The sequence below is a fragment of the Neltuma alba genome, unplaced genomic scaffold (assembly GCF_004799145.2).
Source record: "Neltuma alba isolate B1F8T4 unplaced genomic scaffold, ASM479914v2 tig00010388_pilon, whole genome shotgun sequence".
NCBI classification, from domain to species: domain Eukaryota; kingdom Viridiplantae; phylum Streptophyta; class Magnoliopsida; order Fabales; family Fabaceae; genus Neltuma; species Neltuma alba.
The window spans coordinates 120,849-192,937 of NW_021635291.1; the positions used below are offsets into that span (position 1 = coordinate 120,849).

General features: G+C 33.9%; 2 protein-coding genes, 1 long non-coding RNA gene and 3 pseudogenes across 4 annotated transcripts; all 6 read right to left on the reverse strand.

Moving 5' to 3' along the window:
* Positions 1–9,179: 9,179 nt before the first annotated feature.
* Positions 9,180–10,989, reverse strand: LOC114756351 (uncharacterized). Of its 2 annotated transcripts, none has more exons than XR_003741437.1 (3): positions 10,898–10,989; positions 9,859–9,939; positions 9,180–9,516 (listed from the first exon to the last, which is right to left on the reverse strand). It is a non-coding gene; the product is annotated as an uncharacterized LOC114756351 (long non-coding RNA). The 2 variants fall into 2 exon arrangements; XR_003741438.1 differs by having other exon boundaries at positions 10,914–10,984.
* Positions 10,990–19,530: 8,541 nt separating this feature from the next.
* On the reverse strand, positions 19,531–22,479 carry LOC114756340 (cytochrome P450 CYP736A12-like; annotated as a pseudogene).
* A 1,684-nt stretch (positions 22,480–24,163) lies between these two features.
* On the reverse strand, positions 24,164–31,583 carry LOC114756341 (cytochrome P450 CYP736A12-like; annotated as a pseudogene).
* A 5,638-nt stretch (positions 31,584–37,221) lies between these two features.
* LOC114756342 (cytochrome P450 CYP736A12-like) lies at positions 37,222–42,460 on the reverse strand (annotated as a pseudogene).
* A 1,723-nt stretch (positions 42,461–44,183) lies between these two features.
* On the reverse strand, positions 44,184–53,138 carry LOC114756343 (cytochrome P450 CYP736A12-like). The gene is made up of 5 exons (XM_028945280.1): positions 53,059–53,138; positions 52,291–52,384; positions 51,643–52,057; positions 45,533–46,143; positions 44,184–45,026 (listed from the first exon to the last, which is right to left on the reverse strand). The coding sequence occupies exons 1-5, from the start codon at positions 53,136–53,138 to the stop codon at positions 44,184–44,186; spliced, it is 2,043 nt and encodes a 680-aa protein (XP_028801113.1).
* Positions 53,139–59,971: 6,833 nt separating this feature from the next.
* LOC114756327 (cytochrome P450 CYP736A12-like) lies at positions 59,972–61,522 on the reverse strand. The gene is made up of 2 exons (XM_028945270.1): positions 61,407–61,522; positions 59,972–60,868 (listed from the first exon to the last, which is right to left on the reverse strand). The coding sequence occupies exons 1-2, from the start codon at positions 61,470–61,472 to the stop codon at positions 60,056–60,058; spliced, it is 879 nt and encodes a 292-aa protein (XP_028801103.1). The 5' UTR covers positions 61,473–61,522; the 3' UTR covers positions 59,972–60,055.
* Between the last annotated feature and the right edge of the window lie 10,567 nt (positions 61,523–72,089).

Here is a 72,089-nt window from a genome sequence, read left to right on the forward strand (position 1 = left end):
TCCAGACAAAATAAATCAAAGATAGAATGTATAATACGTTTATTAAGACAAATGACATAAAAATATGAGAAGGTAAAACAAGTCTCAAATGAATACAGTCTTGATACGTGACAATATATGAAAAGATTGCATAAAATAAGGTCCAGAAACTCTACACTATTAGCTACAACTATTGAGCCTTAGGAGTCTTCCTGAAGCTCTTGCTAACGTATTGTTTCTTGAAAATAGTAAAACAACAGGAGTGAGACAACATATCAGTAATTAAATCCCTACCTATCACACACCCTAACATGGGCTAGCAAGGTGTCAAGTGGGATACGCAAAGCTAATAATAGTTGATAAATATTTATTTAACATTTAAAACTCATAATAACCATATAAGACAAATATTTCCACTAATCTCATGCAGTTGATAATTTCAAAAGAGATAACATACTTTTCATATATTTAAAAGATACAAACATCAACAAAGATCCCATGTCATATGCAATTCCTGAACCCAAATCCATTCTTATATCCTTTTTATTTCCATCAACTGAACCTATAGGCTAAGTTCTTTCCATTTAATTGACAACTCTGACAAGCTCACCACACGATTGATATGGACCAGCCAAAGACCACAGAGCACTCAGTGGACCATAGGTCCCTCCTCGAAGAACTAGTGGGACAATAATATTGACTAACCATAAAGCTTCGTATGGAGACCAACACCACGTGACAAGTATATAAATCTCAATAACTCTAATCATCTCCTTCCCCCACCCAAACCAGATGCACGAGGTCAAAATAACACATTTATATGCATAATCAATTGAATTCTAGGATAACTCCTCCTAGTCATAATCATTAATTTCTAACAATACAAACGATTTTAATCTTTTTCAAAATAGCATCCCACAAGACAGTTCATAAAAAACATAATATACTTTTATAAAAATTAGTTATAAAACCACTCACCAACTTCATACTAGAGCATGCAATAAAGAGAAATTTAGTTACCTGGTCTCCTAGCTAACAGCCAAATACAACCAAAATCCAACCTCGAAAACGTTACAATAGGGTTTATATCTACAAACCAAATTAAAATGTTATCTCTATAGTTGATAAACTCCTATTTTACTATAGTTTTTGATATTGTTTTTGGTGTTTTTATCAGCATTATTATGCATAAATTGAATGTTTTTAGATATAATTTGTAAAGAGAGTAATTATGTGAATTAATTGATAAATGGATTGATTTAATTGCTCTTTTATGATTTTCCAAAAGTATTTCCCCTAGCTACATGACATTATAATGATTTGTGGTTTATTTGTGTAGGGCATTTAAGGAAATTTCCATATTATAGAAATTACAACCAAGGACCAAAAGAATAGCATATGAGGATTGCATGAAAATGACAAAGAAGGACCAGATGAAACTATGTGTTTTGCTCAAGTCTTCATCTCAATGGAGATTCCATCATCATATTCACTCCTCGTTCAGTTTGTCAGAGAGTGAGAATCACGATTTCATCTTGCTCCTATCATCTGATCTGGATCTCGGTTCCCATTTATCTCATATCCACCCTCCATACTCACATAACCACACCTGGAAGTCTCTGCCACCTCTCCACCCTTCAGAATCCACATCATCTCACTCCCATTCTTCTAGCTCCCTCTGTCACTCTCCATCTCGTAACAATCTCTCTCTCCCTCCATCCATCCACTTTGCTGCTTTGCCTCCTACCCTTTGTCATTCTCTTCCATCTGATCTGTATCACCTTTGCCATGGCCATCGTAGTCCTTGACGACGCGGTACAGAGCGAAAGCATGGCAGCTAAGCATCTGTGTTCTTCTTAGAAGTGAAGTGGAGCCTAAGTCTCTAATTTTACTAAAGGGAGTTTCTTTTAGATTCTTAGCTTTAGTCTGAATCTATAGCTTGATTGAACAAGTTGTTCATTTCAAGTTGTAGTTCAGGATTTGATTTTGATTTACATTTTTACTAGAGTCGTTGAATCTGTTTAGGATTGGTAGAATGATATTTCATTTGCAAGATTGAGTTGAGATTGTTCCTTTTGATTTCTTAGTTGTATTACATTGTGGATTCTGAACGAGTTGTCTCAGCTCTCATAATCAATTCAATAGATTTTGAAGGCAATGCATGGTTGTGATTGTCACAGGAGGATTGACTTATCATTTTATTTTTCCTAAGCCATATGATTCTAGCCTTGTTGTTGGTTCATACGAGTTGTAGTCTTGATAGTGAGGAAGCGAATAAGTTGTTGGCCAAGTCTTGATTCGATTGTTGAACTCCTGTATCCATAAGTGGACTAGGAAGGCAGAGCATATTTTTAGGAGAACAATAATCCATATTTGATATTCTATCACTCATTCACTTGCACTATCTCACTTAGATAAACCAGAACATATAAACATTTATATTTTGCATTTGCAAAACCAGAAATAAAATAAATAAATGTTCAATTACTTGCATCTTTAATTTGTTAATTTGATAAAAGTGGATTTGTTGGGAATTAAGACCCAAAAAGGCTCCTTTGTGAATCAACCTAGGTTAGGCTACTGTTCTACATTTTAGCTTAATTTTAGTTTCTTTGAAGAGCCCCTACGACACGGTTTTTCAAGTAGTTCTGTTGCTAGGGAGCCTTGCCTGTTGAGGTTCCTTAGCAAACCACTTTGTTGTAGAAAAGTAAAAAGAAAATAATAAAACTGAGGAAAAAAATTTGGTTCCCATGATTTTCTAGTTTTCATATTATTGTTCTACATCTAGCTCATTCCTGTTAGTGCGTTCAAATTGGGAGTGAACATCTTGATTCTGATTTTTGGTTAAGCATTTGAACTTTTATCTGAATTGACTATTGCCATTGTTACTTTGAACCCACTGCTAGAAACCAGTATTAATTTGTGGCTAGAACCTTAATTTGGACTGTTAAATGTCATTGTGAACTCATTTGCTCTAGTTGCTGGTTGATATGGGTAGACATATTATTGCTTTAAAAGTCTGGTGTTTGTGATGATGATGTCTGATTTTTTTTCCTTTAAAATTTTTTTTCTGTTTCATCTAAAATTTATTAAGTCTATATGGTTACAACCTAAAGTTGGAATCATTTGAGTTAATTGAGTTCTGAGTTAAGTGATCTTGCATTGTAGGAATTCCACATTTTAAATAGTAAGGTTTTCAAGAGTTTAGCCGAGTTTGGTTTGTTGGAACTCGATAAAATTCTTGTTGTTGCACTTGTCAACCTGTGTGGGAGGTAGTAGTTTCTAAGTTCTGTGATTTTGCTTTCTGTGTGCATCGTGAAGTCACTAGTTTGAGCATAATTCTTACTTTATTGGCTAGAATTTGAGTTGAGTATTTTGGTACATCCATTTTGTCTCTTGAACAGTGGCTATTTTCATTATTCTGTGAAAAAATTTTTGGAATAGAAAATAAATATTTTTCTGATTCTTTCTCAGCTTTAGAAATTTTTTTTAAAAAAAATTGTTACAGTGGCTCCTTATTGCTTCTTGCCTCTGGGATTTAAGTGAAATAGTGGCTGTTGATTTAGCTTATTGTGAAATTTTCATGCAATATTTTGTCACCAAGCATTTATTTACAATCTGATTCATATGTTTTGCACACCCAACCCGAGTTTTCGCAAATCCTGATTCACATTCTGCAGGATTTAGGGGAGGAAAAATTTGCTCAAAGTCTGCCCTTTGTGAGAGATTGGTTTTTGTTAAAAAGTCAAGAGGTTTTGCTACTATTAGACACTGATATGAACTGCCAATGGTAATTTTGTACGCCATGGAGCAAATCTGGTTAGTAGCACAATTCTTTTGGAATCTGATTTGTGAACTAGGATTTGTTAAGTGCTTACCACTGTTTAGTCATATGCTGGTAATCAAATTGGCAAGTTTTTTGATAAACAAGTTGTTAAGATTTTACTTATGGATTCTGCTGTAGCAACTTGGTTCTGAATTCACTACAAGAAATTGTAAAAGTAGCAGCGGAACCTTTCTAGCGGTTAAAGAAAACCGCTAGAAAACCTTTCAGGCCGGATGATGATGGAGAGTAGCAGCATCCAAAATAAATTATTTAACAAATTTTTCGTCCATAAATACATATGTATAAATTAAAATTCGTAAAAATTTTTTAAAAATAAAAAAAATTTCATTTGTAGCGGTTATTAACCGCTACAAATTTTTTCACGAAATTGTAATTTGTAGCGGTTAATAACCGCTACAAATTACAATTTCGTGAAAAAATTTGTAGCGGTTATGAACCGCTACAAAATACATACCTGTAAATTAAAATTCGTTCAGATTTTAAAAATAAAAAAATACTAACTTTCTAGCGGTTAATAACCGCTACATATGTAACCGCTACTAATTACTAGCGCTTTTATATACGCTAGAAAATGAATAACAGCTACAAAATGTTATAAAACGCTACAAAAACACCGCTACAAATGTGTCGCTGATCTCTATAAATACCATATCTTCTCTACATTCATTTACTCCATCTCTTTTCCTTCCTCTCCTATTCTTCTTCATAATTCTCTCTTTTTTTCTTACTATCTCATATTGTGATTTTTTTCTCTTTACTCTATGGTAAGTGAATTTTATTTTATAATTCATTGTATCTTTATTTGTTTTTATTTAAAATTTACTAACATATTTATTTCTCCTTTCCTTTCAGATTTTTCTTCTCCACATTTGTCATGCCCTCCTCAACTGATTCAAATACTCATCAACTTAATACTATAGGTTCAATATTCCAAAATATATCATCTTCAATTCAACTATCTTATTAATATTCAATTAAATTATCTTGTTAGATTAAATTCACTTCTTTTAACACATTCATAATTTAATTACATATTTTTATTACAAAATTTGAATATATAAAATGTAACATATAACTAATTATACAAATTAACAAAAATTCTTCAAAATAAATTATTTAATGGTTTTTAAAATTATAATATGAAAAACCATGAATTTTTTTTTCTGGCACGGTAAACATTTCTAGCGGTTCAGAACCGCTAGAAATATTTTGTCAAATTTAAATTTCGCGCCAAACTTTCTAGCGGTTAAGAACCGCTAGAAAATTTTCCCGCCATTCTAAAAATTCAATTGGTGTGAAAATTTAATTTCCCAAATATTTCTAGCGGTTCTATAACCGCTAGTAATTTTCGCGCGCTACTGAAATTATTTAATTCCCGTTTAGCAGGTTTCTAGCGGTTACAAAACCGCTAGAAATTTTTTCCGGGGAAACTTTTCTAGCGGTTATAAAACCGCTAGAAACGTTTCCCCGGAAAAAATTTCTAGCGGTTTTGTAACCGCTAGTAATGTGTCTCCTTCAGATAATTTCTAGCGGTTCGTAACCGCTAGAAATGTTCTATCGTTTTGACCATGATGTGTAGCGGTTGAGATAACCGCTAGAAATTTTTTCTAACACCTGTTTTTCTAGCGGTTTCGTTAACCGCTACAAATGTTATTTGTAGCGGTTAAAACCGCTAGAAATGTAACACCATAACCGCTAGAATTAACATATTTTTTTGTAGTGATTGGGTTCTTCATCCTTGGCTGTCTAGTATTTCAAGAGTGAATAGACTCACACTTGTCACCTTTATTGATCAAGTTGTCAAGAACTTGAGTTAATTTGGTCTGCTGTGAATTAACCAAGCCTTGCTGTAGCAACTTGCTTAATCTAGAATTTCCTGAAATTCAATAAAAAAAATTTTTGTTTCTCTCGTGAGTTTAAAGCTCACATAAAAGGATTGACTGAATTTGGCAATTAACTTTAACTCTTGAATTGCATTTTTCTAATGCAAAATTCATTGCCTTGCGCCATTCTCACATTGGTTCAGATGTGATTCATAGATTGATTGTTTGTTGAACCAAGCCTTTTCCTAAATTCATTGTTTTCTAACTTTGCATTACTGAAAGCACTCACTTGCTGCATTGTTGGGTGTCTTTGCATAGTCCTGCTCTCTAATTTTGAGTTTTAAATTGAAATATATCTTATGGATTTGTGCTGGAACAACAATGAGTCTGATTCTTATTCTGCTAGCCCAACTTTTGCTGAATAGGGTGTGAACTCAATTGACTCCATACTTTGTGTGCATTGCTATTGTAGAATGCATTTTTGCAATGATTGTCCCCTTAGGATCTATTCTAGAGTTAATTTGGCCTCCTTTCCACCTCACATGCATTTTATTTTTACTTTTCTAATTCTTGTAGTGATCTTATTTCTTCTTTTTCTAGTCATGACGGTCTTAGGAAAGGCTTGTTTGATGATTTTGCAGGACTATATGAAGAAAACGAGACTATCCAACAAGCTGAAAATGATGGGAAATTGCAAACAAAGTCCTTACTTGTGCAATCTGAGGATTCCCAAGCATTCTGCCTTATCAAAGAAGAAACACCCAGATTTGAAACTCATGAACCTAAGGGCCATTTTATTGACTCTATTAGCATTAATCCTTCTTTTAGATGTCATGATAATAATGAGTGTTTGCATGAATATGATATTTCATTTATTGATAAGTTACCTAGTGAATCTGCACATAGAAGTGAAAATTCCTTACATAGAAAAGACATTGATCTGCTTAGGCATACTAGAGCTAGTCTTGAGTGTTTCACATTCTTGCCACATGATAATAACCATGATCAAGGGTCTTTCTATTCCATACTTTCATGTGACCTAACACCTGACATTAAATGGTTGTGGTATTGAATATGATCTCTTTGAGTTTAGTGTTGACAGTCCTCCTAATATGAGTAGTAATTCTAGGCTTATCCATGATTCTACTCATGAGGTGTTCTCTTATGATTTAGCACCAGATTTAATTTCACATAAGCATGATCAATTAAATTGCATGATTTTTATTGATACTATTGATGCTTCTCATAGTTCTTCCTTGTAGGAGTTTAATTTGAAGGCTTTCCACAAAAACAATGCACCTCATATATCTTGGAGCCTCTCTCAATTGATCCTGAACCACCACCAAAGAAGGATAGTGAGAAAGATCAAGTCACATTGCTGAAATTCATGATTCTTATCCAGGATGAGAATTTCTGCTTTAAGAGCCTAAGGAGATTTTGATTCTACGGTTGTCCCTTTTGTTCCTTTAATTTCTTGATTTACCTAAAAGATATTATGAATGGGATTGACTGCTTAACATAAGTGTGGGTGAGGGGACTGGTCTAGTAGTAAAAGTTTGTTGATATGGCTTAGGCTTGGCTCATTTCTCTTGCTCCTATTCACTATGCAAATTTGGTTTTCCCTATTCTATCATTTCTTTTACACAGAGGACAATGTTTGTCTCAAGTGTGGGGGGAGTGTGAAATATTCTGATTGTTTTCATTGCTGTCATGGAATTTAATTGAACCTTGAACACATTGTTTTGAATACTGTTAAAGCTTGTTTAGGTTTGAATTTCTTGTTTAATCAATTTATTTCCAGAAAATGTGCATCATAAATAGATTTTCTCATGCATTAAGTTCAATCCTCATGCAATTTGTTCATGGTGAGTGAATGAGGATGAGTAAACCAGTTGGAAGGATTTTGGGCCTTAATTCATTCTTAAATTGTGTGTGATGCCATCTAGCTTGGTAACTTCCTAGAACTTGTCTCAATTCTTAATTCAAGACCACATTAGCACTTGGAATTGTGAATATGAGAAGGGCATGCCATGCAAATCCCTTTTGACCAAACAGCAGCCCATTTACACTTATCCATTACTTAACCCCTTGAGCTCTTCACTATTCTTTTAAATTCCATCATGATTGATGAACATTGCACGTGCTAGACAGAAAACGTTGTTGCAGAAATGCTTGATTGGAGAGATGTTCAGTGCTGATATAGCTTTTTGCTAATTGGAAACTCATTGATATTACCTTTAGTCATTACTGATTCATTGATAGAATTCCTTCTCTTTTGCCATTTATGTGCTAATTGCTATATTATGGGGGGGGGGAAACTGGAGGAAAAGACACTAAAAAGGGCAATTGAAAAAATAGAAAAAGAAAAGAAAAAACCTAATATTAAAAAAAAAAAATAAGGCATGGAGAAAAGAATTGCCTATAGAAAAAAAAAAAAGAACATAAGAAGTAGAAGAAGTTTAACAAGTGGCAAGGGTGGTGGAATTTATTCATATTCAAACTTGTGTATGTGTGGTAGCTATAAGTTTTAATAGAAAAGGTGCATTTGATTAGGTAAATGCATAAGCATGTGTTCATTGATCATTGACATTCACTTCCATTTCATCATTTGGCTTTCCGATATTATAACCTTTTCAAAGACCCTTTAATTCACAAGACCTTGTAGCATATAATAAGTGGTGGCGATGTAGGATGGTTACAAGCCTATGGTGAAGCCTAAACTAGATAGTCTTGAGAGAGATAATCTTGATCTATGAGAGTGAGGGAAACACTTTTACCTTGAGAGAGACCTTATCTTCTATTTGCTTCCCTTAGATGAATTGCATGATTGTGATTGATCTTTTAACATGTGACTGTTTTGGACTGATGGCATTTGAAGGGAATGGTTGATGAACAAGTATTTCATTTTTGAGCATGATTTAGCATTCTTCATTAATAATGTGCTTGAGACTGAGCTTTATTCTATCATTTTGTCCCAGGAGTGCCAAAACTTAAGTGTGGGGGAATTTCATAAACCATATATTACATGTGCTTAGAATGTATATTTTGCGCTATTTTAAGAAATAGATTGAGCATTAATTTCATTAATAAATGAATAAAATGTTGATGCACTTAAGATATTTCAAATAATTTTTCTTATGAAATTCCACAGTTGGATATTACTTCTAGGTTATTGTTTTGGATACATGGGTAGAATTGGAATTATGAAGCAGTAGAAATGCATTTTGTCATGACTATCCTTTATACACCAATATAGTTGTTCTATTTAATCTTGAATCATTAAAAGCCAGGTTTCAATCCTTGGGAAGACAAATTTTTTTTTCCCAAATACAAAGTCTGATCCTGTTCAAGGAATAGGATTTTCTGAAAAGTTTTAAACCTTTTAAAATTCACTTTTCAAGTAACCTGTCTAGTGATTCGAGTACTCAATTTAACCCTTTTACAAAAACGGTAAAAATTGTCTAAGACCCATAATTCGTATTCAACCATCGAACCCATTCTTTTTCCATCCAACCTTTTTGGATCCCATATCAAATCAATTATAGCCAGTAGGATCTAACATTCAACATTCTGGCCATAGGCTCGTACAACGAGTTACATATACAGATACATATAATTTTAGACAAAATAATAACTATATATCAAAATATTGATCATTTCCTTCAATAGTAGTTACCATGGTTTATCTGCCCTTAACCATCTCCTTATGGAGGAATATTTACATACCAAAATAGATACACAATATATTTTCACTTCAAAATAAGATGCATTTTAAGCAAAATATATATATACAAAAGATCGTCCGCTTCCTGCACCTTCAAACTCCACTGATCACTACTCCCTTGCCCTTAGGAGTACTTGCTCTTGCTGTATTACATGGAAGAAGGGGTGAGATTCTAGAGAATCTCAGTAGTAACAAATTTCCCTCACGTAATCATACAAGATCACAAACAACATGCTACACAGGCCAAAGAAAACAACACCTTGCATCCAAATATAACCAATGATGCATATACACCATACACCCATATAGCTAATCGCTATCTATCGCGCCTACATTCCAAAAATAAATGGAAACCAGCACATATTATCATGACAAATATTATTATGCAAAGGCAACTTACATGTTCTCATGCACAATCAGTATAAAGGCACATCCAAGCATGTGGCAATCAATGCACAATCACATTAAAGGAAAAGAGTTACTACCTTTTGCTTTTTCTTCCATACTAACTTCCCCTTGCTTCTTCCTTGGCTCCCTTCTTAATGGACTTGAACAAATATCTAAACCTATAAATTATATAGGTAAGGACAAATTAATATTTGTATATATATAGATCATTTATTCCTAGTCTCCAAAAATAATTTAGCAACCTTGCTAATCTATAAACTTTCTTTCAGATTTCAATATCTATCTTTACACTTTAAACAATTTTGGACAGCATCCCATGCTTCCAAAAATACTTTAATATGTCTACATTGAGGTTTAATCATCCCTCTTCCCTTCCTATATTTCACGCCACATTCTTAAGCAAATCTGGAAAAAATTTTCCAGATTTGACACGGACACTCCCAAGCACGCGCGCGCACACACACATATATCATTTACATCTCCCTTCTTTTCTTCCCCCCCCCCCATTAAACCTCACGGCCTTCCCTCCAAAATGTCCTATAATAGTGTTTAATATTTATAGTCATACAATATTGAACCCAGACTATCAGCTTAAAAGAACGGAGATGTAAAAATAGAATCAGCCCAATTCTTTCTCCTAATGCTCCGGTCTCAAAAGGCTTTGTTCTATATATCTATATATATATATATATTTACAGCTCATGCGTTTAGCATTCAAATGCTTCTTGACCAGCAAAATCGAACAGCGTCCTTCCATCCTTAAGTCTGAAATTTTTCTTATTCAAAGCACACCCCCCTCTGCCCTCAATAACTACATAGAGCATATAAAATCAACATATTATAATCTTACAACCAGAAAATAATTAGTTATATTTAGTCTCGTTAATCATCTATTACCCAAACCAGAAGTCATTTCCAAATCCTCAAACCCCTGTTTCAGAAACTATAACCAGAGCAATCAACAAGCTTCATCCTAACTAGTAAGTGCAATTTCTATAGCTTGGCTCTCACCCTCTTTATTTTCTCCCTCAAAACCAGATTTCATCTTCATCACCACCTTGCAACACATGACTAAATAACCGAAAACAAAGATGGAAGAAGATTCAAGAGACTCACCTTGCTTGATTTCCACCTTGATACAAATCGATTCCCTCCTCTTATTGCCTTTGCTCTTCTTGCTCTCTCTCGAAGTCTCTCAACTCTTTCTCTCTGTTTTCCCTTCGAATGGCAGAGCAAAATGAGGAGGGAGGAGGTGTTAGGGCGTATTAGATGGATGAGGGATGTGAAATGTCCATTTTGCCCTTTGGTCCTCATTTTGCTTTCAATTTGGTCCTTCTCTACATTTTTTTTTGGAATAATCAAATAACTCCAGAAATCACACCTGGATATCTATATGAATTTTCTCCTTCCATTAGCTTCTTTAGTCCATAAAATAATTATCCTAAAAGGCTCAGCTCAAAAATTATCCTCTAACTATTTTCCTTGAATTTTCCAAGAAAATAGGTCCTAAATTCCTGAAATTAACTTTATAATTATTTAGATCATATTTTAAGTGTCTTAATCTCAACAATTTCTCTAAAAATTTTCTCCTTCCTCATGCCTTACTTAAATCCATAAAATTTGGGATATTACACATTTCCTGTTAGGAAGGAAAGAACAGTCTAGAGCAAAAACAATTCCATCGCTAATGGAAACCAGATTCCATCACTAATGGAAAGGGATTCCACCGAAAATGCAAATTCAGATTCTGGAATATCCATTTCTAGAAGTGGGAAACTGAAATTTGGTTCAAAAACTCTTTTAGTCCAGCTAAGAGCTAATGGAAATCGGTTGTAACAATTGGCACTCAGAAATTCATAACCGAAAAGGGGAGAGGACAAAGAGGGAGTTTGACTGACGGAAAAATAAAAAGTCCTGATTCACTGGATGCTCTATTGGTGGGGGGCTGCTAGTATATTCTCCCGAAAGTCTTTTCCGTTCGAGCTTGAGTTTGCTGGTTCAGTTTGATTTCTGTGCTCCCAACTTGTCTGCTCCTTCTTTGGTGGGAATTACCGAACCTGACATCTCCCATGGCAGAACTGTATTCAACTATTGAAGAAGGGAGAGTTTCCATCATGTGTGGCTAAATTTTGTAGATTCTTCTGAGAGCAAAACTAAGTCTGAGCTACTGGATTATAGGGGGAGTTTATATTCATCTATCATCTTTAATTGCTGTGCTAGTTGTAGAGTAATTAGAATAGAGTTTAGTTGTACTCTGTTCAGACATTGGAATGAATATGAATATTGTGTAACTAAATTCTGTGGATAAATTGGTAATTCATTCTTGAGTTAGATATTACTCAGATTCTTGTTTCAATTCAGTGATTTGAACATTGTGGTTTGATTAATTGAGTCATTCAAATAGAAGTTATGTTTGATTAAGAATGATCTGCACATTCAGTGATACTTAGCTCCAGATTAGATAATGCGATGAAGATGAAGTGAAGCTCTCGGAAGCATTAATATTTTGGTTGCCTGTCTCACTCTTTTCTTTATTACATTTTGTTACTACACGTATAACTCAAACAAAGAATTTTTCCTATTAAAATGAAATATTGATCTGTTTCTATCCCTCATTTTACTTAAATTGTGTTGATTTCACATTAAGCATTCAGAGAGTTATTAGACCAGGGATTCGATACCTAGGCTGCATCATTGTATTGCATATTTGTTCCCTAGTATTTTTGATTACCTATACGACTATGGATAGATCAATAATATTAGAGTAGGCTACTCACAAAATCCTAGCATTTAACTCTTCTTCTAAAAGCTTCAACTTTTACTCAGGATTCTAGCCTAAAAGACCTTTTCTAAAGTTTGGAATGAGAACATATATATATGATTTAGACTTAATTCCTAAATTTTCCTTGCTTAAATATTATTTAATTGTTAGATTATATCATTATAATTATCAAATTCATAACATAAATAGAAAAACACCAATTTATAACTTATGTTCTATCTTCGAAGGACTTAGATAAATAGATTTAATACGAGCTAGATTATTCTCACTATAGAAGTTAAACCATTGATCTAATCGTTGAATTTAATTTCCTATCTATCATGATACTATCCTCCCTATTATAGCTCAATCTAACAGTCAACGAATTTTAAAATGCTAATTTACTATTCAAGACTCTATCTGCTAAATTTTTTTAAAAAAAGTTGAAAACGTATCTAATAACTTGTCACTCAGAGATAGAACTGACAATCCAATCGTTGAAATTGATGATTTGGATGTCCTAAATGGGCTGACCAAATTTTAGTCCGATCCAACGATTAATAAACTTAAAACTAGCACTTTTCTGAGACTACCTCAGATATGTGCGAAAATTGTTTACTCACTCCAAGCTCCACCTACTACCTCTCATATATAGGCTTCTCAAACTTCTTCACTCTAGTGATTAGTTGATGTGGGACTTCTATACCATGCTATAATTTTCTAGAATATCACCCACACACACGAAACATCATTAAATAATAATAATAATATGCCAATATCCAAATGTTTATTAACTTAATACTAAAATATATTTATTTATAAATTTAATTAAATTCTAGATATAAAAAATAAGGATATTACAGGTATCATCGTTATCTCCTCCATTTTATTGTTCTGCTCTTGTTCTCCTCACTACCAAAAAACTCTGATTAGTGATGGAATTTTTATTTGCGACGGAATTAGCGACGGATTAGTGACGGAATCAAATTACTGACGGAATTAGCGACGGAATTGGTTCCGTCGCTAATTTTTTTTGTCACTAATTGGATTACCGACGGAATTTTAATTGCGTCGGTAATTTCCGAGAGAATTAGCGACGAAATCAGAATTCTGTCGGTAATTAGAGACGAAAAAATTCCGTTGGTAATTACCGACGGAATTCGGATTCCGTCGCTAATTCCGTCAGTAATTATCGATTCCGTCGCCAATATTTTTTTAAAAAAAAATTAAAATGCCACTCACCTTGGCCGCCACATGTCACCACCTTATCTCCACATGTTGTTGCCACCTCATCTCCTCGCCACGTGTCGTTGCCAACCTCATCTCACATGTCGCTGCCACCTCAGCTCCGCAGCCACGTGCCACGATCTCATCTTCACGTGTCCCTGCCACCTCACCTCGTCGCCACGTGTTTGCTATCTCACATGCCATCTTATATTGCCACATGTCATCACCATATAATTCCCTTCAAAGTGACTCTCCACCGGCTTGAACCAAAGACCTTGCTTGTGCACGCGCGCGTCTTCACCAGTTGAGCCGTAATGAACTTACTGACTTATTATACAAAATTAAAATATATATATATAATAATCTCTTACACAAGTAATTATTTATACACATATATATTATTAGAAACTAAAATAAACTATATAATTTTAATCATAACTATTTTGTAACAAATAATTTTTAGATATTTGTTTACTATTTATTTTATAATGCTTTATTTTTTTAAAAAAATTATTTTAAATATAATATTAATTTCCAATGACACTAATTTTGAATTTAAATAATAAATAATTTTTTCATAAATATATTTTTTAAATTTAATTCTTTTATTTAATATTTATAAGATATATAATTAATTATATATTTATTATATTTATTATATTATATATTTTAGCGACGGAATTAGCCACAGAAATTAGCAACGGAACAATTTTCCGTGGCTAAAATTAGCCACGAAAAGTATTACGTCACAAATCATAATTATAAGATTTTAGCCACGGAATTAGCCATGGAATTTTTTTGTCAAAAATTTCCATCGCTAATTTAGCCACAGAAAAGTATTCCGTCGCAAATCGTAATTATAAAACTTTAGCCACGGAATTAGCATGGAATTTTCTGACGGAAAAAATTCCGTGACTAATTCCGTGGCTAATTTTAATTATAAAAATTTACTGACGGAATTAGCCACGGAATTTTTTTGAAGGAAAAAATTCCGCGGCTAATTAGCGATGGATTATATTCCGCCGCTAATTCCGTGGCTAAATTTAGCGACGGAATTTTCGTGGGTAATCCGTCACTAATTTCGTCGGTAATTGGCTGTTTTTTTGTAGTGCCTTGCCGTGTTACTAAGCCCTAATCTCACACTCTCTTGATTCTTCTAAGATTGGTAACTTGCTTACTTCTTATCTATTTGCAACACCTCTCACGCACAAATCACAACACTTATTTTAGACTCATTTTGTTGGGGTTCCACCTTATTTGCGGTTGCAGACATAGCTCAGGTTGATGGTTGATGCTGGAAATCACTGAAAAAAGTAGGGATATGGTATTGGACTTCTTTGATTCATAGATTTTTTTATGATGTGGTGATATGTTGGCCTCTTTTGTTTAGGAAATGTATACCTTTTGTCATGATGTTTCTAATGTATAGTGACATGTTGGCCATTTTTTGTTTAGACAACATAGACCTTTTATCATGATGCTCATGATGTAAATGGCATGTCCACCTTTTTATTTATAATATTCCGTGATCATGATGTAAGATATTTTATTCTATAAATATCAAGATTAATTTTAATCATATTATTAGTGACATTTTTCATGATATCAATTTCTCATGTTATTATAATCTTTAATTTTATTCAATTTTTATCATTTTATTAAAATATTAGATAATGTATAAGTTATTTATTTCCTTTTATTTTAATTAAGTTAAAAAAATTATTCCCTTTTTATTTTTACATGAAAAATAATTTTTTTGCTAAATTATTTAGTTTCCTTGCCAATTGATTATAATAAGGGTATTTTAGTTATTTTGATATATATACATTTTCTTTCTTTTTTGAGTGATAATATTTTCTTTCCTCTCAACTTTTCTTCTCATCCAAACAGAAGGTAAATTTTCGTCCAAATAAGGGGAGGGGTTCATTTTCCCTCCCCTCCTCTTCCATCCTCCCTTCCAATCAAACACACCCTCTAGCGGTGGATGAAGACGTGAAAATTTGGGATCTCGGGTGTCATGCACCCCACCTTGTTGCTTATTTTTGGGTGCTTCCTAAATGTTTTCTTTTTTCATATTTTTTTTATTAAGTTCTATGTAAAATAAACAAAATTTTAATATCTCATAAACAAAATTCAGTTTTTAGTTTTTTAATGATTTTTTTAAAGATTTGAGAATTCTAAATTTTAAAAAACCGTAAAATTTAAAAATGGAATATTTTTTGCTATATCAAATTTTACTCATTTTATATAAAAATTAATAATAAAAATCTAAGGGGCACAACACCGTCCGAAAATTTGAGGGTGTGTTCTCCCGAAAGAACGCAAAATAGGGGCGTCCGCGTGCGATTCAAGCCGGATTAGAATATTAGTGGCAATTTTGACCATCTAATGAATTTGAAAAATGGGAGGATTTCATATTTTCATTTATATTCCAGAGCAATGAGAATTAAGAAATTTTAAGATATGAACTAATACTTCTTGCTTAAAATGAGGGGGGAAAATTAAGTTGGGAGAAAAGTTGATAAAAATAAGCCTGACTGTTGAAATAAAAAGCGAGTCCTAATGAAAATTTAAAATCCGTTTACAAGTACATATACGTTTTGACAGCTAAATGCACATACAACTTTAAATTACATGCTAGTAGATTCAGATAGGGAAATAACGAGCGTTCCTTAGTCAGTTATACGTATTTTCATAACTAAGTATAACAAAAATAACAAGTATCAAATAAAAATTTAAGTGCAAATTTACATTATAAAATGCCCAAATTTCATTGTAATTTTCTTTATATATTCATGATAACAATTATATATATGTAAAATGAAATGTTCACTTGTGATACATTGTTATCCTAGATAACGAGAATTGGATTGGGCGCGCGCGAATGAATCCGTTTATTTGAAATTATTTTATTAAAGTTTGTGACTTGAATATTTTTTTAATATTCAATTAGGTTATTAACAATTTTAACGTTGAAATATCTTATTTTTAAAAATGTAATATAAATTATTTATGTAGAAGCTAAGTTTAGATTATTTTGCATCATAGATAGGAGAATAAATTAATATTGGACTTTTTTTTTTGATAAAGTTAATGTTGGATATTTTAAAATGGATGGAAATTGGTTTTTCTGACATTCAAAATGGATGCAAATTAAAACTAAGTAGAATGACACATAATTATGATCGAAATACAACAAACATATGCATCCAATTAAGGTATTTCTTGATTCTTAATGTTTCTTTATTTTTTTTGAAAAATATATATAATTGTCACCATGAATATGTTACAATGTAAATTTGAATTTGTAAATTATCATATGATGAGCATTCATTATTTTGTCATGCCTAGTTGTCAACAAATGAAATATAGACTTCAGGATTATGGAAATTTTCAAGATATTTCGAAACTGAATTATAATTAAGGTTTGTTTTCATCAACATCGGTTTTTACTATCCCAACCGGATTTTGTAAATTAAAATTGTGATAAAAGTCAATTAATATAATCATACGTTTTTATATTAAAAAAAAGTCTCAATTGAATATCTGTTTAGCTTTTATAAAGGTGAAAGTTCCAAAATATGACTTTAGGTCTATTTTGACTTTTGGGGGGGGGGGGACTCTTTTAACTCAAATGCCATTCCGCATACAATTTTTGAGCTCAAATTGACTTCATGCTTTTAAAATGACTGGTAAGGACTTTTAAAATTAGGAAAACGAATTTAAACAAGCCCCTAGGTCCTAGCTAGTGTTTTATAACTTAGGTCCCATTGCTCTTTTATTTACCGGAAAATTAATCCTATAGTCCTTAGAGCCTGTTTGGTAGCCTGAAAATATACTGATGGAAACGGAGAATGGTATAATTTTCCTTCACAGTATCCCTTTGGTTGCACCACTTTCCGGGAGAGCAAATTCTGGCGGCAGGAAATTTTTCCACATTTAATGGAAAATCTGTTCCCCTCACATGTAGGTGGGATTTGGGATCTGATTTTCTACATAGAAAATTCCCATGTGGCCCCTAACCTTTCTTCGTTCTTGCTCTCGCTTCGACATCGCGATGATGCTGCTGCTCGCTGGTCCAAGCTACTTCTCTCCTCCCTCCACTACAAAAAAATTGACTTTCAGCGGCGACAAAGTTTTTTGCGGCGACAAGTCGCCGCTGAAAAGTCGTTGCCGTAGCAGCCGTGGCTGAAAACTTTCAGTGGCGACTAAAAATGTCGCCGTTAAAAGATACTTTCAGCGGCGACTTTTAGAAGTTTCAGCGGCGACAAATGTCGCCGCCGACAACACTTTCGGCGGCGACTTTTTTGTCGCCGCTGAAAGTAATGCCTAAGAAGAATTAACTTTACTAATGCCACGTCATCGTCTCCGGCTGCCACGTCATCACTGTCGACCTCCACGTCATCGCCATCGGCGGCCACATCATCACCGCCGACTGCCACATCATCACTAGCCACCTCCACGTCATTGCCACGTCACTCCTCCTCGCCACGTCATCGTCTAAATATTTTCACCTTAAATGTGTCTTCTTCCAGGTTCGAACTCGTGACCGCCTCCTTTCGTGTCCAACCTTCTTGCCGCTGAGCCAGATTGAATTTGTTTATTAATATTGTAAAATAAAATATATATTATTATATTATACTTTCAGCGGCGACTAAAAAAGTCGCCGCTGAAGGTCCACTTTCGGCGGCGACAAAAAAGTCGCCGCTGAAGGGCCACTTTCGGCGGCGACATTTTTGTCGCCGCTGAAAGTCTTGGTTTCAATGGTGAACTTTTAGCGGCGACTAAAAAAGTCGCCGCTGAAAGTCCACTTTCGGCGGCGACACTTTTGTCGCCGCTGAAAGTTCGCCATTGAAACCAAGACTTTCAGCGGCGACTTTTTTTGTCGCCGCCGAAAGTCGTCGCCTAAAGTCTATTTTTTTGTAGTGCTCCTTGCAAGTTTCAGCCTCCGACACCCTCCCCTCCTCCCCTACCTGGGTGATGAGTTAAATATGCTTGCCAACTATAAGAACTGAGTTACTGAGAATGTCAGCTTTGATATTCTGTTTTCTGTCTATATATAACACAAAGAGCCCATCCCAGTACCCTTTTATTATGCTCAAATGATTTATAAGTAGATTTTTAATCGTGATTTTATTATTATGATATAAGTATGTAAAGTAAGCTTTATCTCAAATTACATAAAAATACTTAAAATATTTAAAATAAGCAAATGCAAATAAGCCCTCTGATTTGAAAGGAAAAATTAAAAAAGCAAAGGAAAAGCAAGTTGGAGTATGACTAACGAATAGTTTGGTAGGATGGAAAGTGTATCCTACAACAATCTTTTTCTGTCGTAAGACCTATGAAAAATACTGTTCTCTGTAGAAATGAACGGGAAGTGTCGAAATTGTCTATTATTACTCTTCCCAACTTTTTGTTTAATATGTTATTTTCTAAGCAAGAATATTCAGGACATTCCAGTTCTATTTGTTTTTGTTTTTAATTCATTTCTAGCCTACCTAATACTATAACTAAAATAAATGTAATTTCACCCCCCCCAAAAAAAAGAAAACCCCGATTCCTCTTTTCATTTATTTAAAAAATTTTCCACGTGACCAAAGAAAACGTTAAGGGTTGGGAGACTGGCGAGGTTAAAACTTTCATCAAATCTCCGTTAAAAAATGGTGATCAATTTAGAAAACTTATTTGGAAAAATGGAACGAAACCTGACATTATAAAATAAGTCCACTATACATAACTCTCATACCATTTCAGCATAACTAACCAATCAAACTGATACTTCTACTGAACTGAAAAGACTGAGATTAATAACATTCATCAATTAACTGGTACGCGATAAGATGGAAGAGCTAACAAGTGCTTGGCTCTTGGCATTGAGAGACCAAATGTCTCAGACATATCCAAGTCATTAGGAGACTTGTCTTCTGGAAGTTCCCAATTAAAGCAGTGAACCAATTGTGCTAAAATAAGCTTAACAGTAATTAAACCCAATTGCAGACCAGGGCAGCCTCTTCGACCTGAACCAAATGGTAAGAATTGGAACTCATATCCTCGATAGTCCATATTGCCGTCCAAGAACCTCTCTGGACAAAATTCTTCCACATTATCAGACCATATCTTAGGATCTCTTCCTATGGTCCACGAGTTCACTATGATTCGTGAGTTCTTCCTTATGTCATATCCATTGATCGTGATGTCTTCCCTACACACACGAGGGACTAGTAAGGGTGCAACTGGGTATAGCCTCATAGTCTCTTTAATCACCATATCTAAGTAACTCAACCTGGCAAATCGGCTTCCTCGACCATTTTGCTTATTCCTACTTGGTTTTCTAGTTCGAGCTGGAGTTTTTTCATCACCCTTGGATTCCTTAAGAGTTCCGAGAAAGCCCACAGGATGACAGTAGCTGAAGTCTCCACTGCACCAACGATCGTATCTAGAAGGATCGCTTTGATGTTGGTTCGATCTATGACGAAGTTGTGCTGATCATCGTAAGTATCCATGCAAGAGAGTAGTATGTCCACGAAGTCCTTGCGTCTTCTATTCTGCCCTTCTGCTGTTGCCTTTTCATGCTCCCTAATAATCGTTTCTAACATCTCATCACGTTCCTTGCTAACCTTCCGCAAGCGTCTTGCAAAGCCCTGAATCAAAAGGGATATGTACTCCAATTAGTCTCAAAAAAATTAATAATTGATTATTGCTTAAATTGTATTGTTTGTCTACAATTCCATCCTTTTTTTTTTTTTGGCTTTTTAAAAACTGGAGCCCTCTGACTTTGTAGTTATAATCTAATTGGCTTGTCGAATGTTTACTAATAAAGTGAAGCCTTCTATAGAAAGAACCATAAAGAAAGAAAGCACGTGGCGTTCATCCAGGTGCGTGTCGCTAAAACGACAGCGTTTTGATTTTGAATTGGCGTCCATCTAGCTTTACAAGGGCACCACATCCTTCCCTCTCTGATTCTCTCTGTTATTTTTTTCAAACAAAATTAACAAATCACATGCTGAGGCACATCTTTTCTTCTCTTTCACATTTTTTTTGATAAGAAGAAACATAAAAAAAATGCATCGAGATAGATCCAATTTCATTATTATGGCTATGACGAACGAGAGAGAGAAAAAATGGGGCACCGGCGTTTTCAAATGGAGACTCACACCACGCATTGCACATTTGCACCCCCATGTTGACTAATTAAACCTTATCACCAAATAAAAAACAATTACAAATGACGGCCACTGGAAATACTCCTCCGGTCCTTATTATAAGACCCAATTTGACTTTTTATTTGGTCCTAATTATAAGACCCAATCCATTTTCTCTCTTATATTTATGTATTTTTTTCCAAGATAATCCTTCTAATAATGATAGTTTTAGCCAATATACTTAATTAGCAAGGATATTTTAGAAATAACAACACTTATTTATTATAAATAACCAACTTAACTTACTTCCTTAATCTCCTCAAATAAGTCAATTGGGTCTTATAATTAGGACCGGAGGAGTACTAGTTAATTGTTAAAAATGTGTTAGTTGTCATAAAAAAATATGTATTGGTTTCTCTAAATTATCCTGTTTTTATTAGAACTATCCTTTAATTATATTATTCTTAACACACGTAATTAAACAATACAGATAGTTTGAGAAACAAGCCCCACTCTATATATTCTATCCCTGGAAGAAAGTGAAATATGACTCATCTCTATTCTTGAGAAAACATTGAGGTTAAGATGAGCATTTGGTAATTTATTCTTGTATAAGAACTTTGTTTGATATTTTAATTTTATAAAATAATTTTTTATTTTCCTAACTCTAATGCGTTTAGTCTTAAATAATAATTTTAAAATAAATACCACTGTAAAAAAATAAACTTAACATCTCAATATTTTATATCTCTCTTTGTTCAGCTTTTACCACTCTTGGATCAAAATTCAGGGGGAATGGAGAGAGTTGCTGATTGAAACATTGAACAAACCAGCAGGAAAAAAGAACAATAAATAAATATATATAGTTGAGTTGATAATGGTACCTGGATATCAAGTGGCGCCAAGAAAGGCACGAAATCTGCAATATTGAAGGCTCCGACCAAATTCAGCGTCTCATGAACAAGCCCCTTCAGATCATACCTATCATCCCTGTTGCTTCCAAATATCATCTTATACATTATATCTTCTACAAGTCGCTCCACCTTCTCCGTCAGATCCACCACCTCACGCGCCGCCGCCCATTTCTCGATCGACTTCACCAGCTGTCCCAACTCCTTCCTTCTCAAGGGGGCAAACGACTCTACTTTCGATGCACTAAAAAGCTGCAAAGTACAGAGCTTCCTCATGTTACGCCAGTAAGGACCATATTCAGAGAAAGCCATCCCCTTGGAGCCATAAGAAAGGAACTCCGACGCTTGAGTCTTTGGCCGGCTCGCAAAGACGACGTCGTGCGTCTTGAGGAAAAGCTCGGCCGCTTCAGGGGAAGAGACGACAACAGCAGGGACCTGTCCGAGTCGCAAGGACATGATGGGTCCATAGCGCTTCGCGAGAGACTGAAGGGATCGGTGCGGGAGAGTACCCAGCTGGTGGAGGTTGCCGATCACCGGCCAGGCCGGTGGACCTGGCGGTTGTTTCTGGTCATGCTTAGGTCGTCTAAGGCAGAGGGATAGGAACAGAGCTGGTAAAAGGAAGAGAAGTGGCAGAAGAAGATGGGAAGGCAACATGTTTTTTTTTATTGTTTGTCTGATGCGAGAGAGAGGAAATGAATCACATAGAATTAGAATTTACAAGGTGTTCTCCCCCAGTGAGTTGGTGGATGAAGAATTAAGCGAAGTCGTGTTCTACCCAAAAATACAAAATAAAGCTCAAGCCGGGCGGATTAAAATATAAACGTCAATTTTGACCATGTAATGAATAAGAATAAAAAATAACACCACGCCCTCCATGAAGGACAGGTGTTTTTTGAAGCAAAGCAGAGTCAATTTTATTACGCTCACTAAACCATTCAAGAAAGCAGATAAATCTAACATACACCTTAGAAAAATAGAAGCAGTTTAGGTGAAATCTGAGCAGTTCATATCTAATTTCAACGATTCAAATTTAATTTCTTTATTTTTATTTGTTTAAAATAATTATTTTAATATGTATAGAATATAAAGTAAAATAATCCCTTAACTGTCATGTTTTAAAATAATTTTTATTTACAAATAACTAATTAAAATTTTAAATTAAACCATGTAGATCCGATCTGGATAATCCAGATCTGATGAATTTAAGCACCAAAACTGATTTCAAAAAATAAAGACAAAAACAAATCGAGGTCGCTGGTGCTGTCATTGTGATGATGGGATTCCTCCGGTTCCATTAAAGTTCCTCTCTTCTGGCGATTGAGAGAAATATCAAAGCAGGGCGACGGAGAGAAGGCTTCTTTCTTTCTTTACTTGATCCTAAGCTCAGTTGACGAAGAAGTATGCCTAGAATAAGTTAAATAAGTGGTAATTCTTAAATGCTGTTATCTCATGAAAATTGAACTGTCTTCAGGATTATGGAAATTTTAAAAATATTTTGAAACCAAATTGTAATTAAATTAGTCTATTATGCCTTAAGATCTCATTGCTATTATATTCCATATTAACATAACCACGTGTTGGTGAGAAAATTAAAAGATGGAATTTAACAAATTAGTTTGGATGGAATGGAATTAATTAATTAAGCCTCTCCCTGACCCATTTGGTGGAATGATTGACCCAGACTCTCCTGTAAAAATGAATGGGAGATATCAAAATTGTCTATTGCTACTCTTTCCAACCTTTTGTTTAATATACCTGACTCAACTGGTTTAATGACTAACAAATTCGAAAAAAATTTCCCCGTCACCAAAAAAACGTCCAGGGTTGGGAGATTGGGTTAGAACTTTCGTAAAGGCTCTGTTTGGAAGGAGACGTGACATTATTAAATGATTTTGCTACGTAACTTTAATTTATACTTATCGTGTTTTATTTATAAAGCACTTATAGTATATTTCACACAAACTAAAAAATTCTCAATTTAAAATACCATAACTTTTCAATTTTAATCCTATTTAATATATACACTTTTTAAAAAAATAGCTATCTACATTATAAATAAAGAATAATATAGTACAGTCATGCTAAAAATTTAATGAAAAAAATTTATAAATAGAATATAAAAAAAATTCTCTCTCTACCTTATAAATAGGACTAAAGAATTACGGTCTTAATAACAACAAAGACTACATAGACGTATGACTAACCAAAAACTTGCACAAAGACTACATAGACGTATGACTAACCAAAAAAACTTGCACTTTTACAATAACATGTCTTGCATTGATTAGGATTAGGGTGTACCCATTATTGAACTGAAAAGGCCTCATATTAGGATTCATCAGTTAATTAGTAAGCGATAGGATGGAAGAGCTTGCAAGGGATTGGCTCTTGGCATTGATAGTCCAAATTTCTCAGTCATATCCAACTCGTTAGGAGAGCTGTCATTTGCAAGTTCCCAATTAAAGCAGTGAACTAACTGTGCTAAAATAAGCTTAACAGTAATTAAACCCAATTGCAGACCAGGGCAGCCTCTTCGACCTGAACCAAATGGTAAGAATTGGAACTCATATCCTCGATAGTCCATATTGCCGTCCAAGAACCTCTCTGGCCAAAATTCTTCCACATTATCAGACCATATCTTAGGATCTCTTCCTATGGTCCATGAATTCACTATGATTCTTGTGTTCTTCCTTATGTCATACCCATTGATCTTGATGTCTTCCCTACACACACGAGGGACTAGTAAGGGTGCAACTGGGTATAGTCGCATAGTCTCTTTAATCACCATATCCAAGTAACTCAACCTCGGTAAATCAGCTTCCTCGACCATTTTACTTATTCCTACTTGGTTTTGTAGTTCGAGTTGGAGTTTTTTCATCACCCTTGGATTCCTTAAGAGTTCCGAGAAAGCCCACAGAATGACAGTAGCTGAAGTCTCCACTGCACCGGCAATCGTATCCAGAAGCATGGCTTTGATGTTGGTTCGATCTATGACAAAGTTGTGGTGATCATTGTAATTAGTATCCATGCAAGAGAGTAGTATGTCCACAAAGTCCTTGTGTCGTCTATTCTGTTCTTCTGGTGCTGCCTCTTCATGCTCTCTAACAATGGTCTCCAATATCTCATCAACTTTCTTGCTTGTCTTCACCAAGCGTCTTGTAAAGCCCTAAATCAAAAGGGGTGCTTTAGCTTCCAAAATTAATTATTATTATTGGTTAAATTACATTGTTTGTGTTTCACCCAAAGTTTTTGAACTAGTTTTGGTACTCGTTACAGTTATGAATATCATAATACTTATCAATATCAAACATTCAAATATAATATGAACGGTTGAGATTTAATTTTTTGTATTTTTGTTTTTTTAAAATATTTTGCTTTAATAGGTAGATAATCCAAAATCAATGTAATCTTTAACTATAACTTTAAAAAAAATGATTTTTTATTTAAAAATTATCAGTTGAAAATTTTAAATTTGGACCATAAAAACTATATCTAAATTGTGTAAATTTCACCGCAATGAACACTGAAACTGATTATCAAATTTTCTTTTGTTTTTTAGAAGCTTGAGCCTTAACTTTCTATAATCTAATGCCGACAGGAATTTAATGGTATACAGGGACGTGTGATTCCTGTTTTTTCTGGATGTGCAAAGAGATTTCTGGCCCTAAGGTCTATATTAATATTCATCAGTTTCTTTTGGATAACACACTTCTGCATTTTCTGACTATAGTTTTGGATCTCAAATGCTTGCTTAGTAATTAAAATCACTTTTATGATTTGTTTTTCACCCAAGCACCCCTTATACCCCTTATAATAACATAATAACGGGAAAACAAATTGCCCCTGGCCTACCATAAAAACTAACCACATGGCATGGTTTCAATTTGATTTTGGTGACGGTAAGGTGTGGCTTATTAAATTTTGCAGCTGAAAAGGCTTTGGCCCGCGCCCGCCCATACCGAAAACCAAGGACTTTTACGATATAGTACGCCACTAAACTCCATCCTTGGATTAAACTGTCATCTCGATTCTTAACAAAAACATAAATCATTTTAAATTCCCATATACCGATCTCACTCTCTGTTCAATTCTTACCACTGTTAGACCAAAATTTGAGAGGATATAGCTACACCATGGACAGATTTGCTGACTGAAACACTGAATAAACCAGCAGACACACATAGTTGAGTTGATAACGGTACCTGGGTATCAAGTGGCGCCAAGAAAGGCACGAAATCTGCAATATTGAAGGCTCCAACCAAGTTCAGCGCTTCATGAATAAGACCCTTCAGATCAAACCTATCGTCCCTGGTGCTTCCAAATATCATTTTATACATTATATCTTCTACAAGCCGCCCCACCTTCTCCGTCAGATCCACCGCCTCACGCGCCGCCGCGGATTTCCCAATAAACTTCACCGCCTGTCCCAACTCCTCCCTTCTTAAGGGAGCAAACATCTCCAATTTCGATGCGCTAAAAAGCTGCAAAGTACAGAGCTTCCTCATGTTACGCCAGTAAGGACCATATTCAGAGAAAGCCATCCCCTTGGAGCCATAAGAAAGGAACTCCGACGCTTGAGTCTTTGGCCGGCTCGCAAAGACGACGTCGTGCGTCTTGAGGAAAAGCTCGGCAGCTTCAGGCGAAGAGACGACAACAGCAGGGACCTGTCCGAGTCGCAAGGCCATGATGGGTCCATAGCGCTTCGCGAGAGACTGAAGGGATCGATGCGGGAGAGCACCCAACTGGTGGAGGTTCCCAATAACCGGCCAGGCCGGTGGACCTGGCGGTTGCTTCCGGTCACCTTTTGCTCTTCTAAGGCAGAGGGATAGGAAGAGAGCTGATAGAAGAAAGAGAAGTGGAAGAAGTTGAAGAAGAGAAGGGAAGGGTAAAGGGGAAGAAGACAACATGTTTGATTGTTTGTTGCAGAGAGAAAATCAGGAGCTCAGTGCATTAAGTACTGGTAGGTGGGAAGTGAAGATTTAAAAGTTGAAGGTGTGATTAAAATCACAGCTTGCCTGTCTGCAAGGGTCGGGTCCGACTGGTCGCAAACGGGAACGCAAGGCGCTTTCCCTACCATGTCATGGGCTCGATACCTGCGAGTGCACCTAGGATTAGTCTGACCGGTTGTGCTGGGATACCCTGAGGCAGCGATACCATCCTACTCAAAAAAATCACAGCTCGCCTGCGTCGCCCCATGCTATTCATTCAGATCTGGGACAAAAAAAAAAAAAGAAGATTGCTATAAATTGGCGCGGAGCCTCTCCTCACCTATTCCTTCGCATCCCATTTTCATCCTCTTCCCTGATCATGACCCTTCATTTCATCTACGGCCAAAAATAACCCATTTATCCGGCAACAGTGCGTGAACTCATGGAAATAAAAATGGGGAAGATCATTTGACTGATTTGCAAAATTATCGATCGCATGTCCTCTAAGAGACAAAATGTTGGATATATAATTTGAGAATATATGGGGGGAGATATGAGATCATGGAATATATTGACACATGATCAACACAGAAACAAACATAAATTAACTTTGTACACAACACGATGTAAATACTACGTCTTATCTTGATTAAATAAGGTTACAATCATTGTTCATTTCAAACATCAATTACCTATTTCATCCGCAAATAGCACTTGATTGACCACATTTTGATAACAAACCCCAAGGAATAATCTTTACTTATTACTATATTTTTGCATGACACATGCGTATTCATCCAAGCAACTATAGACACGCATTACAAAAAAACAGCTAATTACTGACGGAATTAGTGACGAAATAATTTCCGTTGCTAATTTCTAATGGATTACCCACGAAAATTCTATCACTAAACTTAGCCACAAAATTAGCAATAGAATTTAATCCGTCGCTAATTAGCCACGGAATTTTTACCGTTAGAAAATTTCGTGGCTAAAATTTTATAATTACGATTGGCGACGAAATACTTTTCCGTGGCTAATTTAGCCACAGAATCAGTGACGGAAAATTATTCTGTCACTAATTTCCGTGACTAATTCCGTGACTAAAATATAATATTTAATATAATATAACATAATAATATAATAAATATATAATTAAATTATATATCTTATGAATATTAAATAAAAGAATTAAATTTAAAAAATATATTTATGAAAAAATTATTTACTATTTAAAATTCAAAATTAGTGTCATTGGAAATTAATATTATATTTAAAATAATTTTTTAAAAAATAAAGCATTATAAAATAAATAGTAAAACAAATATCTAAAAATTATTTTGTTACAAAATAGTTATGATTAAAATGACCATATAGTTTATTTTTAGTTTCTAATAATATATATGTGTATATATAATTATTTGTGTAAGATAATATTATATATATTTAATTTTGCATAATAAATCAGTAAGTTCTTTACAGCTCAACTAGTGAAGTCGCGCGCGTGCACAAACGAGGTCTTTAGTTCGAGCCGTGGAGAAGTCACTTTGATGAGGAATTATATGGTGGCGACATGTGGCAATACAAGATGGCATGTGAGATAGCGATGTGTGGTGGCAGAGCTGAGGTGGTAGCGACATGTAGAGATGAGGTGGCACTGACACGTGGCGACAGAGGTGAGGTGGCATTTTAATTTTTTAAAAAAGATACATTCTGTAGCTAATTACGGACGGAATCCCGATTCCGTCGGTAATCCAATTAGTGACGAAAAAATTAGCGATGGAACCAATTCCGTTGCTAATCCGTTACTAATCCGTCGCTAAATAAAAATTCTGTCGATAAATTTCATCACTAATGAGATATCTTTTGGTAGTGATGTGTGCGTGTGTTTATATATACACATACATACATATATAAATGTATATAGACTTTCTTGTCGGTGTCATTTAATTATGGGAGAATAGAAACGGGAAGAAGCACGGAAGTGAACAAAATAACTTACACGTTAAGCCATATGCTTTAAATTATTGAAATAAATTAGATTTAACAGTTTCTTTAGACATATACTTACATAACAGGTGCATTAAACTAACATATACTCACATAACAGGCGCATGAAACTAACTTCCACTCATAGTTGACATATACCTAAATATATATGTAAACGATGTGTTGAAACAATTTTTTCTGATGAATTGTGTGGACAACTTTCATGATTTCAAGTCAGTGATTGAACGATTTAATTGTGCCAAATCAAATCATTGTCTCGTCTTATTTCTTGTTTTCTGGTTACTTGGTATAGAGCATTGAACAAAAGAGGTTTTATGCAGACGTACGTACGTTCAGAATAAAGATATCTCTAGTCTGATAATGGGAATGATAAAGGACTGTTACTTGCCCATGAAAAAAGAATTAAAAAAAATTCCGGGAGACAAAAAGTTGTCATTTTTTTGGTTTTATATTTGAGGGAAAATAAAAATTCATATTTATCGTATTTTTTATTCAACACTTTGTCTTCTTTCCTAATTTCCAGCAAATTTTAATTGAAATTTCTGCCCCTACATATATAAATAGTCGAAAATTAGCCGTTAAAGTATCAAATGTGGTACTTGAGATTTCATTTCGATAACAAATCCTTGTAATGAAACATTTTACTTGTTACCATGCATATACTGTTTGTAAGATCCCTATTCTTACGCGTGTGTGTGTGTGTGTGTGTGTCTGTGTGTGAAAGAACTTCCCTGCCACATAGTTAAAACAGAAATACCATTTTAGGATAGAAAAAACTTTCACGTTAGCTATAGATTTTAACTATTGAAATTAAATGAATTACAATTTATTCCAATATATATTCTTCATATGACATGCATATAATTAAAACACAAGGGATACATAAGCCTTGTAATATGAGTCCTAATTATTTTCTAAAAATACAGAACTGGATCCATATGTTGACCAGAAGCATATAAAGTCGAAAACCTTGACCACCCTGACTAATATGGACATTCTGTGCTCAATCTATAAGTTGGAACGGCTAACAAGTGCTTGGTTCTTGGGACTGTAAGGCCAAACTCTTCGTTCATGTCCAAGTCACTAGGACGCATGTTTAAAGGAAGCTCCCAATTAAAGCCACAGCGAGTTTAACTGTAGTCAGACCAATCTGAATTCCAGGACATGTTCTACGACCTGATCCAAATGGCAACAATTCATAATCGTGTCCTCGTATGTCTATGTTTCTGTCAAGGAACCTCTCTGGATAGAACATAGAAGCATCATCTGACCATACTTTAGGATCTCGTCCTATAGCCCACACATTCACTATGATCCTTGTCTTTTTCCTTATGTAATATCCATTAACTGTGACATCCTTCGTACTTTCTCGAGGGATTAAAGGAGCAGGGGGATGCAGTCTGAGAGTCTCCTTAATGACCATGTCTAAGTAACTTAACTTAGCTAAATCACCTTCCTCGACGATTCTGTTCATTCCAACTGCATTTTTAAGCTCGTTTTGGAGAGTTTTCATCACTCTTGGATTCCTAAAGAGCTCAGATAAAACCCAGTCAATTGCAACACTGGAAGTGTCAGTTGCGGCAAAAATCATGTCTATTAGAATGGCCCTGAGGTGAGGTTTATCAATCACATGGTTTTGTTCGTCCTGCAAATCTATGGGCTGATCATGCACCAAGGAAAGCATTGTGTTTATGAAGTCCTTGTGGTCTTTAGAACCTTCTTCGTGCTCTCTCACTATCTTTTCCAGAACACCATCAAGCGCCTTATGGTTTCTCCTTAGTCTTCGTGTCAGACCCTGTCATACGGTAGAAAATATTGATCATGAAATTTAAAGTAGGAAGAAAACCCAATTATTATTCTCCTAGAGATTAATATCATTGAGGGATTAGAATTTGGATTGTATATTATTTTTTTCAGCAAGAAGAATTTGGACTTGATATGCGTCAGAAATGAGCTTGAACTCTTCGACGCACAGAGAACACACGAGTGTTATTTAAGGAAAAGAAAATTAACGATTTTCCATTGAAAAAGTAATGAATTAACGAATTTTGATGTAAGTAAGATGAGATATTATTATACTAAGCTAGTTGGAGGAATAAGACATTGGCACGCACATAGCATATATACCTGGAGATCAAATACACCAAGCCAAGGGACAAAATCAACCAGATTAAATTGCCCCGCCAAGATTAGTCCCTCCTTAATCAGCCCCTTTAAGTTAAGCCTGTCGTCCTTAGCACGTCCCAGTATAATCCTATATATTATGTTTTCTATAACGTCCCCCACCACCTCGCTGAGATCGACGACCTCACGCGCCGCCGCAGCTCTCTCCAGTAACTTCACCATGGCTCCCAGTTGCTCCCTCCTCAGAGGAGCGAATATCTCCACTCTTGACGCGCTGAGAAGATGGAGCGTGCACACTTTCCTCGCATATCTCCAATACGGACCGTACTCTGCGAACACGAGTCCCTTGGTTCCTCTAGAAAGTGGATCCGAGGCTTGTATATGGGGTCGGGATGCGAAAACGGTGTCGTGAGTTTTGAGGAATAGCTTCGCGGCTTCAGGGGACGAAACAACAACGGCAGGAACTTGTCCCAACTTGAACGACATGATGGGGCCGTACTTTTGGGCGAGAGATTGAAGGCTGCGATAGGGCAGTTCTCCCAGCATGTGGAGGTTGCCGATGATCGGAGGGGACATTGGGCCCGGTGGTCGTTTTCGATCATCGTGACATCGTTTTGTGATGAGTATGGAAGTGGATAGAAGGAACGCGAATGTGAGAAAGAGGACAGCAGGAATCGCTAACGATGGAGGAAACATCTTTGATCGTTTGCTTTGGAGATGGAAGAGCCCTAATTAGTGCAAGAAAATGGGGGTCCGTGGGATTTGGATTTTATAACAAGCAGGGATTTATTGCTTAATTATTACGGTATATAGATTTTTTCTTGGCCAAAATTGTAGTATATAGATTAGCCAACTAACTTGAAAGCAACGAGGCGTTATGGAATTAATATCGGAATATCTGATATGGTTGAGGTTGAAATGTTAAATGAACAAAAAACCAAAAGATGTGTGCAAGTTGATTATAATCAAGGTTGTCTCAATTCTCGTGAGTTTAATTATACACTTTTAATACCATTTTATTAATAAAGATAAACTTGGATCTAAATTCGAATCATAAACTCATAAAAATTTACTTTTATTAAGAAAATAGTATTAAAAATATATAATTAAATAATTAAAATGTAAAAAATGACAATAGTTTTGTTTAAACAAATTTTAAATCCAAACCATTGAAATTCATAATTTATCATATTTAACAAATTAAAAGTAATTTTTATGAAATTCATATATAAAGTTACTAAATATAATCAAATTTAAAAATTTAGCGTGATTTTAAAAACGAGTTAATATAATTTTATAAGCTAAAATTATAAAAAGGATAAACCTGATGAGTAAATTTGTAAGTTCAGCTAGCACGAATTTGTTATAAACTGAAAACATGAAAATATTGAATTCGGAGAGTCAATCAACAAATTTGATAACAATAATTATAAAAATTAAAACTTCATCTTAGCCGAAAGGCCAAGAAATTAAGGCAAGCGTGCGAGTTGGTAAACATTAAGGAAACGTGATCCAACAAAATATTACAACCTCTAAGAAATATAATTTCAACTGGCCCTAAAATTCTAAGGTGGGTAAGATTGGAATTGAACGCAAATTTTCAACCTTAATCGTGAATCCGTGATCAATATTTGCGGCTGAGAGAACGGAAAATTTGGAATAACATGAAAATTTTCTCTTTCCGGACGTGAAAAGCCACTGCAACTGTAATAATATGAGACATTTTTTTAAACTTATTTTTCGTGAAAGAAAACATAAAACACGTTTTTAATACTTGTTTAATACAATAAAGATAAATGTAAAAAATTATTAATTTAATGCAGATTTTCAATTTGTGGACTTGGACTGTGTTCAGCATCGTGTTTTGTAGCCTAAACGTTCATCTCAACCACCAAAGCCACTTTTTGGATTTTGAAATTGTTTTGGTTGACTTCTTTTGTGATGGACTTTTTGGGTTTGATGAGCTTTTGAGCTGAACATTGGAATATTTGAATGAATACCAAACTATAATTTTAAAAATGATTTTACAATACACAAAATAAATATGTAGAGGAGTTTGTCTCGATTTACAAAAAAAATACTTTTTAAAAACACTTTTATTACTTGCCAAACACCCCCTAGTCTTTTGTGCTTTTGGGGTAAGACAGGTGCGGTATAGGAGATTAAAAAAAGAGAGAGAGAGAGAGAAAGAAAATAGCAGACATTGGACATTAACAATTTTTCCTTTTTGGGCACTCACACATTATAAAAGTTAGAAAATAAGCTGAGGATAATTTTTTTTAGTAAATACTGATCACAAATTATTGAAAAAAAGTAAATACTGAACGTAAAATTGAAAAAAGAAAAAAAAAAAAGCACCATGCCATTTTTTTCATTTATTTACTTAGTGTTTAGATTTTTTTTTTTTTTTAACAAAAAGGCATCTTTTTTTTTATATTAAACTGCTTAGAACTTACTCTATAGTTATGTAATATTATTTACTTAAAAAATTTTACATTTATATAATTTCTAATTTATAGATATTTTTATCCATCAAGTATAATTAATTAAGATAATTTTATTTTTAATTTTTTTTACTATCGTCATATTATAATATTACTTAATAAAATTTATATACTTTTTAGTCATTTTATATCTAAACTTATTTTTTATTATTTATTCAAAAATAATTTTGTTATAAAAGCCAATTTAAACATAAATTACATCATTCTATCTGACTTTTGACTTTTTGCAAAAAATCAGATTGAGAAAAAATAACTTTTCCCCTTATTATCCAAACACATGTCAAGGTTAGGAGTAGGCGTTATTGCATCATATTCTTTTCACAGAGAACAATGTTAAAAAAATAGGTCTCATGTTGTTACTGTTGCTCTGGCAACGGTTAACAAGGTAATTCCCACCACCCTGAAGTTCTGAACAACTCCTTCTACCATTCACGAGTGAAAAATAAGTGTCAAAGTCAGTCTCGAATTGAGGGTTACCACTATTTTCAATTCATAAAATTTTATATTGTTTTGTTTTATATTTCTAAAATTTGATTTGATTTTAATTTTAATATCTAAAATTTTAACTTCTTTTTTGTCCATGGAAAAAGGTTTTAGAAGCCAAAACTATTGATTTTAAATTTTAAACACAAGACCAAAATGAAGTTAAATTTAAGGAATTAAAATTAGTATTAATCCTAATGTTACAATTGAAAGACATTAATCTGGAAGCCTGCGTTTTTAAGTCAACTTGAAATAAATAAATGCTTAGTAATATTGTATTTACCTCACGCCGAGGGCCTCGCATAAATCCAGATTGCCCTGTCCGTGACCGTGCAGCCACTTTGTAACCGATAAGTAGATGCTATGTGATGAGCTTTAGATATTTAACTTTGTTTATTTTAAATGATTTTGTATGTTATTTCTCTTGCCAGTTGCTACTAGTAAAATGAACTCTTTTTTTGGCCAAAAACATGATTTTGTATTGTGTAATATTAATATACTCATCCTATCTGTAGTGTGAGACCTAATGAACTAATTTGAGTAGATTAAAAATATCAATTGAATTAGTTAATATGATATTTTTTTTCTAAAATACTGCAAGTATCTTCTTTAATTTCTTCTCTCCTCTTATTAATTATTGTTGGGAGGATAACAATTGAGTTAATTTGATAAAAAAATTAATAATAGTGTAAAACAGATCTTACATATAGAACCAATATCAACTCCTTCATTAGGTCCTACATCAAGGATCAGAGGAGTAACATTTATTGTTAATGAAAATATTTTTGTTTCATAAACCGTAAAAATATTTTTTTTTTCAAAGTAGCCAAACAAACACGTCGCACAGGCTGTAAGGAAGCGCACCAGATCATGGCAATACAGTAATTGAAAGGCAGCAACTTAAATATATATTTGAAATAGTGGCATTCTTTTAATAATTAGTGATTATTATTTCAACTACCACATTTTGACTTTGGCCCATGCCTTAATTTCTTAGCGTGATGCGATTGAACAAGGAACCAGCTAGTTCTAATTTTAACCGTGCCATTTTTGTTTTCTTAAAAAAAAAAGTGCACAATCATAATCATAATTACTTAAATCAGTAGGCCAAAAGTTGCAATAGTCCTAAAACACAACCTTCAGGATTCAGTCCCGTTTGTCGGTTTTTCTTTTCTTTCGTTTTTTAACAAGAATTTTTGAACAAGAAAATTTATTGATTAATGAATATTGCTGATAAGGCTTGGTACATACCACAAGGGGAGTGACTCGCCATTGTGGAAATATCACCAAAAAAATATTGCGTTACTTTCAGCGTTAATAATAAATTACAATCACCATCAAATTAATGATAGGCATAGTTAATGAAACTTGAAAGATCAATACAAAAAGGACGTATTTCATATTTTTCCACAGTATTAAATACTCTTCCGGTCCTTAATATAGGACCCAATTATTGAGTTGGTTTTGGTTCTAAATATAAAATCCATTTCTCATATTTATCAAATTTCCCTAAAATATTCCGATGGATGCTTCCTCAATCCTAATCAAGTAGAAGAGGGAGGGGGTATTAAGAAAAATGATTATGGTATTTTAGGAAAAACGTGTCACATTTCTTATAATTAACTAACTTACTTAATTTTCTTAATCTAATCAAATTAGTTAAATTGATCTTATATTAAAAACCGGAGAAGTATTTCAAATCAAGTCACCGAAAATTTATGAGGGAAAGATACTATAAATCATATAGCTAATTCGTATGGTTAGTGGGTGAAGGGTTTGCATCACTTGGAAAAGTGTTTAATGAATTAATTGCTATTGGCCTGAAAAATATGGAAAGGAAGGGGAACTCTATTATTTGTTATTAGGGATGAAAATAGGCCAGGCCTCACCCTTAATAAGCCCAACCTGTAGTGAGGTCTATTGATCTAAGCCTGGCCTACGGCCTGTAAAAGGCCTTTTATTCGACCTAAGCCTAGCCTAGCTTGTGGCCTATTAAGAGGCCTTTTTTTAAACAAATTTTAAACACACATAAATCAATTCAAAATTATAATAATTCAACCCAATTTATCTAAAATACAAACGGAATATATGAAATTATCAAATGAACACAATTTGTAAAATGTGTCTCCTTGGGCCCAAAAAAAATCAAATATGAAAAATTATTAGAAAATATAATTTTACTCTAGTATAAAAATATTACTTCATCCCATCTCTAGTATAAAAATTAGTTGATGACTAGATCTAGTTTAAAATATGAAACGTCCTTAATCCTTTTTATATTTTAAATTTATCATTTGTTTCAAACTAATTTACTAACAAAATGATATTTGATCTCGTTGTTACACATAGTTGTTTTAAAAAAAATATGTTACATTTATTATAATTTATTTATTTAAATTAATTAAGCAACTATTATAATAAGAATTAGATCGAAGACACATATATACAATCTAAAATGTAATAGGTCAATTCTATAAATATATATATTCTATATAAGATTAATATGAAAACATAGATCAAATAAATGAATGATGCTTTTGTTTTTTTTAATGCTGTTATGTTTTCTTTCTCTGTTCAAATATGTATTATTATACATACATCAATTATTTTTATTATAAGAATGGAAATAAAATGAAGCATGCAATGATCTCTGGATAGCATGTTTATGTGGGTGAAATTTTCTCAATTAACCAATCAGAATAGCAGATTCCCTCCTGTCTATTTACAATTTTAACCTCAAAAAAAAAAATAACAGGCCCAAGCCGCCTAACAGGTCTAATAAGTATATTATTAGGCCTGAGCCTAGCTTGATAAAGTAAACAAGCTTTTGTTACAAGCTTGAGCCTGTTTAGATATCTAAATAGGCTAGGCCACAGGACCTTGACAGGCCACCTGACCTATTTCCACCTCTATTTGTTATGAAGGTTTTTGGAGGTTAAAAATAAATTTATATATCATCAATTTTTCTACTGAAGAAGGGGCAAAAACACGTGCTTCGTCGACCGTATAACGGCTTGAAGATAACTGTATTGTGGCTGAGTACAAACTTCCCTTGGGAGAGAATAAAAACTTAAGAAGAAACATATCATTTAAGTATCAACAAACTTACATGCTAACCCATATACTATCTCGAATCCTAATTATAAGACCTCATTTATAATTATAACATCCTGTTTATAGTCTACAAATAAAGTTTTTATAATTAGGACAAGAGGTAGTAATAATTTTAGGAAAAGAAACATTTTTTATCTTATTGACGGTGTCACCACATACTTCATTTATGTATCTTGCACAGAACAGTCCACACTGCCCATTTAACGTTCTTTTACGACTAACCCTATCATTATCTAATTATGTAAACGATAAGTTGGAATAGCCAGTAAGGGCTTAGTTCTTGGGATTGTGAGACCAAACTTTTCGTTCATGTCCAAGTCACCGGGACAAACGCCACGAGGAAGCTCCCAATTAAAGCAATGCACCAGTTGAGCTAAAACTAATTTAACTGTAGTTAGACCCAACTGGGTCCCAGCGCATCCTCTTCGACCTGAGCCAAATGGTAATAGCTGGAAATCATGCCCTCGAACATCTATATTGCTATCGACAAACTTTCTGGATAGAACATATGAGCATTGTCAGACCAAACCTTAGGATCACGTCCTATGGCCCATACATTTACTAAGATCCTTGTCTTTTTTCTTATGCAATATCCATTGACTATGACATCATCCTTCATACTTTCTCGAGGGATTAAGAAAGGTCCAGGTGGATGTAGTCTGAGAGTCTCCTTAATGACCACGTCCAAATAACTTAAGCTTGCTAAATCAACTTCTTCCACCATTCTGTTCATTCCAACTACTTCTTCCAGTTCATTTTGGAGATCTTTCATGACTCTTGGATCCCTCAAGAGTTCAGACAGAGCCCATTCAATTACAACAGAAGAAGTATCAGTTGCCGCAAGGATCATATCTAATAAAAGAGCCGTGAGGTTAGGCCTATCAATGGTGTGGTCTTGATCATCGTGCAGCAAATCCATGGGTTGATGCAGCAAAGAAAGCAATATGGAGATGAAATCGTTATGGTGCTGTAAATTTGGTTCTGTAAGTGCAAGTTCATGCTCAGCGATTATCTTCTCCAATGCATCGTCAAGCGCCTTTCTGTTTCTCTTTAACTTTCGTGTCAATCCCTACCAAACATAAGTTGAATAGCTCCTTAACTGATTTGAGTGTAACACTAAATACATATTTTTCTCCTTCATATATTTTTTGTGTAACAACTTCAATTAAGAGAATATTCAAAAATTTCCTGATCCATCCTTTTATCTGCAGGTTCTTATTCAATGATCTACTTGTGGCGCTCGCGCACACACATATATATAGCATTCTTTTATAATTAAGTCATCAATGAAAACTATAACAATCATGTTATCTTAACTTCTTTCTTTTTTTGCCAGGAAACAGATTACCTTAACTCTCTTCCGCAATAAAACTATGATTTTCTTGAAAAGTATCCAAACAAGAGATGATATTATTAGTTTGTAAGATAACCCTAATTTTCGGTTCATATATGATTGATTTTGACATGCACAACTGTGGTTGGTCTTGAATTCAAGATTAATTTCAGCACGCATATATATGTTTGGATCTTTTTCCCGAAAAAGACCATAATTTTGACTCTTATAATTACTAAATCAAACAATTTTATGCCATTAGATTATCAAATATTAATATTAAGCAAAATTCTCTCTTTTGCGCAAGGCATATATACCTGAAGATCAAACGCAGCAAGCCAAGGGATATAATCAGCAATGTTAAACTGTCCCACCAAGTTCAGAACCTCGTTCATCAGCCCTCGCAACTGAAACCTATCATCCTTACGACGTCCCAGCACCATCCTATACATCATGTTCTCCAAAAGCTCCCCTACCTTCTCACTAACATCCACAACTTCTCCGGCCGCCGCCTCCCTCTCCAGCTTCTTCACCGTCGCTCCCACCTCCTCCTTCCTCAGAGGAGCGAACATCTCCACTCTTGACGCGCTTAGAAGATGAAGGGTACACAATTTCCTCACATATCTCCAGTATGGACCATACTCTGCAAACGCCACTCCCCTCACTCCCTTCTTGAACGGATCTGTCGACTGTACTTTGGGTCGAGATGCAAAAACGGCGTCGTGCGTCTTCAGGATTTGCTCCGCAGCTTCAGGGGACGAAACGACGACCGCAGGAACTTGTCCCAGCTTCAACGACATGATCGGACCGTATATTTTGGCCAGCGATTGAAGGCTGCGGTGTGGCCGTTCGCCCAACAAGTGAAGGTTGCCGATGATTGGTAGGGACGGTGGTCCTGGTGGTCGTTTCCGATCATCTTGTTGTCGTCTTGTGAAGAGCATGGAAGTGGATAGAATGAATATGAATGTAAGGATGAAGAGGATAGCAGGAGTGGTTAATGTTAGAGGAAACATGTTTGATTCTTTCTTCAGAGACAAAAAACAAAATTATGAGCTTTTTACATGAAAGTGGAGACGTAGGTAAGAGGTTTCAATGGTTAATGTAGTAAAATAAATAAATAAATAAAGGTTCAATAATTCATTTTAGGTATTATTTTTTATTTTTTAAAATGGCTCTTACATTTATTGTAAAGGTATAAATTTATACCTTGCTGGAAAAAAGGAATTAGCAGCCAAATTAAAATTTATTTATAATGCCAACTTTCGAGAGTTCTTCAAGAGGCAATGTTATGAATATACACGCTAGATTTACATCTCACGGAATGCACGGGATGTTTTAGTACATGAAAGGTAAAGTTAAATAGAAATATTAAAATTTAAAACAGACGAGTATATTATAGATGATTTTCTTCGATTTTAAAAGCCGTAAGAACCTCCCCTGAAATCAATAGTTATAAAGCACAAACATTCCTTTTATTTTTAACATTTTATTTCCATCCACTTCCCATTCGTTATTTTACGATTAAGTCATACGTTTGGATCAAAATACCCCTCCTGAGACATAGATGCTAGGTTACAAAATTGATAATACATTTGGTCCTAATTATAAAATCTCGTTTAGTCTACAAATAAAATCTTATAAATAGGACCAGAGGTAGTATTAAATAATAGATGTTTTAATATATAATAATAATTTCATAATCAACTAAATGATTTTTGGTGCACGGAATTGCAGAAATTGTCTCAACCACACACCAAGCGGTAGCTAGTCTGCTTTTATTTATGAAATATATAGATTCATTTGATTTGTTGGCTGGCCAAAAGAAAAATCCCTTTTATTTGAAAACGTCCATGGAAGAGAAATAAACATAACTCGTATCAGCAATTCACCTTCAGAGTACCGTCATCTGAAACATCGAAGAGTATTAAAAATGAGTTGTGCCTTTCACTCCAAAACAAAAAAAAAAAAGAGATGTTCCTCTTTGTATTGATCCAAGTGAGTTAACATTAACAACTAATAAGAGTGAATTTAAAACACGAACTTCCAGTATAAATGGAAGGACTCTAAATTACATTATTGAATTAAAGTACAATAGTATAACAGTCTCTCTCTCTCTGTGTCTCACACACACACACACACACAGTCTCTTACACGTACACGGAACAATAGACTTTGCACATACACTAAAATAACTTCAAATGAGGCTTCTTACCCTATTTACATATGTAAACGATAAGTTGGAACTGCTAGCAAATGCTTGGCTCTTGGAATTGAGAGACCAAACTCTTCATTCATGTCCAAGTCACTGGGAGACATGCCATAAGGAAGTTCCCAAGAAAAGCAATGAACCAATTGAGCTAAAACAAATTTAACACTAGTCATACCCAAGTTCATGCCAGGACAACCTCTGCGACCTGAGCCAAATGGTAACAGTTGAAAATCATGTCCTCGAACGTCAATATCGCTGTCAACAAATCTCTCAGGATGGAACATATGCGCATTTTCAGACCAAACCTTAGGATCACGTCCTATGGCCCACACATTTACAATTACCCTTGTCTTTTTCTTTATGTAGCACCCGTCGATTGTAACATCCTCCATACTCTCTCGAGGGACAAGTAAAGGTGCAACTGGATATAGTCTAAGAGTCTCTTTGATTACCATATCTAAATAACTTAACTTTGCTAAATCAGACTCTTCCACCATTCTCGTCATTCCAACAACATTTTGTAGCTCATTTTGAAGATTTTTCATCACTCTTGGATGCCTCAAAAGTTCGGATAAAGCCCACTCAATTACAACAATAGAAGTGTCAGTTGCCCCTCCAACCATATCTGATAAAATAGCCTTGATGTTTGCTTTATCTATCACATGGTTTTGGTCGTCCTGTAGATCCACAGGTTGGTGCATCAAGGAAAGCAATATGTGTATGAAGTCGTTATGGTGTTGTAAATTTTGTTCTTTTGAAGTGCTTTCATGCTCCATCACTATCTTATCCAACACATCCTCGAGCACCTTGTTGTTTCTTTTTAACTTTCGTGTCAAGCCCTAGCAACATCAATTAAATAGCTCACTATATATGAAGTATAACACCAATCTAGAAAGTCTAGATATGATCTGGACAGTCCAGACCTCATTTTCTTTTTATTTTAATTTTTAAAATAATTATTTTAATAGGTATAGAATCTAAAATAAAGATAATATGTTAATTATCATTTTTCAAAAATATTTTTATTTAAAATAATTAATGAAAAATTTTAAATTTAGACCATCCAAATCTGATAAACACCAATTAAATATGTATTTTTTAAAGTTCATACTATATATATGTTTAATTTCTATCTAGAAACGCAAGGAAAAATATTTAAAAACAATCAATGCTCAAGGCGAAAAGATTATAGGCACATTACATACCTGGAGATCAAGTACACCGAGCCAAGGGACATAATCACCGAGATTAAATGCTCCCACCAAGCTCATCGCCTCCTTAATCAGCCCTTTTAGGTTAAACCTATCGTCCTTGGCGCGTCCCAGGACCATCCGATAAATTATGTTCTCTATAAGCTCCCCCACCATCTCACTAATATCAACAACCTCACGCGCCGCCGCGGCTCTCTCTAGGGACTTCACCGTCACTCCCACCTCCTCCTTTCTCAAAGGCGCAAACATCTCCACTCTTGATGCGCTTAGAAGGTGAATGGTGCACAGTTTCCTCACATGTCTCCAGTACGGACCATACTCGGCAAACACCACTCCCTTGTTGGCTCCTTTAGAAAACGGATCCGCCGCCCGTATTTTGGGTCGGGTCGCAAAAACAGTGTCATGAGTCTTGAGGAATTGAACGGCAGCTTCAGGGGACGAAACGACAATTGCAGGAACTTGTCCCAACTTCAACGACATGATGGGACCATATTTTTGGGCCAGCGATTGAAGGCTACGGTGTGGTCGTTTACCCAACATGTGGAGGTTACCAATGATTGGGAGGGGCGGTGGCCCCTGTGGTTGGTTCTGACCATCTTTGTGTCGTTTTGGGAAGAGGATATTAGTGGATAGGACCAATATCAATGTCAACAAAAGGATCGCAGGAATCGCTAGTGTTGAAGGAAACATGTCTGGTTGTTTTGCTTCGGAAACCGATCAAAGAGGGAATAAATTTTGTGCTTATGCTGGATAGTGGCGGATTGAATGCTAATATATATGTGAAATAGGTAGGATCCTGTTCCTATGACGTGATCAGCAAGATAATACGTAAATAGATAGAAACAAACAAATACCCAAAAAAAAAAAGTGTCAAACCCTCGAGAAAGAGAATCCAAACTCATCAACATCTTTCGTATATATAAAATTATGAGCTTTTGTCTCCCGATAAATGGATATGGACATTTGATGAGTTCACACTACATATATTATATTCAAGCATCGTCATCTTCTTTGTTCCCAGTAATTTTTTGACCAGATTGCTGTTGAATTGAAGGAAGCTCTTCCATGGACATAGTCCTCTACTTCTTGCCCAAGGATAAATTAAATTCTTGGTGTCCAAAATCCAAACTTGGTGCTCAAGAAAGATGGAAACTTCCATGGAGCTTGCGTCAATTACCATCCACGAAGCTCTATTGCCATCATCAGATCACTAAGGCAATATAATTGAGCAACTTAATTATTGGGCGCTACACATCATTACCAAATGATAAAATCAGAGCTTAATTAGAAGCATCCCCTCATAAGAATAATAATCTTCACCGAACTATTATGAATCGAATTTCTAATAACAATCTAATGAATTAAAATAAATTTTATAATTACTATCAAACATTAGGGTTATAAGATAATATGTGTGTATTGGCACGACAAATGTACGGACCGTGACAAGTTAAGACATTATATGTGCATGTAAAATCATGCGACATTAACAATCACTATTCTGATAATGAATATAAGCATATGATAAAGAATTGTCGCTTGCCCAAGAAAGAAAAAAACAAACAAAATAGTTTGGGTATCAGTTATTGTTTTGTCTAGCTTTGTTTGAGGGAAGATTTAAAAAAAAATCAAATTTATGGGATCTTTAATTTAAACTTAGTTTTGTTTCTTAAATTTAAGTAAATTTAGATTTAAATTGCTGCTTCCAACGGAATACCCGAAATTGTGCCTCTAATTAAAGTATCAACTTGATCACATTTTGATAACAAATTACTAAATCTTTTGAAGGAAATATCTTTATTTTAACATACTATTTGTAAGATCCATATATTTATACATATAATGGTTTATATATATATTTGGTATACTAAAAGTTTAGATGAGTTGGGTCTTGGAGACTTATCAAGACCAGGGTATACCTTCAAACTCAAAAAACACTCATAAAAATATTTACAGACGCCCACCAATGTGGTCTTTACATTGACAGCGGGATTCAAACTCATGGTCTTATAGGTTATGAGCTGACTTTTGACCAATTAAGCCAACTCTTGCTGGTAGTTTATATACACACACATATAGTGGTGTGTATTTCTGACCACTTAGGTAAAATAGAAACAAGGGGAGAGAAACAATTATATATAGACTATAGAAAATCTTACACATTAAGCTATATATATTTGACATTATTGAAATAAATTTCAACACACACAAGCACAGTACATTCTTCATGTGATTTACATGAATTAAAACAACACACATATACAATAGAACGCATCAAGTAAAACTAAAAAACTGATCGAAGGAAAAGTATGAGGAATCTTGCTATTACATAAATACACACATCATTCCTCAAACGATAGGCCTTGTAATCTGAGTTTTTATTTTCAGAGAAGGTACACTAGACGCATAACTGAAGGCATAGCGTAAAGCCCTAGACCTTGATCAGTTTGAACAGCCCGTATCTAATCTGTAAGTTGGAACAGCGTGCAAATGCTTCATTCTTGGGACTGTGAGGCCAAACTTTTCACTCATGTCCAAGTCACTTGGACACATGCCACAAGGAAGCTCCCAACTAAAGCAATGCACCAATTGAGCTGCAACTAACTTAACTGTGGTCATGCCCATTTGAAGTCCGGGACATCTTCTACGACCTGAACCAAATGGTAAAAATTGATAATTATGCCCAAGAATATCTATATTGTTATCAATGAACCTTTCTGGATAGAACATATAAGCATCATCGGACCATAACTTAGGATCTCGTCCGATAGCCCATGCATTTATCATGATCCTGGACTTTTTTCTTATGTAATATCCATTAACTGTGACATCCGTCATACTTTCTCGAGGGATAAGTAAAGGAGCAGGTGGATGTAATCTAAGAGTCTCCTTAATGACCATATCTAAGTAACTTAACTTTGCTAAATCAGCCTCATCCACCATTCTGTTCATTCCAACCACATTTTGTAGCTCACTTTGGAGATTTTTAATCACTCTTGGATGCCTCAAGAGTTCAGATAGAGCCCAGTCAACCACAATGACAGAAGTGTCAGTTGCGGCAAAAATCATATCTGCTAAAATAGCCTTGAGGTGGTCTCTATCAATAACACTGTTTTGGTCGTCATACAAATCCGTAGGTTGACGTATCAAGGAAAGCATTATGTGTACGAAGTCGACGTGATGCTGGCCATTTTGTTCTCTTGTAGCTTGTTCATGCTCTCTGACTATTTTTTCCAACACATCGTCAAGTGCCATAATGTTTCTCTTTAATTTTCGTGTCAAACCCTGTCATACATTAGTCAAATGGGTCATTAGAGCCAGAGTTTCACACACACACACACACACACACACACACACACACATCTATATATCAATGTTTTGGCCAGCTTTTATCCATAAACACGCCACTTTATCTGTATAACGTTAGAGGGGTATCGAAGAAACCATTTGTTGTCAAAGAAAAATGGAAGGAAATCCAATTATCATGCTCTTAAAATGATCGACTACTAGCACAAAATTAAAGCAAATTCTTTAAGTTAATAAGTCATCAATGAAAGTTAACAATATAAGTTGAAGTAAGATGTCCTTCAAAAATATCCCACGCCTGCTAGCGTTAAGAAGAAAATTGGGTGCCATTATTCTTGATGTTATTTTTCATGTAGGCAAATCTTTAAGCTTAAACAGGCCTTTTTATTCCTTAGTTTGAATGTACAGAAAAGTAAGGCAAGAGGAAATTATGAGAAATGTAAGACCAAAAAGAAGACCCAAGCAACAAGCGAGATATTATATACCTGGAGGTCAAGTATACCTAGCCACGGGACATAATCAACCAGATTAAACTGTCCCGCCAAGCTCAGTGCCTCCTCAACAAGCCCTTTTAAGTTAAACCTATCATCCTTAGCACATCCTAGGATCATTCTGTTAATTATATTCTCTATGAGGTCCCCGACCACCTCACTGAGATTGACGACCTCGCGCGCCGCCGCAACACTCTCCAATGACTTCACCATCAACCCTACTTCCTCACTCCTCAAAGGAGCTAACATCTTCACTCTTGACGCGCTTAGAAGATGGAGGGTGCACACTTTCCTTACATGTCTCCAATACGAACCATACTCTGCAAAAGCTAGTCCCCTGGTTCCTCTAGAAAGTGGATCCACCGCTTGTATTTTGGGTCGGGATGCAAAAACGGTGTCGTGAGTCTTGAGGAATAGCTCCGCCGCTTCAGCGGACGAAACGACAATCGCAGGAACTTGTCCCAACTTTAACGACATTATGGGACCATACTTTTGGGCTAGCGATTGGAGGCTGCGATGGGGCAGTTCTCCCAGCAGCAAGTGTAGGTTGCCGATGATCGGGAGGGACATTGGGCCTGGTGGTCGTTTTCGATCATCTCGTTGTCCTTTTGCAAAGAGTATGGAAGTGGACAAAACGAATATGAATATGAGAAAGAGGATAGCAGGAAACGCTGATATCGATGGAATCATCTTGGAATGGTTGCTTCGGAGACGGAAGACACTTAATACAAGAAATTGGGGTTGCCTTGTGTTTGCATTTTATAATGAGTTTAAGTGCTGATCCGCCCCCAAAACTCATGATTTTCAAATTCAATTTGGATGGTGCAGATTTAAGTTTTTTTATTTTTAAATAAAAAATTGTTTCTTAAAAATGGTAGTTAAGAAATTATCTTTATTTTAGTTTCTATACTCATTTAAATAATTATTTTTTAAAAAAATAAAAAATTAAATATGGATTATCCAAATCAAGATGGTCGATAACAGAAAATAGTTCATTTTATAATTCCAATCCTTGTTCCTTTGAATGCTCAATATAAGGACTAAACATCTAATTTATATAAATTAAGAAAATCATTTGAGTTAATTATTTATTAAAAAATTACTACGTGTTTGTTTTCCTAAGGTAACTCCTTAATAATTTAATAATTTTCAATGAAAATTATTTCATATGAAAACTTCTCTTTAATATATGTAATCAGTGGGGATAGTTTAAAAAAGTATTATATATCTAGAAAACAAAATACACTAAGTCTTAAATTTAATACCAAAGCAAACTCCTGAATTTGTTAATTTTGATATTTAGGATCAAATAAAATACTCTATTTTAACTGTTTATATATGAGATCTTCCTAGAAAAGAAAATAAAGAAAAAGAAGGAAGAAAAAGAAAATCTTACCCCAGGATAGCGATGGTTGAAATATTAAGTGAAAAAAGGCGTGTAGAAGTAGGCAAGTTAGTAAATGCGCGCCCCTTTTGGTGAATAATAAATGCGTGCTTTAAACATCTCCCATAACATGCTTCTATTGTTAGAGCTAGTAATATAGGTTGTACTCGTGGATCCAACCTGCCAACCCAACAAAAATAATAGATTAGGGTTGACAAATCTCAACTCACTAGTAAACAACGCTTTTCAACCCGTACTGTCAAATCCACAACCTGCTGCGGGTTAGCCTGCCAACCCGCGGACCAACCCGTATTTACTTTTTTGTATTTTTTAAATTTGATTAATCATTATATGTATATTATTATATTATGTATTCTATCTAAAAAATTTTAAAAATACCTATATCATTTATTTATTTTGTGTTTTTAATCAAGTATTTAAATAAAAGATAAAAATTTTATTATATTTTTTATATTGTATAAGAAAAAATATTAAAAATAAAAAAATTTAAAAAAAAATAGTAGGCAGCCAACTCATCAACCCACCATGACAGGTTCCATTACACGTAGCCCGCACCACCTAACCCTAACCTGGGTTGGCCCATATTATCACCCCTAACTATTGTGCCTCGTGCTCTTCTTCACACCATAAAATTATCTATTTCGCAAAATTTTAAACGAAATGATTAATGTTTGTAACGTTATATCATTTTCTTATAAAAATCTTTTGAAGCAATATTCTTCTCTCTCAAACACACACGCTTAATAGATTTCTCTGTTTGCTCAAAAAAAAAATCTCTGTTAATAGATTAAAAGTCACAGTAGAATTAAAAGCTTTTAATTAGTTTTATTATTTTTTTATTTTATATCTTTTCTTTATCAAACTTTTATAAACCCACTTGTCCAATTTTTTAAATCAAACTCATGAAAATTTTTTCTCCCCATCCTTCTCCTCCATTAATTCTAGGGAAAATTCCAGAAAAGGTCCCTTGAATATATGAAATCCTAGATTGGGTCCTAAAATTTTCAAAATGACAGAAAGGGTCAGTGACCCAATTTGGCAAATCAAGAGGAATTGACAATTTTTCCCTCATTTGTATTTATTTACTACAATGATTTAAGAAATCACTATAAGGGTTTAAGCATTACTTAGATTCATGTAACGAATAACTACTCGTTTTTTCATATTCAGGTGTCTTGTTATTAACTACAACTAATTTTGTAATCACTAGAACAATATAAGTATTACCTAGATTCGTGTAGAGAATAACTATTCACTTTTTCATAGTCAGGCACCTTATTATTAACTACAACTAATCTTGTAATTATTAACTACAACTAATCTTATAATCACTAGAACAGTGTAAGCGTTACCTAGATTTGTGTAGAGAATAACTACTCACTTAGGCAGGGGCAAAATTGTCAATTGGTCTTAATTTCACAAATGACAGATTGAGTCACTGACCCTTTCTGTCATTTTGGAAATTCCAGAACCCAATCTGGGATTTCATATATTCGATGGACCTTTTCTGAAATTTTCCCTTAATTCTATGATACCAAACACATTAATTCTCTCATACCAAACATAAGGTTAAGCTAATAGCCGCCTACCTATTATTTTTAATAAGAGTTAGTTCGTGAATTGATTTGGTTCTAAATATAATATTTCAATCCATTTTATTTATCAAAATTTAATTATAATATATTTTCTAAAGTATCCTTATTAATGACAAATATTAAGGGAGTTTTTATTTAAGAATTAGTTATGATTAAAAAGATACTTTAAAAAAATCAATTTATATTTATTATAAATTACTAACTTAACTAGCTTCTTCAATCTACCAAAACTAATTAAATAACTCTTATACTAAAGATTAGGTAATATGATTTAGTGGGCATAACTTTAAAAGGTTGGCCTTGTGAATAAGTTATCAGTCTTGTTCTTATTATAAGACATTTGTAGCTAATGCTCACATATTAAAAATGCATTAAATTAATAAAAAAATTAAATTTATTTTTATTAAAGTTTTTTCCCTATATGCATTTGCAAAATATCCTTACTTGTCTTTCTTATTTTCTAATGAGAATTAAGAATAAAGTTTTTTAGAAAAATTATTAAATACCTTACAAATGAACTAAAAATTTCCCCTATATATGACTTATGTTAGTTAAACCATACTTGTCATTGAACAAATTGATATGCTCGTTTGAGATTCTATGATTATATCAGTTAGTTGTAATTAAATTAATATATATTTTTATTCTTATAAAATAAAAAATTATATCACAGTAAAAAAAAATACGATAATAATGAAATGAGACCTTACAGAAAATGTAAGAAAGAAATAAAATACTTTTTGAGATAAAAAGAGGATAACACTTACATCAAGTTTATTATATCTATTGTGTCAAGTTTTCTAATAACACATAATCATTTATCAGTTTTTAAAATATTAGAATTTAATGGCATTTAATTATAAATCGCATAAAAAAGAAAAAAGACATATGACAATGTGTGATTGGAAAACTTGACATAATAGATATAAGGAACCTAACGTAAGTTTTTCATAAAAAAAAATATAGTATTATATGTGTAAAAAGATTTTTAATTAAAAATGTTATATATGTTGTGTTTAGATTAAGGTTCCTTGTAAATTTTAATAAATCGGAACTAAAATTAAACTCCCCGAGGATATCACGAAAATGGAATTTATAGAAGGTTTCTCCTAACGCAACATCGTCCAATGAGAAACCATATGAAGGTCAATTAATTCAATTGAAGAAATATTTGGCATACGATTAAATAAGTTGAAGAAATATGTAGCACAACAATTAAATCAGTTGAAGAAACGTTACACAAACAAGTAGATAGACTTCTTAAAAGGTGCATTTATAGACGGAAAGTGTCGAGTTTCAATTCTCCATTCGAAAAAGTCACACGAATTGCATGAAAAATCATGTTCAACATGAAAGGGTCATTTATAAGAAAAAGAAGAGAGGAAAGAGACTTGCGTAAGAATCTCGTTTCTAGGTTCAAAATAAATGTTTTGTTTAACCATGAAAAGGAAAGGAAATTTATTGTTTGATAAAGTGTTGGGGCTTAAAAAAATGATAAATACACTACCTCCAATTCTAAATATAACAGCTCTAGCTATTATATTTAGCACCGAAAGTACTATGATATAGCTATATATACATTCAACCCTCAATATTTGACTTGAGAAAAAAGAAATCAGCATGGCATATCGGTGTGCTTCCTCGACCATGTTTAGGACTTTATCCCTGTGACCTTGGGCTGACAAAAGATTATTAGATATTTCAGCAGTCGGAATTTAGAGCAAGGAAGAGTTTATTTCATATTGACATGATCTCCTTTGTTGTATTAGATTTCCAGTCTAGCGGGGAATTAGTAACCTCATTCACACTGGAGATGGTAATTCGGATAGGCCCGGCTAAAAATGAATGGATGACGTACCACAACGTTGTCCACTTGAACTTGGAATGCTTCTAATTATACTCCTCCGGTCCTTAATATAAGACCCAATTCTTGAGTTGGTTTTGGTCCTAAATATAAGACCCATTTCTCATATTTATCAATTTTCTCTAAATTACCCCTATAGATACTCCATTAACCATAATCAAGTAGAAGAGGGAGATGGGATATTAAGAAAGATGATTATGGTGTTTTAGGAAAAATATGTTACTTTTTACAATTAACTAACTTACCTAACTTCTTTAATCTAATCAAATTAGTTAATTAGGTTTTATATTAAGAACCAGAGGAGTATATGAAAGACAAGATTATTCAAAATGTAATCCTAGGATCAAGAGCTAAGCCTTTCACGTTCAAAACCAAGTCTCAAAGATGCACAAATTTTGAATACATACTAAAACAAACTAAGAGAGAACGAAGGACGGGAAGAGGAAAGAACCTTAAAAAAAAAAAACTTCAATGTTCTCAAATCTTCAAAACCTAGCTCAACTTCACCGAAAGAACCAAACCCTAGTAGCCCGAAGCTCCTCACATAGAAGGATGGACTATATGCTTCTCGCGTTCATCTATATAACTCTATTTGGTGTTTGTTAAAATAGCCAGGCCAAACGACAGATGCTCGTGATTTTAATTTAATTAGCTAGTTCTCACAAGCTATAGGTCCTCAGATCTATCACTTTTCATTGGGGTTTCATACGGAATTGCCACCTCTGTTTCAATCTTATATTATATGGGAAAATGTTTCCAACGAGAGATCTCTCTTATTTGTGATGCATCCATTGTTATATTATTTTTGGTAACAACCGATCATAACAACGTTTATTTAATACTTTCTGAGCTGCACTATATATGAATTGGGACAGCCAACATGTGTTGCGCTCTTGGCATAGTTAAGCCAAATTTCTCGTTCATGCCCATGTCATCGACGCTCTTGCCACTTGGAAGCTCCCAATGAAAGCAATGAACCAATTAAGGCAGAAAAGGTTTGACAGTAACCAACCTAATTGCATATATACTAGGACCTCCTCCGCGACCAGCACCAAAAGGCAACAATTGAAAGTCGTATCCTTTCTGGGTAAAATGTTTCAACTTTGTCCGACCACACTTTGGGATCTCGACCTACAGCCCACACATTGACGAGGATTCGTATTTTTTTTTTTTTTTTTCTTGATGAAATAACCATCGACTGTGATGTCGTTAGTGGATTCTCGAGAAAGAATCAAGGGACCGATAGGATAAAGTCTTTGGATCTCCTGGACCACCATGTATAGGTAATCTAGGTACGGCAAATCAGATTCTTCGACCGGTCTAGTCAGTCCCACTATTTGTTCAAGTTCATCTTGAAGTCTTTTCATTATTCTTGGATGTCTCATGAGTTCTGAGAGTGCCCATGAAACAACATTAGCTGATGAGTCGAGCGCTGCTGCAAACACGTCGAAAATAACGGCCTTGATGTGGGTTCGACCGATAGCACTTTCGTCCTGGCTATTCACTGGCTGGTTCATGTATGACAGCAATATATCTACGAAGTCCCCCTGTTGCCGGTCTCTGTTTGCGTTAAGAGCCTTGTCATGGTCCTGAGCTAATCTCTCCAATGCTTCATCAAGTACTTGACTTAGTTTCTTTAAGCGTGGAGTTAATCCCTGCCCCCCATGAATTCACCAAATATTTTATTAACAGTAACAGTAACAAATAATCATAACAAAGTAATATAGATATAGTTAATTAACTGATGATTCTAAAAGACTCACACATATGTAAAGCCAAAGAAATGGTCAAATAGAGCCATCCAGATAATTTTCTTTCAAGCAGTGTTTTCATGTAACTGACAGTACTATTTAAGTCGATAGGATTTGGCAAAGTCGTGAAGGTTTACCTCAAGATCAAATGGCGTTAACCATGGAAGAAAATCGGCAATATTGAAAGTTCCGACTAAGGAGAGAGCAGTGCATAAGGACAAGAGCCTTGCACTGCTACAAAAAAAGTCTTTTACACCAATTAAAATGAGCATTTGACAACAGAAAAATGACCAATGTAAAAATGGACAGTGTTAAAAGTCCGCACTTTTTATACTGGTTTTCCAATAGATATAGAAAACTATGATGTAAATAGTAGTTATTATGCCAACCGATGTAAATACTAAAAATTTAAATGAAAAAAGTCTAAGTAGACTTTTTCTTTTTAATTTTCTTATACTAGCTGTTTCTTCTAATTTGTTTTGCCACAAATTAAAAAAAAATTGTGAAAACATAAAGTAATCTAACAATTAAAAACTAACTAGTATGGGATTTAGGGAAATAGCTCATTAAGGAGAAAGAAAATGCAGGAAGATGAGTTACCAGTAGTCGACGAAGAGAAAGAAAACAAAGCTGAGTTCCTTTTATAAGGATGAACTAGATCTCTGACAAGTATTTGGTCATTTAAGGTGCTGCAACTCAAAGTTGATCATACTTGAATAACAAATACTTGGCAAAGTTCCATCCTCTTTAATGGACCAAATACGACAATCATGCCTCAAGCCTCAGACAGTTTATTGCAACTTTTAATGGATAGATTCAAAGTTGATCTCGAATAAAAAGAAATCTATATTAAGGTTTAGGCAAATATTTCAATGAAGAAATAAAACAACGATGATGATACCTACGGTGAGACTAGAATGGCAAAGGCAATGGACAGCAATGACAATGGCAAGCGACAGAAGATGACTTGAGTGCTCCATGCCATGTCCACAGAGCTCCAAAGGTGAGAGCACCTCTCTGTATTCTAAGACCTCAACACTAAGACTACAAAACTAAGGGAACAGGAGCCTTATTTATAGTTAGGGCAAAATTTTAACACCAGTTGACATAGAAACCAGTGTTGAAAAATCATTTTACATCGAACATAAGATAACTAGTGTAAATTTTAAATGTTAATTTTTACCAATTCTTGTCTTTCTTTAAACTGGCTAGCAAAAAAAAAAGACTACATTTTTACCAGTTTCAAGGTTCATTGTTAAATATTGGAGAACAAAAAATGCTTTAAAATAAACAAACAACACAAGATCATCACGAAATATCATTATATATTTATATTTGGTGGGGATGCAGAAGCCGCCTTTACAAAATATTTATAAAAAATGGCATTTTTACAATAATAAAAAAACTAATAGGCAGAAGAGGAGGAGAAAGCTTCTTCATCAAATGACGAGGAAGAGGCAGCAGAGGGGTCATCCGTGCATCATACTTGATGTGCATGTAATCGAGTAGGAGCTTGATCTCATTGTTGGGGGTGTCGAAATGAGCCACTAAGCAGCGGAGGTTGCAATCAATCACTGCTACTCTTTGAAGTAACTAGTCGAGAAGTTGTGAAGGAGCGGGAGGTGGAGGGGGCGGCAAGGAAGGTGGGGGAGGTGGGGGAGGGAGTAGGCAGGTAGAGGAGGAAAAGATAGAGAATGGGTTGGAATGGTTTTCTACCATTTCAGCATTGTAAACCTACTAGCGGTAGCAAACATGGAAGATGGAGAACGAGAAGGATAGTTAGCTTCTAAGCTTAAATAGACAATGACAGGACATGACTAGTGACAGTTCAAGTTCAGATTACTTTGGGAAAAGGAAAAGGCAAGAGATAGGCCAATGTAAATATTAAAAAGTACTCTGGTTGTCCACAATTACTAATGCCATTTAATTACTATTACACTAGTTGAGTTAACGTTCGATATAAAAAGTAATAATGACATCGGGCGTGGTTATAACTAGTTCAAATTTTGTATTATTATTTACAACAATACCGCCATCTTATTTATTAGGATTCAGTGGTGTAAAATGGTGTTTTTCTAGTAATGTTGAGACCAAAGTGTTCGTCCTTAGGCTGGCCCACTAACATCCTATACGTCATATCCTCTACATCTTCGGCCACGACCTCGGTAAATGTCCACATCCTCACGGGCCACCGTAGCTTTCCTAATGAGTCCACCACCAGGCTTAGTTCCTATTTTCTCAAAGGAGCGAAAAACTCAATCCTGAAAGAGGTATTCATGGGACGGAATGGGAGAGGGACGATCTTGTCCTAGTTTATCAGGATGATCTCGTCCCAGTTTATTAGGATGAGGTGGCTTTTTTATCCTATGTCCCATCCCATCCTGTCCCAATAGTCTCCTGTTTCAATTGAGACGGAACATAATTGAGATGAGACAAAGACGTCCTATCTCTCTTTTTTAATTTTTTTTTAATTTTTTAATTTGCAAACTAACTATACAGAAAATGTAAAACTTATAATAAAAACTATGTGAGGAAAATATATAAAATGACCAACCAATGACAAAGAAAAATGTATTTTGTAATTATGAGAGACAAAAATAAACAAACCTAAAATATTCACTACAAAGAATATCATGTCACCCATACAAAAACAACTCATAAACAAATAAAAAATAACAATTGATAAATATCATTACCAAAATACTATTATAGTGGCAAATAAAATAAATGATGAGTCTTATTTATAAGACACTTCCAGTATGTTTCACATAGGTTAAGAAAAACCTTAAACTTTATTAACTTTCATTTAAAATTTAATGACTTTTTAACTTTATCCATACTTAGTATACATTATACCTCGTATAAACAAAATCAACACAATAATAAATGAGGAGTAAAATTATATATTCATACAAAAATTTCTCTCAGTGTCCTATAAATAGGACCAAAAAATACATTCTCTTTTTGCCTTATAAATAAGATCAGAGGAGTAACAGCTATAAATAAAAATAATATATTGGGACAGGAACAAGACAGGACATCCCTGTCTTGAAACAATTTTGTTCTGTCTTACTTTTGTCATGTCCCAAAAGCTTTCAGAACGGGATTGTCCCGTCCTAAAATGACTAGGACAGAGACAGGACACTAGGACGAGACACAATTGAACACCCCTACTGTGGTGAGAAGTTGAAGAGCGCACACTTTCCTCACGTGCTACCAGTACGGACCGCACTCGGCAAAAACCGGATCCCTTATTGTTATAAGAAATATACCTGGAGGCATGGAGTTTAGGACGGCTAGCAAAAACGACGTTGTGTCTTGAGGAATAGTTCCGCAGCTTCAGGAGAGGAAACCACTACTGTAGGAACCTGCCCTAGCTGCAACGACGCTATGGGGGGGCTTTCCCCAACATGTGGAGGTTTCTGATGATCGACAATGCCCTGGGACCTAGTGGCATCCTCCGACGATGTTTGCTTGTTTCAGATTTAAGAAGATAGAAAATACTATGAATAAGAATGTCACAACGAATAGAGGAGGAATGGCTAATGTTGAAGGCAACATGTTGATGTTTTGGGCTATTTGTGGGATTTGGATGATGACGGAGGGTTGGTGGGTATTTATATATACTTTTTGTGATTTTATCTTTGAAGTTTGAACTGTAAATTAGATATTATATTTAGGATTGGAGATAGTATTACATGTTCAAAAAAAATGATACAATCATAATATGAGGAGGCTTCATCTCGTCTGAATATTCATACGTGATGACGGCTTGAGCATAGAACTTATACAAAGGGACAATGATACCTTGCTATTGAGTGCCTGTTTTGAATAGCAGTAAAATAAAAAGTAATTCATCTTCAAGTTAAATTAGGTAAAAATTAGATTGGATAATGTGATTTATGTTTGGATTGATTTTTAAGAAAGTTAGAATAGATAAAAGTAAAAGTTGTTTGGATTACAATTGAATAAGTAAATTTAGTTTGTAAAATTACCAAAATAGAAATGTTTTTTATTAGATAATATAAAATAAAAAAATATCAATTTACACAATACACTATTTTTAAACTATTTTAATTGGAAGAAGCTAAATTGAATGAAATAAATATATTTAGATTAAAATTCTACGGAACATATTTTTTTAAATACGAAAATAATTTCCAAATTTGGACTTAATTAAATAAAAATTTTGTAATATATCAGAGGAGTAAGATGCCGAAAGGGAAAGAAAAATATCTCTACAAGATTCCAAGCAGAGAGCTACCCTGAAAACGTGTGCTCACTACCTCTTTTATTTAATTATTTTTTATTTATAATTTTATGGGCCCCAAATCTTGTTGCCTTTTCTTTATCGCCCTCCACGCTACCCACCCTGCAACGGAACTGGTCAAGTCTCTTGCCTTGGCTCTCGATGCTCCCTCCCACGGCGGCTCGGAGTTGGAGACGGCGAGCCCAACTTGGCAACTGCAAGAACAAGTCGGACGAGAAGAGGAAGGGAGCAGGTGAAGGAGCAAAGAGATGGATCCAAGAAGAGTGAGCGTAGACTGCCGGAGAAGAGTAAGAAAAAAGAATTTTTGAGTAATTATTGTGCTAACAATTCCTTACCAACCACCAATAAACACGATAAAAAAAATCTCTGATCTTAAATATAAGACTTTTTTAATAATATTATATTATAAAACGAATCTTATATTTAGAATCAGAAGGGTAATAAACAACTCTAGGGTGTTTAACCCAATCACGCTTGTGAATCCAGCTATTGGCCTTTAATTTAAGTGAGATAGGAGAAAAGCTCACCCAAATGTGTCATAATTTCTAAAAAATGCTTATAAGTTGGCTGAGTTACTTTTACACACTCAAAACAAACAGAGCCTAAGTCGGCAGCTGCATTTTCGAATTATTACCTTAATTTTAATTATTTTCATTGATAAAGATGGAAAAAAAAATAATATCCTTATAGGAGCTGTATCCCAAGCATATATAATGTTCCAATCATGAATCATATTAGTGCGGCTTGATTAGACCGATTGCGACTCATCGCATGTCGGGGATCAGTAACGATTTTTTTTTTTTTCCTTTTTGGAGTTGAAGGATCACTAGCAATTATTAGCACAAGAATATGGCATGAATCGAAATCCATATCCTGCTAACCCTCCAATATATGCAAATGTATATGTTCTTTTAATTCTGAGTGTTCTGAGCGACAAAAACTACGATAGGAATCTCGTGCTCATTGTATATTCTCCATACGTAACCAATACACACGCCTAACGTGCATGTGAGATTTTTCTTAGAGGGACTTAATTGTACATTCATCTGGTTTTTAATATAAGAACTATTTAATTAACTAGATTAAATTTAAAAAGTTGGATAAGTTAGTTAATTATAAAAAAAATGACATATTTTTTTTAAATATCATAATTATCTTCTTTAATATCTTTCCTCCCTCTTATTTGATTATAGTTGAGGAAGTATCAATAAAGATAGTTTAAAAAAATTTGATGAATATGAGAAATAGATTTTACATTTAAGAACAATATCAACTTAATAATTAAATCCTACCTTAGGCTTTGTTTGGTTTAACAGAAGGGAGGAGATGGGAGGTTAATTAAAAGGAGGGAGGAGAAGGGGAAAGGAGGTCATGAGTTTTGTTTGGTTGGAGGTGAGGGGAAGGGAGGAGAAATTTCTTATTTGGTTCATAAGAAAATAGGAGGGAGATAATTATAAATTGACAAAGATGTCTTTATCTTCATATTTAGACCGTTTTATTCTTTTATTACAATATTTATATTAAAATTAATATTTCTTAATTTTCAAATTTCAAAAAAACCAATTACCTCACTTATATGTGATAAAAAATTATGATAAAACTAAAAAAAATTAGGAAATATGATAAAAAGTTTAACATTCTATCTCATTAATTTTATAATTATATATATTAATATATATGATACGTATATATTAATATATATGCATGTTTGTAACCTATCTGAGATTATAATACACACTCTATGATATATAATTATAATACAAACTTGGTATGATATGTATATATTATACAATTATAATATTATATTATCATTATCAAATATTATTAGTGGCCGAAAGAAGAAAGAAGTAAAAAAAGATTTCTAATAAGAAAGCCAAATTTGGAATATTAAATATAATATTTCTCTTCCCTCCAAAAAACTCCAAATTTGGAAGGGAGTATAAAGAGGTGAAGGGAGTACTAAAAGACAAATTTCTTCTCTCCCCTGCCCTCTATTTTTTCCAACTAAACACACTTATATCATCCCTTTCCCTCTCCTTTCCTCCCCTCCCCTCAACAACCTTCTAACCAAACATAGCCTTAGAGACTAATGGAATATATGAAGAGCAATCTTATGTTACCCTGTACTAATAAATAAAAACAATTTAGTCATTATAAAATTTATGTGCTCCCCACGATTCCAAAATATGGAGACAGCAGAGAAGGAGAGGGAAAATTCCCTTTTCTTTTCTTTTCTTTTTTTTTTTTAAACCAAGTGAAGGGAGAGTGAGTCTCTTCAACATTCTATATGTCCTATTCCTTATAAATCCCTCTCACAAAACAAGCTTCCATAGAACACACTCTCACAAAAGCACACGTTGTAGAGTTTACTACCTTTGGTTTCTATTACTCTTCCGGTTCTAAATATAAGACTCTTTTTGTAATATAATTTACACTATAAAAAGAATCTTATATTTAGTACCAGAGAGATATAAAGAAAATCAAATTACATAAAAGGATTTTATATTTAGGACCTGAGTGATACAAAGATTTTCTATATGATATGCTTGATAATACTCCTTCGATCCTTAATATAAGACTCATTTAACTAATTTGATTAGATTAAGGAAGTTAGGTAAGTTAGTTAATTATAAGAAAAGTGACTTATTTTTCCTAAAACACTATAATCATCCTTCTCAATACCCCATCTGTCTCTTCTATTTGATTGTGGTTGAGGGAGTATCCATAGGGGTAATTTAGAAAAAATTGATAAATATGATAAATAGGTCTTATATTTAGAACCAAAACTCATTCAAGAACTGGGTCTTATATTAAGAACCGGAAGAGTATGACATTTTGCCCAAATTTAAATTTTCACATTTAATATTCCAGACTAGCTACGAATACTTCCCTGATCCTTGGACTGTTAACTGAAAAGTTTAGTGGCCGGTTTGGGGGGAAAAAAGGTCCAAATTTGCGGTTAATTACTAGATCCAATGGCATTGCAGGGCATAATTTACAATTAATCAGTCCAAAATTTATGGGTACGTGGTAGCATTTAATTTGCAAAAATAAAGTGCTGAGCAAAATTGCAATTAGTGAGAGTGACCTTGCTGCTGTCATGAGAAAGATTACACATGGACCATGGAGGGGGCGTGGGGTATCGCAGAAACGACGTCGTACGATTGGAGGAAAATGGATGTTCTGGAAGGCAGAAGATGCCCTGAAAAAGAATGTCGGCAAAGGAGCAGGGCAGGGATTGCTAATTTTGAAGAAACTATATTGATGTTTTGGCCTTTTGCGATGAGTATTTTTCAACCAGCAACTAGTTTGAAATACTATTTTGAATATTTTTCCAGTCACTAATTTCCAATTTCAACCAGTTACCCAAGCATCACCCACAGGCGTAACAAACAGAGATGCAGAATACTCTGTTTATCACTCTCTCTCTCTCTCTATATATATATATCCATATGAGACTACCTAACAGAATAGGTATGGTGCTGTTTTATTTATTACTTCTGACCCTCGTTATAAGACATCTTCTATAAACTGTAAATAAGGTCTTATAATTAAGATCGGAGGTAGTATTAAACAAGCCATTCTACATATCATATTTATTGTACATCGGTACAGGGCACTCCAAACAAGTTTTAATGGGGCTTAATGCGAGAAGTCGGCACAGCATACAGGTTCTTGGCTCTTGGGAGTGACAAGCCAAATTTCTCACTCATGTCCAATTGATTCGGATCCTGTCCCAACGGAAGCTCCCAATTAAAGCAATGAACCAATTGAGCTACAACGAATTTAACTGTAACCAAACCCATGTGTATACCAGGACATCCTCTGCGACCAGATCCAAACGGTATGAACTCAAAGTCAAGTCCTCGAAAGTCAACGTTCTTCTCGACAAACCTCTCCGGACAGAAATCTTCGGCATTAAACCAGACCTTAGGATCTCTTCCTACAGCCCACATATTGATTAGAACTCGAGTGTTTTTCTTCACATAGTAACCACCAACTACCGCATCCTCCGTTGACTCTCGAGGGGTCAATGCTCCTGCAGGGTATAATCTCAGGGTCTCCTTGATCACCATATCTAAATAATGAAGCTTTGCTAAGTCTGTCTCTTCCACCATTTTGTTCCTTCCAACCACAGTTTCCAGCTCTTCTTGAAGGGTTTTCATAACCCTAGGATGCCTTATTAGTGAAGATAAGGCCCACAAAATGACAGAGGTAGAAGTTTCGAATGCCCCAGCAATCATGTCCAGTGCAATAGCCTTAATGTTAGTTCGTTCAATGCCATAGTTTTGTCCGTCCACGGTGTGGTGTATCAATGAGAGCAGTATGTCTATGAAGTCTTGTCGGTCCTTTGGTGAGTTAATAGCATCTTCATGCTCTTCAATTATCTTCTCTAGTATCTCGTCAAATGCTTTACCGATTTTTGTGATGGCTCGTTTCAGTCCCTGATCGTATAGCACAACTTCAATTGATTTAGGGTCCAGTGCTATTTATTTGATTCTATCTGCTCTCTTTGATATAAAAACTAATTAGAATAAGAAAATTTGTTAATTTATTTATTTATAATAAATAGTTATTATTTTTTATAAAATATATTTGCTAATCATATATATTAACTAGAACTAATATTTAATGATATCCTTAAGATGTGCAGTTACTAGAAAAACTATTTTTAAAAAAAATAAATATAAAAAACAAAATTGATTACGGTCTTATACATAAAATCAAATTAAAAATCAAATTCACTTGTATATTAAGAATACGAGTTAGTATAATTGAAGATCACTTTAGACATTAATGACTCTGCATGTGTCCAAAGTCCAGGCAAAGTGACTCCATTGGATGCAGGGTATCTTATGTTGTTCTAATAAAGTTGGTTCAATCATGCCATTAAAAAAATTTCTTTAAAATAAAAAATGTACTGTGCCTTTCAACTGAAAAAAAAAAAGGGAAAATAAAAAGATAACGGAGTTTATTTCATACCTGAAGATCAAATCGCCCAAGCCAAGGCACGACATCCGCCAGATTAAAAGCACCGGCGAGGCTCATTGCTTCATGAATATACACCTTCAAATCAAGTAAGTCAGCGTTGTTACCCCCCAGTATCATGTTATAGACAATGTTCTCTACAACCCCAGACACCACCTGGCTAACGTCTACAACCTCACGCGTCGCCGCAGCTTCTTCAAGGGACCTGACAACGGCCTGCAACTCTTCCCTCCTCAGAGGAGCGAAAGACTCCACTTTTGACGCACTGAGAAGATGCAAGGTGCACAATTTCCTCATGTTCCTCCAGTAAGGCCCATACTGGCAAAATACGATGCCTTTGGATCCATAGGTAAGGATGTCGTAGGCTTGAAGCCTGGGACGGCTGGCGAAAACAGCGTCGTTCGCCTTGAGCAACGATTCGACGGCTTCCGATGAGGAAATTATCACCGCCGGTACTTGTCCTAACCGAAAGGACATGATAGGTCCGTATTTTCTGGACAAGGATTCAAGGTCGCGGTGGGGGAGTTGACCCAAAAAGTGGAGGTTACCGATGATCGGCAGAGCCGGTGGACCTGGTGGTGGCTGTCTCCCATTCCGGCCATCTCTACTGTATTTCCGACGCTGTTTAAGGATGAAGAGAAACGAGAGAAATATCACTGCAGGGATGGCTAGCGTTGAAGGATCCATGTGTGATGATTTACCTCAATGAGATTGTTTCCGTCCTGTAGTGTTCCAGTCGAAGTAGCGCTGGAGGAGGGGATTTCGTGAGATCCGATGGGGCAATCCGACTTTGTCAATAAGAATATTTAAATGATTAATATTAGTCATGCATTAATTAGCCGCCTGAGCTGCTAAGCGTTCAAAGTTCAAACTTGAAAGCAGTAGAGCTGTCAATAAGGGTCAGCCCGGCTCTAAAGGGTTAGCCCTTGAAGGACCAGGGCCTAAAAGGGCTGGCCTTTTAAAATCCACATACCTTAAAATTATCTAATTATTAAAGCCCGGCCCTTAGGCATGCGGGCTCAGGGCTTAAAAGGGCTGGCCCTTTTATGTTATTTTTTAAAATTTAAATTCTTTTTAATTATTTTAAAATAAAAAATAAAACAACAAGACTTCTAAGATTTTTTATTCAAATTATAAATATAAGTAAAATAAATTAGTGGTGTATAGAAAAAAAAAATTAAATGCCAATAAACTATTGTCCAAAATAAAAAAAATCAAAATCTAACAAAACACGAAAAACAGAAAGATAAAACCTAGCAGTTAAAGATTAACAATATCAACATAATTATTATCTTTATCTTCATCTTCATCAGTATCATCAAGATCAGCAATATTTGATTGTTCTTTACTACTAGTGAGCTTTTCTTCAGTGATAAAAATATTAAGGTTTTTGTCTTCATTTACCTTCTATAAAATAAAACCATGCAGTAGTTATAAGTACAAATAAGAACCTGAACATTTGTTCGAATAAGAAAAGTTTTACACTTTGTTAAGATATGTAAACCGATGGTAAATGAAAATCTACTAGTTATTATGGTGATTAAAATGTTAAGAATATCAATTACCATTCTTGAAAGAATTGAAAATTGATTTTAATTGTTCTTCTACAAGTCCAAGACATTTAATTCTTTTCAATTATCTAGCTTGAGTATTGACTCTTCTAGGTATTTTTCTAATTTAAACTTATTCATAAAAGACTAATCTATAACTTTATAAATATATTGATAATAATTAAAAAAAATAGGTGAGCTTAAAAGGGCTAGCCCTTGGCCCTAAAGGGTTGGCCCTTTTATTTTTGAGCCCTATAAGGCTAGCCCTTTTAAGCCTAATTTCCTTTTAAACCACCTAAAATACAAGCCCGACCCACTATTTAAAAGGGCTTAAAAGGACTGGCCCGATGGGTTTGGCCCGTTTTGACGGCTCTAGAAAGCAGGCTCCCGTTGGAAAACAGAAAAATATCTCACATCTAGCTTTTTTTTTTTTTTACCGGAGTCTCACATCTAGCTAATAAAACTAAAGTTTGTTTTGTTTTTTTTTGTTGATGCTATTTGCTTATTGTGTGGGACTCTGCAACTTTTTAATAACTTGTTTTTTTTTTTTCCTTGACACCTCACTACCTTAATAAGTGATGTGGCCTGAAAAATGCGCGCCTTATCTTTTTTTTTTTTTACTTTTTTTTCCAAGTAAAAGAAAGAGTTGATCTGGCTTTAAAATTATATACTATATCTAGTCTTTATAAGAGTTAATTTACTACGTTGAGAAGATTAAAAAAAATTAGTTATTTTAATTATTTGTAATAAATAGATATAATCTTTTTTAAAAATATTTAACTTATGCAATTACTACAAGGATTATCTTAAAAAAATAAATAAATATAAGAAACAAAATGGGTTGAGATCTTATATTTAGAATCAAATTGAATGTCAAACTAGCTCTTATAATAAAAATCAGAGAAAGCACTTCTTGTTTGAGAAATTAATTTGGTTTAGTTCAAGATCATAATCCCTTTAAAATTATATATTTCCTAGCTTTTCATATTAATTCTTTTTTCTAAGTTATCCTTATTATTGAACAATTTTCACCGCCAAGAAAAAAGTCCAACTAATGAGAAAAAAAATTTTCTTGGGGAGAAAACCCCACAAAAGAATCTGGAATTACTAAATCTTAAATTAAATTTTTTTATAAAATTATATTATTATTTACAAGTTAATGTACGAGACATTTCTACTCGTTTACATGCCTTGTTCTCGTAATGTGTGTGGACCAGGCGATAAACTGAATTGTTAAATATTGTTATTACGAGAAGCGCGCACTTATCACTTATGCACGCACAATATTTTCTTTGGCTTGTACATGAGTTATGTCTAATCAAGTAGTACACTCTGATTTTAATATAAGAATTAAATAATCAATTTGAAAGAATTAAAAAATATATATTAAGTTAATTATTTATAATAAATATATATTGACTTTTTTAAATTATTTTTCTTCAATCATATTCGTTAAAACTAGACTAGATTAAAATTTTATGATCAATAGGGTAATTTTTGACAACATATTATAAATTTAAAAGACAAAATATATTATAGTCTTATATTTAGGATCATCAACTAGTTCTTATATTTAAGAACTAGGATAGTAATAATTATATTGAAACCAAACATAAGTTCATTAAAGAGCAATAAAATTGTTTTAAATTTCGATCGCTTTGTGAAGTGGAGGAATTCTTGTGGTGGTGAGTGGTGCTCTTCTGAAACAGTGCAATAAGTGTTTGGATGTCCTATCATCTAATACAAAATTGGAAAGTATTTTGGTTTAATAGGTTGGGGAACAAGGCCGCGAATTGTCTCGTAGCAAAGGCAACAAGGGGTGTGGTTCCTGCGGGATGGCTTGTGATACCACCATCCCCTCTGGTTGCTGTGTTGGATGTTGATATGGCAGAATGTTTGGAAGAGTACAGTGAAAGATCCGGTACCGGATGGATGCTTGTTTTAGTGTGCTTTTTGGTTTCTGTGAGTTTGTTGTGTTAGATTGTTTGGTGTTTTTTTTTTTTTTTGAATGTTTGTCTTTTCGGCCTCTAGACTATTAGTGGTTGTAATCTTTTTTTGACTATTAATAAAATGGAATTTTTTTTTGCTAACAAAAATTTTCGATCACTTTCCAATTTTTCATGTTCATATTCAACAAACGTCATCATTTTATACCTGCATGTTACCTTGGAATTTGTTTAAGAGGGTATTTCGTTTTCTTTTTTGTTTTTTTTGGGGGGCGGGGGGGTTTTAATTAATAAGAAACGATTTACATTGAGGACCATAACTTTCTTTTGGGATATGTCTTATGTGGAGTGTGGTCCTTCTATTCTCGAGAGTCGTAATTTATTGATTGTTAATTAAACATCAAGCTGCATAAGAAACTTTTAAGAAAAAAATTACAGTAAAGTCTAAAAAAACTAAAAAAATCCTAATAAAAATTACAATAGCTTATAATAATAAATTTTCGAATAAAAAATTATAAGTTTTCGGACTTATTTTATTATTATGATTTTTTCACTTCAGTGTAATTCTCCTAGCTTTCAAAATGGGGCCTTGAGGACTGAATGGAAAAGTGAGAACTTCATTAAAGGGCCCCATAAACAACAAAATAGCATCAATACCCAAAGGAATATGAAATTCTTCTGCAGACCCATATGTCATCATTTTCTGAAACCTTTTTTTTTTTAAATTTTTTTTATGTTAATACTTCTCCGGTCTTTAATATAAGAACTAATTATTAAGTTAGTTTTGATCCTAAATATAAGACTTATTTCTCATATTTATCAATTTTCTCTAAATTACCCCAATGGATATTTCCCCAACCATAATCAAGTAGAAGAAGAAGAGGGGATATTAAGAAAAAGATGATTATGGTATTTTAGAAAAAAAAACGTGTCACATTTCTTATAATTAAATAACTTACCTAACTTCTTTATCTAATCAAATTAGTTAAATAGGTCTTATATTAAGAATCAAAAGAGTAACTTGAAATTTCATTACAATTAAATGTGGTGGATAACTTTGGTAAAATAATGGGGTAGATAACCTATGACAGATAGAGATTTTTTTTTTGGCCAATAAAAGGACAATTAGAGATTAACTTGTTAAAATTTGAAAATATGGTTATCAATCGCAAAGTTATTGAGCATGGCGTGAACTACTTTCTTCCATTCTTCCTTTATATTTCCTTTTTCTTATAAGGTTATTTTCATCATTTCACATGATAATTAACCTCACTTTATTCTATTGATCCTGCAGAAAAGAATTTTATATTCTTTTGAGTCTCTAATGCTAGTTGCTACTATCTCTGTTTCTAATTATAAAACCTCATTTATAGTACCGAAAGTAGTATTATGTTACTTAAGAAATATTTAATACTATTTTCGGTTCTAATTATAAGAGTCAATTGACTAATTTGAGAAGATTAAGAAAGTAAATTGAGTTAGTTATTTGTTTTAAATAGGTGTTGTCTTTCCTAAAATATTCTTACTAATCAAGTTATTGACTAGAACTATCATTATTAGAAGAGCTATTTTGAAAAAAAAGTATAAATATGAGAGACAAAGCAGATTGAAGTCTTATATTTAGAACCAAAATAACAATCAAACATAGTTTTATATTAAGAACCGGAGGTAGTATGATTCTGGTAATAGGAAAAAAAAAAACGGTGGCTTTTGTATTTTCCATGATTTAAAATAAATATGCATCTTTCGTTCCACGCCAGCCAACACAGCACGCCCGATGTGGTCTAGGAACAGTTTGAAATACTCCCTCGTCTGTGAAAAATTGACGGGATAATTAATACTACCTCCGATTCTATTTATAAGAGTCTGTTGACTAATTTGAAGAGATTATAGAAGTAAGTTGAATTAGTTATTTATCCTAAATAAGTGTTGTCTTTCCTAAAATATCTTTACTAATCAAGTATATTAACTAGAACTATCATTGTTAGAATGGCTACTTTGAAAAAAAAATTAAAAATATGAGAGACAAAGTAGATTGGGGTCTTATATTTAGAACTAAAATAAAAGTCAAACAGAGTCTTATATTAAAGATCGGAGGTAGTAATAATTTTTTATTTCTTATTATGAAAACGAGAAAGAGTTTTAAATGCAGCGAGGAATCAGATAATTTTTCAACTACATTCCTTAATAAGAGTAAAACAGGTACTCATGTGCTATCAATTTAAAACACATTTAATGACTTAACTAAAATTTCTTGATTTGTGACAAACGTCTCGCCTCGTATTAATAACTGAGGGAGTAATTAATTTTACAAGATAAATTCCTCGCACAATTTTTTTTTTTGGAATGAAAGGGGGAGTATTATTAATGATGCGAAAAGGTACAGGAGAGAAAAACTAAAGGAAACGATCCTCGCAAAAATTTATTAACAAGATAAGGTGGTGCGACAATACAATGAATGCATTGAGGATCATCACCAAAATAGGATGGCGATTTTGTACAAGAAGCAAGAAAATATAATGACCGGTTGATCAACAAGGTTATATACACGCTTCTTTTAACCCATGATGCTGCCCTTTTATCTTCTGTCTATTGCGATTTGACTCAACAAATTAAATGGCTTCTTCTATAAACTGTGTTTTACTCTTTTCTTTTCTTTTCTTTTCACTGAGTTCGACAAGGTCAATGCCCCCCACCGCGGAAATGCTAATCAATCCTTACACACACACACAAAAAATGCTAATCAATCTTTTTTTTTTTTGGCCAGGAAAATACTAATCAATCACGCCTAACAAGTTAATAAAAATAGATGAAAGGGAGAGAACAAAATTACATAATACTAATGCGCTTTATTCAATAAACATAGCATTTTTATGGGCAATTACAACGAATAATTAAGTACAGAATTAAAGTAATTTCCTTAACTGCATCACCCGCGACAATTGCAACTAAATCCTAAAATTTAGAGTTTAATAGCTATGGTAATGATAGACGATGGAAAACATGTAATATGTTGGCCTAGAAAAAACAGAAAATTAAAGAAAATTAAAATATTTACTCACAATATAAGTCAACTAATTCATCAAAATGTATTTAACTCATTAAATCTGTCTCAATTCAATTTTTTTTTAATTTTACTCATATTAAATAAAGCTGTGAAGAAGAGAGGGTTGCAAGAGCAAAATTGACAAATAAGCATTAATTACTCTTTAAATAACTTATCTTATGAACTCAATTTTTTTCTTTATAAATGTTACTTATATTGTAAATCAGAAGGAGTAATATTAATAAGAACAATATTTCCACAAGTTACTTATATCTATTATGTTAAGTTTTCTAATCATTCATGATTATGTGTTATGTTTTTAAAATATTAACATTTAATTATAAATTTACATAAAATATTAAAAAAACATGTGTTCATATGTGATTAAAAAACTTAACATAATAAATATAAGTAATTTTATCTTAAAAAAATTTCCTATTAATAATAATAGGGTTGCCGAGCAGAGCACAGAAGGAATTTATTTCGTGAGAGATTGGGTTATGTACGAAAATCATGCAACGACGCAGAAAGTGGGTTACCGGATTTGTCCAAACTACCCAGTGGCAGGCAGCATGCATCCCCATGGAGTATGGTCGGCAAAGCCACTTAATAAAATGGACAAGGACAAATGTCAAATATGAACCATCCAATAATGCAAATTTTGGAATTGCCTGTAAACTAGCGTAATAGAATTAATTTTGTTATCATTTTTCAAATGACTTAATTGTTTTACACTTTCTGAAGATTTCTGAATTGGCACTGTTTCAGCTGTATCACTCTTTTTTAATGCATAAAAACAATTTTATATAACATGAGTAAAATAATTACATAAAAAGTGACTTAATTGTTGTCGTCAGTAAAATTTGTGCTAATTGTCTGAGTTAATCCACACTTCCTAAAGATTTCTGAATTGGCACCATTTCAGCCGTGGATTAAATGAACGTTCACGATCTTGCCACATAATAAATAAAACGGTATGCTTCGCTCAAGTGGTCTCCAAATGGCGCCAAATGCTTCTAATTAATCATCCCGTAGAAGCAAAGCATCGATAGTGGTACCGCCAGTTTCAACAGTAGACAATGAAGTTAATGGGCGAAGGCACATTGCCTGGAAGAGCATATCCATTCTTCCTCTTCCAAGGGTCTATTTGGCTTAATGAAAAGAAAAGAAGGGGAGGGATTTTAATGAAAAGAAGGGGAGGGGGGAAAGTGAAAATATTTTAATACTATCTTGTTTGAATTTATAAAAGGAGAAGGGAGGGGAGGAGTTTTAATATTACTTTGTTTGGTTCATGAGAGGAGGAGAGAGAAAAATATTTTGACATGGACAATTATACCCTTATTTTACTTAAAATTATTTTTTCAAAATTTATAGAATGTTTAATAAAATTAAATTGTAAATAACATTTAATATATTGATCAATACTTACACCAAAATTCTAATATACTCTAGAATGTGAAGTATTATTGAAATGAAGGCTAAGATAATGTTCAGCCACAACTTGTACTGAATCCTATCTTTGAACGAAATATTTGGTCATACAAAAGAGAGAGCAGCGTCTGGAGACAAGAAGAAAACGATCTAGGGTATAGTATAGGGATATTAAAAATAAATATAAGCATAATGATCACAACATGACAAAATATTATCACTTTCCTCCAAATCCTCATAACGTGGCAAGATATTGCCCTTTCCTTCTCGTCCTAAAATTTGTGTGTTGCCAAACAAGAGGAAGTGATTAAAATCCTTCCCCTTGCTCCCCTCCAAATCCATCGTACCAAACTCATCTTAAGTGAAATGAGGGCTAAAAAAAAAACTAAAACCAAATCATAATTTTAAAAATAATTTTATGGTATACAAAATAAATGTGTAATAAAAATTTTATTTTGATTTGTGTAAAAAAAAAAAAAAAAACTTTTGACGCATGCCACACCCTTTCTAAACCTCTTGGAGCCTTCTCACCGTCTCGGATTTGCAAAATTAATTTTTTACCCCTGGCAAATCCATGTATTGTAAGGGAAGGGGTTTTTGGATCGACCACTGTCACATAACCCAAGCCCAACTCAAGTGATCTTTTCCACATTTAGCCCTTCACGCTATATTATTCGAGTAGGATGAATAATACTAAGTTCAATTCTTAATATAAAATTTTATTTGATTTTTAATTTAGTTATAAATATAATACTCTAATTTATTTTATTTTTTATATTTATCTATTTTTTTCAAAGTAGTTCTTATAGTAATTGTACGTGTTAAAAGTTTCATCAAATAATAATTATAGCTAATATACATGATTAATAAGATTATTTTAGGAAAAATAATACATATTTATAATAAATAATTAATTTAACTAAATTTTAATTTTTTAATTATTTAATTAAATTTTATATTAAGAACCAGAAATAATAGTAAGTAAAAGAGAATATGCCCCTTGGATATGTCACGCGTCTCACATTAAGAAGATTACGATTAAAATTTTATAAGGATTTGTCCTCGTCAACTACTCAAATGATTGGCTTTTGAGATACTCCCTGTAACAACGGTTATTTCCAACTTGTTTCTAACCTTTTTAAATTCAAATTTAATAATACTAATCATAGTAGAAAAGAGTATTAGTATAATCTTTGAAAATGCTATCATGGTTATAAAAAGAAATTTTGATTTGTCCAAAATATTAACCATGATAGAAACGGCTTGAGCTAATTATTCAAAATGTTTATCATGATTATAAGAGTTTTACTAAACAAATTGTATGAAAATCGTAATTAATAATATTTTACAATAACTGGGCCTAGGGCTTTACAAATCACAGAACATCACATCTAACTCTAAGCCCATAACATGATATTTTCTAGATAAAATTCTTCCAAACCAACAAAAGTAGTTAAGACCATCAATCTTGGATAAATCAAAGTACGCAAAAAGAGCTATATGTGGCAATATACAAATACTCATCACATGACAAAAGGAGGCTATACAAGATAAACTTGATAGCTAAGCCTCGTCGCCTTCCCTGATCGATCAGCCCTAGAGCTATTACCTGAAAATGTTAAACCACAGGGTGAGACAAAAGTCTCAGTAACCAACAATCCTACTCATCAGGCATACAAGTAAGTGCTTGAGAGGCGTCAAGTGGAACAGTTATAAAAATCATAACCTTCACAATTGTCACATGGTTATATATACACACACATATCAAAATACAATATCTCACTCTCAATTCCACATTATTTCCTCACACCTTATTTCCTCTGACTGAACCCATGGGCTAGTACTGTCCCATGTGACTGGTAGCTCGACATAATAAGCTCACCGATCAAGTGATGTGAACAGGCCAAAATCCACAGAGCACAGGATCAGACCATGAGTTCCCCCTCTAGTCCACTAGCAGGGTGTCATACGCCCTACAACATATAAAAGGGCCAAAGGATTAACCAATGTACATCTGGCATCCTCCCACCTTATTACCTCTATAATATGTACAAAATTCACCCCCTTATTCTCCCTATAATATGTCTCCCACCAATCAACGTTCACCATCCCCTCTCGTATTTATACTCATGAGAATAGTCATTTACTAATAACATAATAACTTTCACATTTACCAAAATCGAGATTTCGAAATTTCAATAATCAACATCAATCCTCAAACCATTTCTCAATAAATTCTTGTTCCACGTGACAAATTTATAAATTCATAATTTCATACTATTTTTCAATAACATAAAGTATCTCAAGACAATTTTAACAATGATGCCTTTCACTGCTCAAATAATAATTCAATGGCATTTCAAGAATCTCATATAATTTGAAATCACTCACAAACATCATACAATGATACATAACAAGTGGAAAGTGGTTACCTTTCACCAAGGCTATAAAAAGAATTACCACAAAGTCAACCCCGTGCTCAAACCAATAATTCAATAATTAATCTACACAATTAATATAATCACATATTAATATAAGCTAATTAATTAAGTTTATATATATAGATAAATTTCTAATTTAATAATTTTTATTCTAAATTCCCACAACTCTCATAACCCAAAATTAAGTATTTTAGAACTAACTTATAAATTTTTCTAACAGGCTAAAATATTCATTTCCATCCTCTGGATTTTTACTTTAATAA

Excerpts from the sequence above, each read along its gene's own strand:
- LOC114756343 (XM_028945280.1), bottom strand. The coding sequence starts at position 53,138 with ATGGCATGGAGCACTCAAGTCATCTTCTGTCGCTTGCCATTGTCATTG. Across the intron at positions 52,058-52,290 it reads TAACGCCATTTGATCTTGAG|GGATTAACTCCACGCTTAAA; the intron begins GTAAACCTTCAC and ends CATGGGGGGCAG. Across the intron at positions 45,027-45,532 it reads TAGGTATACTTGACCTCCAG|GGTTTGACACGAAAATTAAA; the intron begins GTATATAATATC and ends AATGTATGACAG.
- LOC114756327 (XM_028945270.1), bottom strand. The coding sequence starts at position 61,472 with ATGAGCCTCGCCGGTGCTTTTAATCTGGCGGATGTCGTGCCTTGGCTT. Across the intron at positions 60,869-61,406 it reads TTGGGCGATTTGATCTTCAG|GGACTGAAACGAGCCATCAC; the intron begins GTATGAAATAAA and ends CTATACGATCAG.